We start from the raw sequence: 72,089 nt of genomic DNA, 5'->3' as shown, positions 1-72,089 counted from the left end.
TGAATATCAAATTAACAAATTTAATAAAAGATTGATTAAAAAATTTTTAAATTAAAGAAGGAGTACTACTGTAAAATAATTCAAATGACTATAGAAAATCCTTCAAAATTAAAATCACAGACATGGTGATGACATTATTTTGTGTACATATAAAAAAAAAATTCCTTTGTGTACACGCACTCTACATACGAATATTGTATTGTTTTTTACTTTAAAACATAAGTGATTGTATTCGTATATATAAGTAATTATGTAAAACATGTGTAAAATTATATAACATTATGTTTTAAATAAAAATTTACATACAAAAATAGTAATGTACTAAGAAAATTATAATAGAAAAGAAAAAAGTCCATGACTTCCACGGTCAATATAAAATATTGTGTGTGTATAACAAACATATAAACATATATTATGTAAATAAATCTGTAATATCAATAAATACAAATTAGTATATACAAGTACAATATAAAACTTCTTATTCATATTTGCTCATATTTGCTCATATATTGTTCTCATAAATATGTATGTATGTCTTATATGCGTACATACATAATATTTTTGTAGATATGTAAATATTTTCTTTTCCATATACATATTTACGTCTGTATATATGTGTATATATAAAAAGTATACTTGACCCTGATAAATAAGATTACACCAATTATTTTATTTGTTCCTTTCCTTTTCATCCACTGATTTTTGTATATATACATATATATTTTTTTTTTTGCTTTTTCGAACAAGAAATGACATAAAGAAATTAAAAAGCAAACATTTTTGTTTAACTGGTATAATTCAAATACCCTATATAATATTATATACAGGGGGATTTGGAAATGATAAAGTTTAATTGAAATTTTTTATCTAAAATACGATTTGAAATTAATTCTCCAAGTAATGAAGATTTGAAGAAAATTCCATAAAAATTCTAGTTGTAACCAAATTTTATTTGATAAAGCTAAACAACGCCTTACAACTGAGGCATAGTTAAGTAGCTTAACATATTTTAAATTCGAGAAGCGTTTTAATATTTCTTTGTTATTTAGAATTGAAAAAAAATGGATTCCAAATGGATTTTAGAAATTGGGAATTGTATAATATTGGATTAACAAATGAATAAAATTTAGAATAAAAATTTTTAGATTTCAGAACAAAATTAGATTTTAAATAATGAACAAATTAAATAAATTAAGTTTTGCTGCGCTTTATTATTCTTTTAATTCATAAATACAAATATACAAGCAGCTAAACTTAAATTTAAGTTAAAAAATGTGAAAACCATTTCAACTCATTACTTTTATACTTGTAATTTAAAAAGCTCAAGAGTCGTTAAAATCAAGTATAAGATAATACAAAAATTTTCATTAATTTTGAAATTTTACAACTAACGAAGCTGAAGTATGATGTCATGCAAGAATCCTACACTCCACTTGGGGATGAAAAAGGGAAAATTTTTATATTAGGCAAAAGACGATATACCTCTAATCTGTAGGTATTTCTAATTATTCAGTTGTAAATTATATACATACATATATGTAGTCGATTAATAAATGCAATACCGCTCCTTTATTGCAACACTGATATAACACTGATATAACATTTACTTTAAAATTTTTGAGTAAATACATATAATTTTTTCTCGCTTTACTAACATTTTTTAATTTATTATAAAGCTACTATTTTTAAGCTAAGGAAATGGTGTTTTAACTGCTTATTTCTGTATTCATAACTCAGGAATTCTATTTTTTTTGGTTTTTATAAAGGATTATGATTCGCTCCTGGGAGGAGCATAGGGCTAATACATGATATCGGTGAACAATGAACCAGTTTTTTGCTTCATTGAATTTATTGGGTAGGAGATGACTTTATCGTAGTTTTCTCTTCCTGTTAAATATTTTAAAGTTATTGATATTTTTTGTTTTATTTTGCTGGTGTTTTTTTTAATATTGGATATAATTTTTGTAGTGACTTGAGCTGGAGACCTTTTAGTTAAACAAGTGTTTCAGACAATTAGCAGTGCATTAATGAATCAATCAATTAATTTTCATTTATCATAATTTTCAATTATTATTCATTCAATAGTTCGAAATCACCCTATATGTAGACATACATATATACGTTGTATATTGAAAAAATGAAAATAACTACCAATATATTATTATGAATATATTACAAAATATATACTTACACATATATAGATATTAATTATATATTTTACTTTTCACTTAAAATACACCACACACACACATATAAATGAATTTATATAGTGAATTTTTTAATATTATTTTGTACAAACATCACATGTGTATATGTATATATATATATATATATAGTTTAATATTCATTTACATATGATGTTTAATGTATATAGGATGTTAAATTATAAAAATTACATATAATAAATAAAATAACTCTTAGTCAAAAACATATTTTTTATCACAGAAATATTTCCAAAAAAAAAAAGAAAATCAAATTAAGTAAAATTTTTTTTGTTTTTGTAAAGACGGAAGAAAAATGATTAAGAGATCACTATTTTAATATATATATATATATATATATATAGCAAAATTTTTCTATTTTATTTTATTAGCATAAAATTATTGAAATTTTTCATTTATATGCACTTATATATTATAAAAAGCACAAAAATTTTCGAATTTTCTACACTCCAGAAATTAAAATTGAAATCTGAATTTTTAATAATTTTTTATTTTATATAATTATCAAGTAATTTATTTAATTGCTTAAATATTTTTCACGAAAAATAAAATTTACTGTGTTTTTTCAATGTTATCTATATATTATACACGTACACACACACTCACACACGTATTTTTTATATATAGAATAAAAATTTTTCCTTTTTTTTATTAAAATTTTTTTTATTTTTTTTTAAAATTTAAATACAACCTTCTAAAAACAATTTTTTTCTTTAATTTTCAAATTCATTTATTCCTTTATAAAAATTTTATTAATTTTCTTGGAAAAACAAAATTTTTCTCTTGAATTTTTTTGTCTTTTTTAACACAAAATAAAATTAAAGGTATAAAGCTTATACAAGAGCTATAAAAACATTAATACATATATATTTTTCCTATTGAATTCCTAAAATTTTTTCTATATTAAATTTTCTAAATACTTTTTAAAATTTACAAGTTTTTCAAATATTTTTCTTTCTTTTTCTATTTTGGAATAGTATAAAGAAAATATTAATAATTTCCTCGTTTTTGTTTTTTTTTTGAATTTATTCAGATAGATAAAAATCGATTAAATTTTTTTCTTTTTCACTTTTCCTATTTTAATATTATAATAATTTCTCTTTTTTTTCTTATAATATGAAATAGACGACGACGAACACCACCATCACAACGACGACGACGACGACGACGAATTGATGTAGAATAAAAATAATGGTATAAATATATAAAAAAAAAAATAATAAATGAAATTTTCTATGCTTTTTTATTATGTTCACCTTCAATTCACGCACATATGTACAAATATAATATGTGATATGTATGTATAAAAGAAAATGGAAGTGTATTAACGGAAAAAGGAAAAAAAGCTTAAAATTAAATTTAACAAATTCTTTGATTATATTTCTTCATAGTGATTGTTGACAGTGACGTCTCAAAATATTAAGAATTCAATGAAATTATAGGAAATTTTAATGTTGTGTATTAAAAGCTCTTTAATAGCATCGAATTGAAAAATAATAATGATTTAGAATATATCAAAGTATTGGTACATTGATGTTATTCTGATTTCTTATCTGAATTATTCTGAATGCATGCATATACCAAATACTTCCAACTTTCAAATTTAAAAATAAAACAGGTGACATCCAATTTATTCCCCACAAAAATACAAATAAGCAAACCTTTGAAAATATTTTATTGATGTATGTTTTATACCCACATAAAACTGCATCTTGTATGTTGCAAAACCCTGTATGCAATATAAAAATTTCTGTAATTAATTTTCTTTTTTTAAAGTAAAAACTTGCAAAATCGAAAAATTGCAATTGAATTAAAAAATTTTTATTAGAATTTTCAATGGACTCAAATTTAGAAAATATATGTATTAAGTTTTTAGAAGGAAAATCGAATTTATTTAAGTGTTAATAAACTTTTTTATTAGATTTTATAATTTGCAATATAAATTAAACCCATTAACCAAATATTTTAACAAATTTGAAACAAAATTGTGAATAGTACCCTATAATTATAAAGCTGCAAAATTTAATAAAAAAATTTTTTGGCACAGTTTATTTTTCACAGTTTTTATTACATGGCTAGTATTTATTACACATATATGCATCTATAACAGTATTTTAAGGGCCAAGAATTTTTAACATGGGTAAAATTATTTCACGAACTCTGTTTAAAAATTTTAAAATTTAAAAATTTGCATTAAAAATTCAGTTGAATATTAATCTTTATTTTAAGGTATTTCTACAACGATTAAAATTCTATTTAATCAAAGTATATAATATGTATATAAGCACATTTTATTACATTTTTATAGAATTAAATGGAGTTTTCGTAATTTTTTAAAAATATGGTAGAATTAAAACCGATTCCCCTATAGCTAATAATTTTAAATAATTAAACACATTGATTATTTTAAAACCTATTCCAAAAAAAATATATTATATATAGTTATGGCTTCATTTCGAAAAAAAAATTTTAAACAAAATTGTAGGCTCCCAATTCTTTTTTATAATAAATTTAATAAAAATGAAAAAATCAGCCGAAATTGAAAGTTTTATTTTGCAACCAATAATTTAATAGGATAAGAAGCAATATGAATTTTATAAATAATCATAAAAATACAGTTTTCAATTTTAATAATTAACTATTGCAAGTTTAACGATAATAACGAATAAGATTACTTTCCATAATAATTTTTGTAATATAGCAATATTTTCTAAATTAGAATTTAACTAGCTTTACCACCAAAAGTATATTTTTGCCTCGGTACATTTTATACTAAAGAGAAAAATGTTTTTGCAATTTTAAAATTAAAATATGGAAAATTGTGCTGTATTTCTTAACAGATTAAATTTCACGGATTTTGACATGGAAAATATTTGCATATTTTCAAAAATATTTTATGTTATCAGTGCTTTAATATGAAACGAAACTGAAAATTTAGTAATAAGTTGGAACTGAATTATCAGCTCTTTTTGTTACCTAAATAATTAGTACATAATATGCAATATACAAATTTACATAGTATACACACTGTAAAGCTACAATTAATATTAAAAATTTCAAGTCCCATTTTATTTTGCACAAGATAGTTTTAAAGAGTTTTCATAAAAATAAACCTTAAAGCGCTATTTACCTAATGTATGGCAGCTATACTACATAATAAAGTACGGCAACTATAAGATGGAACATTGTAATATTTTCATTTATATACTGAAAAGTATTCGTCACTAAACGGTACGATAACAGTAGAAATATATGTTAATGGAACCCTCGTTTTTGCCGAAACCTGTTCTGTAAAAATAAATTCGAAATAAAAAACTTAAAAATAATTTTAAAATTAACAAAAAATTTTAAAAACTTAAAATAAAATTTCATTCAAAATAAATTTTGCAGCCCCACTTTTTTTAACAAAAAAAGCACCTATAATAGGAAGGAACAAAACTTAATTTTCATTCAAACATAAAAATTTCATTAAAAACAAAAGATTTTCTTTTTTCGGAAGAGCTTTTGTTTGTTTAAAATTACCTTTTTTTGCACAAGCAACCTTTTATAATTATATCGTTTTAAATGTGAAGTAAATGTCAATTTTTTGGTAGTTAACTTTAAATTAAACAAACGATTTAACTTTTATGCTTAAATGACACATGTCTTTAGTAAAAAATTTTATCCTTAAAATTAACAATCACACGCACATACTTCAATTTGTAAAAAAAAGCTCGTAAAATATTCGCTCCACTCAATTCGCTTTACAAATTAATGTTCAAAAGTAAGTATATGAAAATGTGAATGTGCAAACTATGTACTTATGTACATACGAGTATGTATATAAAAATATTTTCAAAAATAATAATTTATTTGTTAAATTTATAAAAATAATAAAATTATGTGCGCATGACGTAATTTCCACTTTGCTTTGCAATTCTGTTTTGGTATTATTAAAGTCATCTTTTTGTACGAAAGAAAGTTGCCAGCAATTTGAAATGAAAAATAATTTAAGTTCTTAATTAATAGAAAATATAATTTTATATTATTTTAATATAATACTTCATCGAAATATTTGAAAGGTTGAAAAGCAGCCTTTTAGTTGAATTAAATTGGCAAAAAAAAAAAACTTTTTGCTCGGATTTCTTTTCAATTTGAAAGAGAGTAAATTCAAAAAGCAGCTGCCGTCCTCTTTGAAAAACTTCGCTAGTTCTTAGCACTTTTCCGCCCGTGAATCTTGTTACAAAGTTTCTACACCCTTCAATATAGAAATCTGAAATTTTGAATGTGCGTACATCTTCACTAGAAATTTTGTTCCGTAGAATAAAATTTATACCTACCTCCCCCCCTTATAAGTTATACCGCCAAAAGCCCTATAAACGGCATTTTTTAACTATCAATTGCAGCGAAACCATAAGCAATTTCCAAATTTTGCAAACGCTGGAATATGGTGTCTGGCTTGTTCTACCACGATTGTTATACTATGTTATACTATATATTTGAACTTAAAAAAAATCGCCGCTAAAATTTATCGTTATCTAAATCCCCTTTTTTTCAAATTTTTTATGCCATTTTTTTTTCTAGATCCTAGGTTGCAAAACTAGACCCCAGGTCTGAAGTTTTACTAGCTTTTAGAAACTAATAAATAGTTCATTTCGATAGGAGAAAAATTTTTTCCACCTCCACCCCTCTCAAGTTATCGCGTCTCGAAATTTGTAAAATTCGAGTTTTTGGCATATTATATTTTCGAAACTGCAAACTTTTCCAAATTTTTATAAATGTAGAAAGCTAACGGTTAGTTTTTATAGTGGTTGTACTCACAGCTCAAACTTCTTTTTCAAAATTTGTATCAATAAATTTCACGTTAATTTTCTTCAAAAGGCAAATTTAAAATAAAAATATTGTCTGCAAAGGCAAATGGCTAAAGTAATGCTTTTGAAATCTATAATAGTATACACAATTTGACGAACATTTAAACTAATTTTTCATAAAATAAAAGAAAATTTACATGAAATGAAAAATGTTTTTACTTTTATCACTTTCACAAAATCAAATAAGTTGAATTTTATTATTGCTGTAATAACTTTGTAAATTTTGTAACTTAGAACACTTGGCAATTCATGGAGACCAATTAGTTATTATATGGTTTATCTGTTACTTATCTGTTAAATCTCCAAATTCAAGAAAAATAATATAAATAAATTTTAATTAAAATGTCATGAAATTATAATTAAAATTTATTCATATTATACGCCTGATTGTATGCAATATAACTTTAAATCCGTTTTTCTTCTTGTGGCTCTTTTAAATATTCCAAGATAATTCTTCTTGGATTACAAGAACACACAATAAATCAAGAAAGCATTTAATAATAAAATTTATTATAATATATTTATTAAAATAGGATTGTTAAAACGGCAATTAAAATCTACTAATTAAAATTTAAAATATTAAACTAAGAGTTAATTACATGTTAATTGAAATTATACGTTAGGCCATTTGCAGTAAATGCACGGTATCGCGATGTATAGTTTAAACTGTGCGATATTTGTATTCATAAACAAATTTTGCTTGTCAAGTTTCTTGATAAAGATAGGTATTTTCGATAATTCAGACATGCACTGAAATTAAATCTTAAAAGTTTTTTCCAAAACACATGCAAATCTACATAAACTGAATATTTTACTTTGTGATTTAAAACATGCTCCAGTTATTCTTCTATACCCAACATTTTTTTATCATGCTCTCCTTCCAATATCTATGCAGTATTTATAAAAAAAATTCAAAAGCTCATTTAGAGCTTTAAGAACAACTGCCATTTATGAACATGCTATTTATGAACATGAAATCCCCTATTGCTAAATTGTAATCAATAAGGTGAAGGACCATATGAATTGATCCATTAGGTTTTCTCTGATATTTTACATTATTTATTTATCACTACAAAAAAATTAATTATATAACAATTGTATGAAAATTATTTATTTTTTAGTGCCTTTATTAGCATGTTACTAAACTATAGTCATTAGGAATTAAGAATTAAAAATTCATAAATTATTTTTCAATTTCAACCAATTGCTTATCAATTCTGCTCTTCACTTCAAAATCCTTCTAATGCAATTTCAAATATTTCAAATAAAACTTCTATTTTAAATAAAAATATTTTTAACAATATTTAAATTAATTCCTTACGTTCATTTTTTGTTCTTCCCCGAAAATAGTTTCTTCAGAAAATTAATTTTTTCAATAACTTTTCCATAATTTTCATGTTCTTTGGTTTTTAGATGTTTAGTTAAAATTGGTGATATCGTAAACAGTATTCCAGAAATTATTAAAAAACATGTTGACATTATAAATGCCGGCTCTGTACTATGAAAATATGTAACTAAATTCCCAGCAATATTAGTACTAATAAAAGTTAAAACTCCAGCACCAAGATAAATTAATCCAAAAGCATTTATTAAATTATCAATACCAATAGCATTTATTATTACTATAGAATCTAAAGAAAAAAATGCCGCTAAAATGAAAAAAATAAATTTAAAATATGAAAATTTAAATTTTAAAATTATAAAATTCTATAATTTTAATATTTATTACCACTAGAAAAAGTAAACATCCCACAGTAAAAAAATTCCAGCCAAATATGATTATGTGTAACAAAGCAGCTAATTAATACACCGATTCCACCAAATATTATGCATCCACCACATAAATATGCAGTATATTCTTTTGTATATTGTGCCGTAATTCCCAATAATATTCTCAAAATAATATTAACAATACCAATAAATGAAAGAAGCCAATTTGAATAAAATGATGGAATTCGTGTTCTTTCTGTAGAGAATTGAGATTTAAAATTAGAATTTTAAGTGTGTTATAATATACCTATCACATATAAAAATGGTATTGCGTGACCCATTATTAAAAAACATGAAGCTATTTGTATAATCTGGAACGGAGTCGATTTTAATAATTTTAGATCAAATAAAATTTTAAGTGCCGCAATAATTTTTTGATTTATTGTACAGCATTTCTCTTGATCTTCATCTGATTTTTCATGAATTTCTGAAATTGTTGTATTCACCTGAATTTTCGAAAGATTAATTTTTAGTAATCTCATAAATACAATCAAATATTTTGCATTTTAATAGTCACTGATATTGAATCCCGATAACTCAAAAAAGGCAGAGGTTAGCAATTACACCAAGTAATCAATAAAAGTGAAATTGATACCCACAATCCAGAATATTCAGAAATAAAAGAATTTTTAATCAAGTTAACGTGTCTACCACTAGACCGATCAAATTTTGATTATAAAACTAAATAATATTTCGCTAATTTGAAGAAAATTAATAAGTTTCTTTACCTCTGAAAAGATAACTACATTATATGGTTAGGTGATTTATGAAGATTTACTTCCTGAAATCTGATAAATATACTGAACTAAATATTAAATTTGAGAAAAGTAAGCAACAATCGGTTAAAGAAAAACAAAAGGTCCAATTGCTAAAAATTGAAATTGCTCCCAAAGTATCATGAATTTTTTTGAAAAGGTTGTACAGTTATGTTAAATGGAAAACTACATTTCTGTGGAAATCTCGACATACATTCATACATATGTATAAAAAAAATTCATACACCAAAAATATCTATGAAATATTATGATTCGTTTACATAAACTCGGATATATTTGATCAATGAGCTTTTAAGAAGAATAAAACGGCGAACTTTGTTGAATTGAATTCAAATTATTGCCAACTGCATAATAAAATTCAACAAGTTTGAATTAAATTCGCTTGTAACAGATTTTTTTATTTGACTTCTAGTGTAGTATGCAATTCGCTTTGGTATTATGCGCCTTACTATATGCAATTTAAAAGCTTTAATTGGAATATATTAAAACAAGCAGTCTGTTTCGGTATTATTTTTATGTAAGAATACTGCTATGTATTTCATATTATCATATTACCTATTTGTAAAACTTATGATATAACTAACCCCCAGAAACAGTGAAAAGATAATGATTAATATCAAAGACAACCTTGGACAAACGTTATGTTAGAACATTTAAAAACCGACCAAAAAAAAAACTTCTGAACATATATGTATGTATAACAAAGAAATGTACCGAAATCTTTTTAAGATAAGCTGTAAAAAGCATATTTTATGATTTGCTTAAAAATTTTCAAACCTTTTGTTCCTTTTCAGAATGTATTGAAGTATTTTCTTCTGATTTGACTTCACTTCCATCATCAATCTCAATAACAATAATATTTTCAATATTAGAACTGTCCGTTACAGAATTTTCCATTTTTCCTTCACCAGCAGGAGCTTTACAATAAATCACAAAAAATATTAAATATTAAGGATAAATTTTTGTAATTTTCAATTTGTTTTGTTTAAACATACCCAAGAGCATTTGACTTTGTTTTTGCTTCATACTTGCCAGAAAAACCTCTTCTTTATTTTTCTCTTTTAAATCTGTTTTAGAGAAATATGAATAAATTCTACTTTCTATTTCAACAGCTTCTTCTGAATTAGAATCTGATGAATTATCAGATTGTGTTCTTAACTATGCAGAATAAGAATTAAAAATAAATATTAAAATTCTTATTAAAGCAAATTTTTATAATTCACGTTACTCGCTTCTTATATTTACATCAACTTTAATTGGCTCACATTTTTTAAATACTGCACAACATGCATAACAAAAAAGGAAAGAAACTGTCATTAGACGTAAATTGACTGACCAATTAAAATTTCTAGTTAAATATGAATTTAATGGTCCGTATAAAAGTAAACCGATTCCTGCGGACGATGATTGTAATCCAACAGCACCTCCTCGATATTTCTCAAAATAATGTGCTACAATAAGTTGACTAACCATTGCAAGCATACCGACACCACTTCCAACTATTAGTAACTTAATATTATAATTCAATCTTAAAAATATTAATGTAATATAAGAAAATATTATTAGAATACTTACAAAAAAATCCAAAAAATATTGTCAAACTTATTGAATCTGTACAAAAAGAACCAATGATCAAACCCAAAATACTTATTGTTAAACCAAAAAAAGCTACAGTACGAAAACTTAATTTATTTATAAAAGCACTCGTTATAATGCCCATACAATAGTAAGTTGCTACAAAAATGTGAGAAAATAAAATTTTTGAAAATAAATTTTGAAATGAACTTTTAAATGTTTACTTGTTTGACTTGAAGCAATAAAGGCCGTTGTGTATTTCTCAACTGAAAAGTCTTTTTCAATACCTGGCAGTATAGCACCTATAATTCAAATTCGGCTTATTTTAGTAATAAAGAATAATTACGTAATATTGTATGTAAAAACTGAGTACCTACAGACATTATATTGCCTTCAGTAATTACTCCAATGAAAAATGCTGCAAATAGAATAACCCATGCATATCCGCCTTCGAGAGGTTTTGTGTCATAAGACTGAAAAAGAAAGGAAATTCTGTAAAAAAAAAATTTCATACAAGATGAGACCAAATCTATAATTGTTCTTACTTACAAAACTTTCGTTTTTATGCAAAATATATCCCGATGCAATTCCAGGAACTTGCAAAGATGACGTGATATTGGATGAACCAGCCTCTTGAATGAATTTTCCAGATCTTAATTTTATTCTATATTTGTCGCTTACACTTTTCTTGTCTAAACTTGCTTCCCTAAAAAACATTTTAGCCACATTTTATATTACTTTTGCAACACATTGTTTTCTATTAACAGCTTGTATTGAAATTTGAAGCTTAATATCGAATATTAAACTATTAATATTAAATTATTATTTAGTACTCACCTATTTTGTGAACTATCCATTCTTGTGTTAAATATTTTCAAAATATTTCTTAATTATAGTTTTTATATGTTTTATCAAAAATAATAACTCACGGCCTTCTATTTCCAAAGATTTTCCATAATTTATGCTGTCTACTGATTTTTAATATTAAATAATAAGAATTAAATCTGAATATACATGTAGGTCTTTATCGACAGATGTTATCTGAAAGTGCATATATTTTTCTTATTTTATAATTTATACCCATGATTTTATTTTTAAAAATTTCAAAATTGTATTCATTTATAATTCACAAAGTAATTGTGTATTATCAAAAGTTTAAAAATCGCTCACTCTTTGTTAATTTTTAAATCTTCTCTACTTTCTCGAATTAATTTTTGCGAGCATTCATAGAATAAAGACAAATTATGTACTCAATAATTTTAAATTCAGTCACGAACTCATTACTCTTAAAATTAAATATGTACCATTCTAATTGAAACAGCTTTCACTTAAATTCCTCATAACCCATATACATAATCATATCAGTGCAGTATGCAAAATAATCAGTATTGCAATAACGTAATAAATTAATTTTTTTATTTAAAAGTTTTATTCAATATATTTCAGTTACAAATTTTAACATTTTTTTTTAGAAAGAATCATTTTAATTGTCGATGTATCTTTTAATAACAATTATACTGCAAAATGTGTTAAAACAAAAGAAAAACCAATTCGTCTTTAATGTTCAATTTTTATTAATTTGTTTTAAAATAAGTAAAAATTAAACTAAAATCCTGGACCTGCATGTAACTATTGAATGCTCCTTAAGTAAATTTTGATATTTTGTATTTTTTTCTATTATTTTTATATAAAAATGAATGTATATGTATATATACACATTAAATATTATTTTAATTTAAATATAAGTTCATAATTAAGTTAATATTTTTTTTTCATTCCAAATTAATTTTATTTGTATTTTAGCATTGTATTAGAAAATTTTACAAAATGAGAAAAATTAACAATTAATTCCGTTGGATTGAAATATTTTCGGATTTTTATATGCTTTAAAAAATATTTAAGCGATAATTGCTACGGCAAGAAATATAAGTCTATGATAACTTTTTCGCCTTTTGGTACAAAGTATCAACTACTTTTCCCATATTTTGAATCGTTTCCAACACTCGTTCATATGTTTTATCAACTGGAGTTTCTTCAAAGACAATTAACACGCCTTCTCCTTGATCTAGAATTCCACTGAATTTTTTATCCAATATCATTTGAGATAATTTTTTTTCTACTTGCGGCATAGGTAACTTAATTGACGCAGCAACATGTTCAACCTAAAATTAAAAATACAAAATTGTATTTATGTTAAAACTATTTACTAAAGTTCAATTTTCAATCAATATGTATATAATGTATGTATGTATGTATATGTAGAAATAAAAATTTACTTTTAAATATGCAATTTGAACAAAGAAGAATGCATACTACGTAAGTTGAAATAAAGACAAAGAATTTTGAGCGACATTGAAAACAGCAATAAAATTTGCTAAACAAATACTTACTTGTACTCTTGAGTATGGTTCGATGATTCTACATAAATTTTGTTCTAACATTGTGTCATAAAGTGTACCTAAATGTGCTTTGACAATAGGATCCTCCTCTAGTTCTTTTCTATAGTCTTTCAGTGCATTTTGGAAATCAGCCAATGAACGTTTATGTGATGCTTCAGCAACTGCTTTCATTGCATCAATATCCCTTCCAGAATAAGTGATAGCCTTTAATTCAAAAATGTTTTAATACTTAAAATAACAGTATTAAATTTTACTCACCATTTTACCACTAATAATCTGATTGACCTCATCAGAATGTCCCAACATAATTTTACACAGCAGCATATATTTTAAAGCAGTTAGCGCTCTTCCACTTTCTACACTATCAAAACTTTCAAAGGCTTCGTAAAAATATGAAAAAGCTGTTTTGAAATCTCTTTCGTCAGCTGCATGCAGTATTCCAGATTGTAAATCAAGAGCTCCTTGCATTTTTGGCGGACAATAAATTGCATTTGCAGTTGTTCTTGCTGAAGTTAGAGCAGCTCGAGCTTTTGGTAAGTTACTTAAAGCATGATAAGTTTTACTTTCAAGCAATTGTACTTCAACTAATAAATTTCTGTCATCTAATTTTTTCAATTCCCTTAGCAATTGTGAACCTAATTGCAATGCTTCTGTATACATCTTCGTATCGAAATACAACGCAATTAAACGTGCTTCCAAAGACTGACGCAAAAATGTACGTTTTTCTTGTTTAGACCATTCAATACATTCCTTACAAAGTTGAACTTCTATACCAGTTCCAGCTTCCATATCCAAAAATAGATCAACTAATGATCGTACAAGTTTAGCTGCTTTTGCTTTACTTATTAAACTTAAAAACGGTCTGGTAACTTTTATCAGGTCGGCAAGTTCTTTAGCCTTACCTTCCTGTTTGTATAGTTCACCTAATTGCATTATTCCCTGTTCTTTAATCCTAATGAGTTCGTCATCATTTTCTGCTACTTCCTGTTCACGGACAATTTTATTCAACAAAGAAATGCCTTCTTCACGATTAACTGTTGTCAGAGCTTGAGCTCTTTCAAATAATGTTGCCCCTGCCATATTTTTCCTCTATGTAAAACTTTCTACTAATAAATTTCTTACAATTTCCAAAATAGTTAATTTCAAACAACTCGTATTTTTTTTTTATTTTTTAAAACAATCTTGATTCTAGAAAATTTGGTTGTAATGTCACAAAATTACTTATCAAACGAAGCGCTAGTCATTCCGTCAGGACTACAACATAACAAAATTAATTTTCAAAATTTTGACATAAGGTGTTTAGAATATTGGAAAAGTCAAAAACTACAAACTTCACCACCAGATGTTTGCCTTTGCAAGTTCTAGACACCAGTTACACATTTAGCGAATTTGACCGATTTTCTTTTATAATATGTTTTATGATGGTCACATGGTTTTTCAACAAAATATAAAAAGCAGCTTACACAAAGTTGATAAAAAAATATGCAGTCTGTAAGTAAAAGAATTCAACAATGACAACCATCGGTTGGAGGATCAAATATGGAAAAACAAAATCTTAATAGTTTTGAATAGGAATGTTAACATAAAAACAATATAAGTTAATATTTTAGTTTAGTTGCATAGGTAAGAAGTTGATTTTATACTCAATGTGAAAATCTACAGATTCTGTTATCCAGATGTCTGAACTTTTAGAAAAAATCCTGTTTAATAATAATTATTTTATGAAGTAATTTGTCATCTATCCTTTTTAGTGAGTTGTTATTCTTTTTAGTTTTAGCTTGTTTTTTTGGTACTGTAAAGTAGCTGCTCTATTAAATTATAAAGTGAAAACACTTTTATTAAATGAATTTTACACAATATGACAGAAGCACGTATAGTTAATTCCATTCCAGTGATTATTGTAGTGTTTGTATTTCTTGCTTACATTCTTATTTCAACCTTGTACTAGCAAAAGCATAATAAAATTTTATAATGCGTAAATGACTTATTTTCGTTTAACTAAGAGGGCTCTGCGATGTAGCAAAATACTTTTAAACTGGCAACACCAACCCGAAATTTATTTTGCCTCGAATTTTTTAATCTCAAATAAATTTTTTAGCAAAGTTGGCTGTTTTGATTTGATAAAAGGGCTTTTTGTTTTTTTTTCCTGCACTTTTTTTGTGCTGCTGAAATTGTAAGGATTATAATTTTGAGGAAAATTTGTGGAAATATTTTTTATTTTAAATTTATTAAACTACTAAAAGTAAAAAAAAAAAATCAAATAATTAGAAATATAATTTTTAATGCCTGAAAGAATGAGCGGTCGTGAGGTAAGAATTCGGAAAAATATGAGGCGAAGCCATTTAAAGAATTAAATTGAAGCTTTTGCGGTTGCTACGAAAACCAAAAACAAATTTATTTATTTCAAATAAACACGCTTATTTTACTTAAATATTGATTTAAAAATCTATAACATTTGCGATTAATTACAAGATGCCAGCTCTATTTGAATTCGGAAATGTAAAATGAAAAATTTTTAGTTAACATAACCTCTAATATATGTTTTTATTTTATTTTTATGTAGAATTCGAGATCAAGTCCATTACGAAAAAGTTCTTCTCATTCACCTATAAGGTCTTCAGAGAGGAAAAGGTAAGTTTACCAAAAATTAATAAATTACAAATTTTTATGATGATTTTAATTTCTAGACGCGAGAGATCCAGAACGCGATCCCGAAGTGTAAGGAAATATAAAAAACGTCAAACTCCCAGCAGATCGAGGTTAGTATTTGAACTCTATAAAAAGAATTAGGTGTAATATGTATATTAACCGTCCTATTAAATAGTTTCACTTTTAAAATGTTATCAGCATTTTAATTTGAATTTGGTTATCCACCTACCTAACTAAAATTTCTATAATCCTCATAAAATTGTTTTCAATGGAAGCCTAATTTTTGTTATACCTATGTACATTTATACCCTATCAAGCATATTTTCAGTACATGCATATTTATATAAATAAAATATATACTTCCTGGCACATTAAATTTAAATTCATGTTAATGGTCTTCTTTGTGAAATACTGTTTAACATGCTTAAGTAAACTATTTTTTTTAAACTAAATAAAAAATCTTAAGCATTAGTAGACGCATATTTCACAAATTTGTAAAACAAAATTTTTTGGATCATTAAATTGTGTAAGTAATTTGATTTGGGCTAAACTGTTTTTTTTTTTAAATTGATTTTAAAAATATGGTAAAGTGCACATTGAAAATAATTTCAACCGACACAAGAAAAAAACAAAATTGTACGTATTCCTTTTCTATAATTATCCCTTATTCCCAATTTTCATGTCCGCATAATATATATAATAAGAAAAAAGCTAAAAATGTAATTGACTACTATTTTTTTGTCTGTGTAGTTTGAAATTCAAAAATTTGAATAAATGAAGAATTATGATAGATCATATTTATTTAGAAAGTTTCGTATTATCAAAGAAATTTCTTCAATGAAAAATATATCACGAAATATCGAGAACTAAAAGTAGAACTTTGAAAAAAAAAATATAATATAAATTTTTAAAGAAACTTGCCATCTGAATGTTAACTGCAAACAAAAATATGCCAAGTTGCATTTTGAAAACATCAATCAAAAATTGCAAATGTTAGATTGAACTCACAACATTTTTTAAATAACAATTACTAGAATCTTCTACACAATATTAAAAATAAGCCGAAGATCTTAAACACTAATCATGAACTCACTTTTAAATTCTTTTTTTTTCTTCAAAAATACAATCTTAAAATATTTAAACTTTGTAAAAATGTGTATCCAGATCAATATCTCCAAGGCGTCGTAGTTCTCATTCAAGAAGCCCATATAGTTCAAGACGTCGCAATGTAAGTATTAAAAAATATATATTTAATATATAATATGTATTAGCCTTTTAAATTCGAGCATAAAATGTAATTTTAGGAACAACGTCCACGACCATGTCGGTGTATTGGTATTTTTGGTTTAAGTACATACACCGACGAAAATAAAATTCGTGATATATTTGAAAAATTTGGTCCAATTGAACGTATACAAATGGTTATTGATGCTCAAGTAAGTTTCTCTATTTTGTTTTTTAATAATTTTTAATTTACATTTACTCTATGCCAATGAAACATATTCACATATTTAGGGATTTAAATATATTCATTAAAAAATTTTACTTTGGCTATAAAAACCATTTTAAAGAAGAATAGTTTAGGCAAAAAAAAATTTTAGTTAAATTTTTTTTTGTAAAGGCATTCTTCTACATATAATCATTATATTAATCATTCCAAAAAATGAATCATTAAAAACTTTTTAACTATTTAAATAGACTGGACGTTCTCGTGGATTTTGCTTTGTATATTTTGACGACGTAGCTGATGCTAGGGTAGCTAAAGATAAATGCTGTGGCTTGGAAGTAGATGGCCGAAATATAAGGGTAGATTATTCAATCACTCAAAGACCGCATACACCGACTCCTGGTCGATATATGGGAAAATTAACTAGAAATTACAATAGAGATTATGCTGATCGTAGAAATGGGTAAACATAAACATTGAAAAATTAGACTAATTTTTGGATGAATTTATATTTTAGTCGTTCTCCATCACCATATCGTGATAGCAGGAGACGCCGTTTTGAAAGAAGTCGTAGTCGTAGCTACTATGATCGAAGCCGAAGTAGATCATATTCTCCAAGGGACAGAAGAAGAACCGATCGTACGTTCAAACTTTTATTAAAGGATCTTGAATAAAAAAAAATTGAAACTATTTTTACTTTCAGGTCGTTATCGCTGAAAAAATTGCGTATAAAACTGAAGCTTTTATAATTTATGAAATGATGTATAATCTTATACGTATATTAGATATAAAACTTAATTCTTTATTATTTTGAAAAACCCAAAATAGTATAATCAATTTTATTGACAACAACTTTTTTTCTTAAAAAAAAATTTCTAATTTTTAGTTTACTTAAATTTTCATTTTTAAAAATAATAACTGAACAACATTTAGAATTTGCTTGAATTAATGGTTATAGCAAAATTATAATTTAATTTCCAACATAAATAGTACATCAAAATTAATTTTTGATCAAGAAATTGTATAAAAAATTAACTATATACCTATAAATTTATCATTAATTTTTTTTGTTTCAAAATATCTTGTGGAAGATATCTTTTATTTTAAAACAAAGTAATAATTTGTAATAATGAATATGCAGCAAATGAGAGAAAAGGAAGACAAACTAGAAATATTTACATTTGTAACCATAGTTTTTTTTTCTCTTTATTTTTTAATATTTAGTTATCAAATTATGGAATTTAGTTTATAATTTGTCGTCGTTGTTTCCATTTATTTCAATGAGATATTTTAATTAAACGTACATATGTATATCGAATTTCTTATATTTTGATATGAGTCAAAATAAAAGCGCATTGGAGTTGATAAGATCTATCAGAAGAAGAATGTACGTTAAAACAGCAATTACAAAATTACATTTAAATCCAATAATGTAATTAGAATTTTATGATATTTGCAATATTCTATAAGTTTTCATTTAAAATTTGAAATTTTGATAGTTTTAATGTTATAATAAAAATTTAAAAACTGAAATATATATGTAATTATTATTTTAATGCAAAAAAAAAAAGCATAAAAAAATTTTGTTGTAACACATATTTTTTTATTTTTTTTTTTGTGTGGGCGTTCAATAAAATCCATTAATAATGCATACATATATTAGAAAATGAAGTCATTTAAATATAAAATGTACAGAAACTAATTCATAAAATATAATATAGAATATAAAATGCAAAAATATATTTTAAATACGTTCTAATAAAATTTGTCTTATTTTTCTAAATTCGCAGCCCGCAGAAGTCATCTACAATACTTGAAAAACAAATGTTTACAAAAGCACAAAAAAATAACATTCATTTCATTCCATAACTGATAAAGCAAAAGTGCAACACCATTGCAATTTCTGGTGTTACTATGTACTATGAACTTATGTATGTAGGAATTGTATAAAACTTTGTAGGAATTGTTTAAATTAGTTTAGTTGATATGTTGAATTAGTGTAGTTGATATGACAACGAAATCGACGATTTGAAATACAAATATACATATTATGTACATATATATTTCGATTTAGTACAAAATTCATAAATCGCCGTTCAGTTATCAGTACAATATTACCAAAACACATTAATTGTGGAGACTTTCAAAAATTCAGTTCTAAGTTAAGTTTTAAAATAAGGCATGTTTGATAAGTCAAAGCAGCAAAATCTGCAAAAATAAATGACAGTTGCGATTGAAGCTTTAAGGAATTTTTAAGAATACAAAAGGCAGAAATATAAATTGGAAGAATATTACATAATAGAAAACAGTTGAATATTTAAGACTCAGTCGAGTGTGTCACAAGTTTGCAAGAGTAACATATTCAGTTTCTGTAGATTTGTAAGTATTTATGAAGACGCAACATTTAAATTAGATTTTTCACTGCATGACTGAATAGTCGAAAATTCCAATGTTGCAATGCTGCTCATTTCTTTGTCTTTTAAGAATGAAATGACAATAGATGAATAGTATTGTTTATGGCAAAACTGTTGCTAAAAAAATAATGTTCTATTTTATTTCAAAATAGCGGAAAATTTTTAAACAACCTATTTATATACTTTTGCACACTTATATTAGTATAAACAAAACGTAATGTCAAATTCCTCGAGGTCTCTAAATCATTTTTCGTATGTTTATATATTTTTTGGGAAATGCACTAATATACTATTTTTTTGGAAATGCAAACGGACATCTGCGTTTTGCCATGCCAAGATTTCCCGTATCGTGTTAACCCCAAGATTCCCTCGTTTATACATTCCAATAGACAACAACAGATAAATTTTACCTTAAAATATTGAACTTAATTTTCGCATTTGAATATTTTGTTTTTTCGTTTTTGAAAAAAATTTAAACTTGCTTTTTTGTTTTTTTTTTTTATTTTTACAGTGTTGTAATGAAAATTGTATTTCTACATGTTTATGTAAAACATATAGCAATTTTATTGTGTTAGTCCAGCAATGAAGCTTTCAATTTCTTATTACGCTATTGAATATAGTTTGAATATAAAATTTTTTAAAAATTCCAGTTAAAAAATTCTACGCAAATATGAAGGAATTATTATTTCTAATTAAAAACTTAAGTGTGGAAAATTAAAGACTGAGAAGCTAGGTGTTAAAGTTATAAGGACGCAATTTCAAATCAGATATCGGCCGTGGGATTTCAAATTGACGTTAGCCTTGTATTATATTTCAGAAGCCGGAATTTATTTCATACACATATTACATAACACATATGTATATATGTAAATACTATTCACATATTGAGAATGCACATGTCACTTGTGATTAAAGGATATTATTAAAAGACATAGATGTTTATTTCGGTATAGAACTCACAATTTTGAGGTGATTTGACACAATACTCAAAATTTCAAAATTTTTGAGTATTACAACAAATCACCGCAAGTGACGAGACTAAAAATATATGAAAAATTATACACTCAGTATTCAAGCAAATTCTTAACTGATTTTACATACACTTTGCAAGAAAGAATGACGAAACTGAAAAGCATTTTCGAATTTTTTTTGCTTATGAACGTTTACATTATTGCGACACAATGACAGAAAAAGTCCCACGTAGTTTTAAAATATTTATGCTATTCACTATTTTAAATAGGGTGAGTTATATTATACTTCGACATACGACATTGACAGTTGCTGAATTTCGAAAAACTGAATATTTGTCGCTGAAACCTGAATAATCAATAATAATAACAATGTCAAAATAAACTGTATTGCGTGGTTATCATTTTTGGGACGTCTTACCATTTTATCAGCACTGAAGCGTTGACGTGAAGACTTAGCGTGGAAGTTTCGCAAATGATTGTGTTTTTGATACGTTGAATTCTAATCAATGCCGAACACTGAATGAATCAAATTAGATTATGATTTGCATTTGACATTTCAAAATAATCAAATCAGACAAAAGAAATATTGACGTAGCTAAAAAGTTTGGAAATACATAATTTATTTATTTTAATTTAAAATATTACTTTATAGCAAATATATTTCTCTAATTGTGTGCCATAACTCTGTACATAAAATGCTTTCTTCTATGGTAAAAGAACATGAGTCTAGAAAAGAAATTAAAAAAGAAGAGCAAGGTAAGTAAAATTTATATGAATTATTTGTTTCATTGATATTTAGTTGCTTGTTGTAGAGATTCGAAGGAAAGATGCCCTCGATGCTTCAAGAGAACTTACCCAAGCATTAGTCGATCATTTAAATGTTGGGTAGGTAAATAATGAATTTTGTATAGGGATTTTTATTTTAATTTAATTTTATTTATATAGTGTAGCTCAAGCTTATCTAAATCAAAAACGATTAGACGCAGAGGCTAAGCAATTACAAATTGGAGCAACAAACTTTGCTAAACAAACACAGCAATGGCTGCATTTGATTGATAATTTTACGACAGCTTTAAAGGTAATGTGCTTGCATCTACCTACCTACAGCTTTTGAAAAATATTCATATTAACTAAAATAAAAAACTTTTTTTTTGTGTAGGAATTAGGTGATGTAGAAAATTGGGCTAAAAGTATAGAAAATGACATGCACGTTATAACAGATTGTTTAGAAATAGCATATAAAAAAGTAAGACAGCCTGTGCCGGCCATTAGTGGAGCTGAGTCTGTAGAAGCTGGAGCAAATGCATCTGGTAATCCTAGTGGGAGCTCCAACTATTCTGGAATTTCATAAATTTTATATATTTTTATTGTTATTATATAATTAATGCTCTTATTTACCTATATATGTATACATATTTAACTTATTATTTAAATTTAAGGAAAATAAAATTGATTTGAAATATTATAATTCAAAAATATCAATCTAATTAGTGGCATCAATCCAGTTGTATAGGTAAATGTCCACAAATATTTGAATTGCAATTAATATCTTATTTTGATTAAATAAATTTTATTATTTATATTACTGTTATGTAATATTATGGCAGAGATCTAAATACTGAAAAACCAAGGAATCAAAAACATGTCTAATTACCATTTTAAGACATGATGTACAATTACATGCAGGTACAACTACATTGTATTTTATCTCAAAAATGTAAGTTTTAGAAGAGCAAAAATTCATTTCTTTATAAATAAAAAATAACGTACGTAATAACAGAATGGGCTAATGATTTCTTTTCTTAATTGTATTCTCCTAAAAATTAGACTAATAATCCTAAAATATATTTAATAAATAAAAAAATACTATGCTATATTAGCAAAGATATAAATCCATAATTATAGTAACAAAAATAAGATTTATATAAAAGACCTCATTATTATCAATACTGTAAGTTGACGCGTATTCAACAGCTTTGTCGGTATACATCTTATTGTCGGTCAACTTACCTTAATTGCATTAAAAAATAGAAATATCTACGTAGTATATTGTAGTTACCAAAATTTGTGATTGTTTTAAATCTGTTTGTGATGCTTTCTTGTTAAAAACTCCTGGTATCAATATCACATCATAACGTAGGTTAAACTTGCTTATATTTTGTAATATACTGATGAGCTATTAACAAATCTTAAACAATTTTCCATATTTTATTGTTTTAAATAACTTTAAAGTGTGACTTACTTTCATATTGTTAAAAAAAAAAAAACATTTTTAAACCGTCTTTTAACCTGAACTCTTAGATTTTTTCACTAGATTCTCAAAATAATTTTTAAATAATATTTAAATATTTAACAAACAGAAAGATTTTATTAAATTTTACATATAGTGGAAACACTTCTCTAACAAAATTTATAAAAAGCATCGGGAAATTCGAGGCAGTCTCCTCTTTTTTCTGCATATACAAAACGGTTTCCAAACAATTTGAAAATTATTTGATCATCGAAAACTTTTGAAATAGAACGTGAAACACTTCAGCGAAAACGTGTTTCTTACAATATATTATGTAGAAGCCGGAGTGCATAATAAGACGGAAACTAAAATTTTGCAATTGCAAAATAGTATAAACGTTTGTTAGATTTTCGAAGAACTGTTAGAAATTTTCTCTGTTCTTTTGATGTAAATAGAACCGAAATTAGTTTGATCTTTAAAAAATTTAATTAAAAATTTATTTAGTAAAAAAATAAACAAAAAATAATTTCTTTCATTTCTTTTATTATTATTTTTTTTTTTCTTTAACTTACCATAAAATTAACAATTTACATAATTCACTAGTAAACTTTTCTTTGTAAATTTACTTTTAATGTATATTTATAATGTATATTTTATACTTTTTTCTATTTAAACTTTACATAAAAAAAAAAAGAGTTTAAGATTAATACAAATTATTTATTTTTATGTAGGAAGGTTTATGTATATTTTATTAAGTTTTTTGTTTTTTTTTATGAAAAAATAAACAAAGTTAAATTTCAGGAAATATTATTTAGGTATAATTATAATTCATAAATTTGGTTAAAACATTTATGTACGTTGAAAGGTAATCTTATTTAAAAAAAAAAATTAAATTTTTAGTTTTAAATTTTCATTTAACACCACTTTTTAATTTAATATTTTGCAATATAGTAATGTATACATATTTCTTGATTTTTTAATTAATTATTTAAATATAACCTGTAATGAAATTTAATTTTTCTAAATATTTAATTTTTTTTTATTCTTTTTTTTTTGTTTTTAGCTAAGTTTTTAAATTATTATTTTTTTTTTTTTTTGTTGAATATAATGTTTGTTATGTATAAGATTTTATTTAAATATTATATATTTTGTAATTCTATCACATTTATTAAATTCTGATGAAGAATTATTAAAAACTCAAATATATAAAAAATAACAGAATTTTAAAATAATAAAATCAAATTTTATTAACATTTTTGTTTTTAAATTACAATAAAAGATTTATTTATTTATGGTTAGTTTTTGTCAATAAAATCCGGAAATTACAAAATTCAAATTAAAAAATTAACACCGTACAATACATACGTATGTAATGCAATTATCTTATAAATAGTAGAATAAATGCAAAAATAAATGAATCTATTTTTATGAAAGATGCAAGAAGTTCTTGTAAACCTAGCAATTATTCATCAAAACACAAAAAGAAAATTAAAAATAATTTAAAGTATTATAAAAACAGTCTTTATCTTTTTTACTTTTTTACATATTCTTTTTTTTTTTTTTTTGAAAATTTTGTAGTTTCTGGATTTTGAATTAGTTTTGTTTTAATTAAATATTTACTCAGAAAGTTATTTAAATTCACTTTATTTGTCGATTATGAACTTTATCAATACTATATTGTGTACATATATTATATGATTTATTTCTATATATATATACATATATATTTGCAAATATTAATGGTTATTATTGAAATAGTTTTAAAAAACATAAAGAGAACAGAAAACGCAAAAAAAAAATTCAAATCTAATACAGTTTTAATTTATAATTGTGTGTTTTTTTTTTAATTAATTTTAATTAAATGCTAGTAACAAGGTTTATAAATATTTTTCAAAACAATTAAAAATTTTAATGTAATCATTCAAGTCCTGCAATCAAATACATACATATATAAAATATTTATTATATGCATATTTAAAAGTAATTTTTAAACATATTATTAATTTTGAATAGTCGACTATTAGGGACAATTTGAAAATTTTTTATGATATGCTCTTTCTATATGAGAATTTGAAATTAAAATTTTTTAATTAAATTATTCCTAGCGTGGTTTTTTAACTAAAATTATTAAAAAATGAACATTTTTTGTTTTTTTGTTGGAAAAGAAAGAAGCAAAATATTTTAACATTAACTGTTTTTATTTATTCTTTTTTTTTTTATTCAAATCATTTCTTTTTCTCAATTATTTTTATCATCGTATATTATTTTCTTAATTATTAGTTTTAAATATTTTTAGGCACTATATTTTTTTATTAATTTAGAGAATTTTGAATAAAATATTTTTTAATTTCATATTTTACGTACATAATTTAAAGAAAATTAATTGGAAAAATTTTTAAATTGAAAAGTACATATTTGGAAAGAATTCAAATATTTTGTATTTGTGTAATTTATTTAAATGATATTAGAAAAAAAATATTAATTTAAAATTTTATCCACTAAAATTTAACAAATGCGTATTAATAGGACATATTAATTTATGTAATATGAAGTGTGTGTAAATTTTAAAAGGACAACTTATTAAACATTAAAAATTTTATATTTAAAAGTTTTTTAGACCACGGCTAGATATTTTTGCAATACAATTAAGTAAAATTAGGTAAAAATGATCGAAAAATGGGAATTTGAAGATGGAAACTAAAAAAAAACCCAATATTAACCAGTACTTTTTTTTGTAAATTTAATAAAATTTCAACTTTTTTAATTAGGTTTTTTAATCAATCTTATTTGTATAAATTTAAGGGATCGAAATTTTATTTTCAAAACTAATATTAAAAATTAAACTAGATTTTAATTTTCCCTATTTTTCTTTTAAATTTAATTTATTCACCCGCTTTTGTATTATTCTTAAATGCATCACTTTAAGTTGTGAAATATTATTCAAATATTTTAATTTTTTTTTAAATAAATACAAGTTCGAAATTTAAAAATTTATACTCAATATTTTTGAATAATATCAAATCACTTGAGGTGATGCGTCTAACACGATATGGGTGCCTGTTTAGAAAGTTAACCGTTTAAGAACGTATAATTTTCTTTTCCCTTTTTAATGTTTTAGGTATTAAATTAGTACATTATTAAATTATATATATATATATATATCATATAAGTACAAACTTTTAGCTCTACACGTTTACAAATATACAATTTCCGTTTTTAAAATTATAAGTTTTCGAATTTTTTTTTTTTTATATATTTATTTTTTTTCTAAGTTAAAATATATGTTGAGTTGTAGGAAATGTTTTTTCGGGTTACAATCTTCTTTGCAGTAATGTGTGCGATATCCAAATCTAGACTAGATACAATTTATGTAATATACATGTATGTACACATGTTTACAAATATAATTCATAAATATACATAAACATTATGTATTTATACATTTTGGTATGTACATTATGTTATATTATATTTTCAATATATTGTATTATTCAATATGTAATTTATATTTATAAATATACATATATATTTTATTTTATCTTCATATATATATATATATATATATATATATGTATATATACGTATATAACGTATATAAAAAAACTTTTTTTATATTTAATAAAACACAGCAAATTTATTATTCTTAACAATAAGATGCATCACTTGTTAACGTCGATTTCTGGTCATTTAATTGCAGATAATATTGCTTCCTAGATGCCGATGGTGGTAATTTAGGAGGGTCTGGTGCTCTCGGTTTAATTTTGTTTTCGGTCACTAGAATGTCATACGTTTGATTTTGTTTTTTGTTTTTTTTTTTGTTTTGCATTTAGAAAAAAAAATTTACATTTAATTAAATTTTCTATATTAAAAAAATTCTTATAAAAAGCATTTAGAGCCTAGAATCTATACACAGAAAAGAAGAAAAACGCGACGAATTTAAGAAATTAAAAAAACCAAAAAATATGTAAAAATTTGAAAGCTGAATAACAAAACAAGCTTACAGGAATACATGCAAATCAGTCGAAATACACTGACTAAACATGAACTGTATTTATACATTTTTGGTTTTTAATAATAATTAAAAAAAAAATATAATAAAGGAAAATAAAGAAAAACGAATAGAATGGATTTAAACATCAGGTTTTTTTTTCTAATTACTTTTACGAATTTAAGAAAAAGAGCCTTTTTAATGAGTATTATAACACAATAGCTATACACTGTTTGAATAAATCATAAGGAGGAACACATAATATATTCAAGTAAGACATTAATAATATGTATGTACAAAGATGGGATACACGTAAGTATTTACATAATTGAATTTCACATCAATTGTATGGATTTTTTTTCTTAATTTCATTTTCATGAAATCAACAATATTATTTATAATAATATGAATTATTCAATTTTAATATATAATTTATCAATTAAGTAATTGATAAATTGTTAATAATTAACATTATTAACTAATAGGCAAGAATTATGAAACATGTTATATAAAAAAATCGTTATACTTAGTCTCAAAATTTTATAAATTAAGTAGAATAATAAAAAGCTAAATTTACTAAAAAGAAAGCAAAAGTAAAAAATCAAAAGGCTTAATAATACGATCATGCAAATTCGGACAATTACAAATAAAATAAGTTTAAAAATAATAAAAATTGCATAATTTCATTACATTTTTATTAACAGTTAATAATTTTTCATTTTTTTTTTTATTATTTTTTTGATATATTTCAATTATTATGGAAAAATTATTTTTATTTAATTTTTCACTAATAATGTTTTTTATTTTGTTGTATTTTACACTTTAATAATAGATTTTCATGCTTTACTAATTTCAATTATTATTATCGTTTAAAATTTTAATATTTTATTGGAAAATTGTTAAACATTAACAAAGACAGATATTTGATTATTAAAAAAAAGGAAAGACTTAAATAGATTTTAAACAAAATTATAGCACAAAAAGTATTACCAATTTCAATTGTGAAACACTTTAATTACACAAGACGAACCTTTTAATTTCATATATAACACCATAATTAACGAAAATATTCTATTAGAATGAAAATTTTTCAGTGATTAATGTAAAATTACATTATGAATGTAAAAATAAGAAAATTCTTAGTTAGGCGGGAAAACTAGATTATGGTTGCATTCAAAACAAAGAAATATTTCTTTGGTTTGGTGTAAAGCACTATTTAAGCATTCAAGCGTTGTTAATTAAGAATCTATGCATTCTAAATAAAGTGAAATTAAATCAATTTTTTAATTCGTCAGAGTTTGGAGAATTATACTTGTTTCGTTTCATGTAATTAAAGCAAAATAATACTTTAAGTACTTTAGTACTTCCTTTTTTTGTAATTTTTTTAAAAATTAAAAAAAAATCAGTATTACTGTTCTAATATTTCTTAAAAATCATATAGAAAAACAATATAATAAAATAAGTAATACAAATAAAAGTTTTTACTTTTTAATAATCTTTTTTTTTTCTTTTTTTAAATTAAAATTATAACAATTATGTATTTTTAATTTTAAATTAATTAGTTATTTATGTTTTTTTTATTTTTTTATTTTGAATTCAAATTTGTTAATTATTTTTTTTTTTGCATTTAAATTTCTAAAGTAAAATATTTACGTAAAAAAAAATAGAATAAAATAAAAATAAAATTCAACAAAACTATTTTCGCTAAAGCAAGTACACACAGTTCAGATTTTTAGTTTCGGACCTGAAAAAAGATAAATAATGAAAAAAAAAGAAAAGTAAAAATTAAAATATTAAATTTAATTAATTTGCATATTTCCGAATAAATATAATTTTGTATAGAAATTACTGAACACATTACTAAAGAACAAAATAAATAAAACTATTGATTTTTTAGAATTATTTATTACAATAAGTACAGATTAGTGTATAAAACGTTGATTTTTATATTTTGGGAAAGGGAATGAAGACCTCAATAATTAAGATATTTTTTAATAATTAAAATATTTTGAACGTTAAGGGTTCAGTTTAATTTCTTTATTAACTTGTGCCAAAAAAAAAAAAACAAGAATATATTTGCACCTTATAATGTTTTAGTATAATTTATTGTTATTTAATTCTTTATAGCAGTTACTTGATTTTTAAAACCTAAAATCAATGAATTACTCAATTAAAGTTAAATATGAATATTATTAATATGCTAATTATAGTATAAGTTAAACAATAGTGGATGTAATAAATAGTGATAAACAATCATACAAAATTTCATATGGATCTTTCGTGGATCAAAAACCATGTTATTGTTGAAATCCTAGCAAATATTAAAAGGAAACATTACTTTTTGCTTTTCACATATTAGAGATCATTTAAGATAAAAAAACATTACATTCGCCAATCACATTTTTATACACGACAACAGCTGCGAATAACAAAATTAGTATTCGATGACATTTATTATTGGAATATGCTATTTAAATATACATATATTTAAATAGCATTAGGTTATAAACAATATGTACTTGAATTTCTTGTGCTAATCTCAAATAAAATATTGCATTTTTCCAATTTTTCTTAAAACAAAATCTATATAGACTAGTACTCGTATACCGGAGTTTAAGATTGAATTTCTCGAATTCTGAAAATTTCTTACATTACATTAGTTTTGCATTAAAGTTAATCACTATGCAGTACACCACATCTTGTAGTATAGAAACTATTTACATAAGAACAACACAATTGAAAACATTTTTGAAAATTTTACAATTAATTACTTTAAAGTAACACTATAACAATTAAAATTTATTATTGAATTTGTAGATTTGTAATATTATTGAAAAAAATTTAAAATGGAATGAATTTTTACATCGAAATATGGGACTTTATTATTTACATGAGATAATAAATGTAAATAAAGTTTAATAGCTTAAAAGTTTTAAAAACTCTTTGACTAATTTTTAGCATTCAATATGGTCGTTTGAATATACAATCAAGTAGTTATTAAAATTTAATATTTAAAATCAATCAGCTCTAAAAGAGAAAATGTTTACCAAACCAAATTGTAATAAAATTTACATTTTCCTAAAAAATTTGACAAATTAAAGAAAAAAGTTTTTTAAATGCCAACAACCGATTAAATCAAATTGAACTTTTTCGAAAAATAAAAAACGATAAAAAAAAATTGATTATGAAGAAAAAATTTGAACTGTTAGTACAAATATGTATATGTATGTCTAATCTACAGGTAAAATTGCAAGAAAAAAACTAGTATGAAGTATATGTTACAGAATTATAAAGTAAAAAAAAACCAACTAAAGATAGATTTGATTTTATAAAGCAATTAAAATGGAAAAAGGAATATGTTACATACCATTAGCTGTTTTAACATTATTACGACTAGCATAAGTTTTTTCAGTATTTACATATGGTGGTGGTGCTGAAAATTCTGTAACATTATGAAAACGATTTGCAAATTTCGACTCCAAATCAATGACAATTCGATTGACAGCTCCTACGCGGCTACCACAACTTCCACTTCCAGTTACGCCACTACTACTTATGTTACATATATGTGATGTAATTTGGTTATTATTATTGTTACTATTTGTATTATTATTTGTAGCTTGTGAAGCTCGTATCGATGAGTGCCGTTGTGGTGGCACCGGTGGATTGTTCAGTTGCTAAAACAATAAAAAATCATAATAAATAGTGATATTAAAATAATATTTGAAAAAAAAATTTACATTATTGCTTGGTTGACGTAAAGGTGGTGGTGGACACGCTCTGTGCGGTGGTGGCGGAGGAGGAACTCCTGCAACTTGTGTATTACTATTAAATTTATCACCAGCTCCTATACCAATACTTCTATTATTGATTGGTGAATTTAATTTACCAGAGCTTCCACCACTATTCGTACCAATGATATTTGATGTTGTTAATGTATTTGATGGTGAAATATTTGAAACATTGCTTGCTGAATTTGCATGACTTATTTGACCACGTAATTGATCTTTTAATGCTGCAACATTACTTGTTGATCCAAAAGTAGAACTAACAGCAGATGTGTTATTTACAGTAAGATTATTATTATTTATGCCACCACCAAATGAAGGGGATGATGCAGCGGCGCTTAGTGGAATATTACTAAGATTGGTATTTGAAACACTTCTAGCAGGTGTAGGCGGGGGCGGTGGTTTAACTGAAGGGGGTTTCGGGGGTGCAACTGTTGGTCGACCTAAGTTAACGATTTTTAATTTAATTAATTTGATTTTGAATTTTTTTTATTTAAGATGTCATACCAATTGGAGCATTTGGCGCTTGCCTCATATTTGCACTAATTGACTCATGCGATTGGAAGAGTTGTGAAGGATTTTTTAATGTACCAAAATTTTGTATACCTGGTGGCGCGATTGGTGGTGATCTAAAAAGAGAAAATATTATTGAATACAAAAAGCAAAAGTTAAATATAAAAAGCACATTTAATTACAAAACAAGTGTAAAATCAAACGTTACTTAAAAAAATTACATTTAAGATAGAATTAGCAACACATCTCATTAAAAAATCAAAAACATATTATATTATATTGAACATGTTAATGAAGCGGGAATGATTAAATGAAAAAAAAATTACACATTAGAATAATATTAGTGATGTTAGTTTTTTTTTTCTTCAAATTTATTTTATTTCTGTATTCTACCTTGGTGATTTCATACTATGATGTCGTTGAACAGTTGGTCTCTGACCATTCGCCTGGACTAATTGCTGTATTCCAGGCGGTTTAGGTGCACAATTCGGTTTCCCGTGATTGATTGGTTTCGGTGAAATCGATGTTATTGTTGGTGTTGACGATAAAATTGAATTGTTACTAGTACTACTTATGCTACTATTACTACTATTTAAATTACCAAATAATGACGATTTATTTGGTAAAGGAGTTGCTGCAGAAGATGATGTCGATAATGATGAATTTATTGTCCCAGATGATGAATTGATATTATTGCTATTTACATTTGAATTTACTATCGAAAGACTATAAAAGAACAGATTTTGGTTTTGTTTTGTTTAAAGAAAAAAATTAATAAAATAAAAAGATAAAAAAAAAAACATAAATTATAAAAAGATAATGTTTAAGGGAAATGATATTTTATGAAACATCTAACAGTTTGAATAAAATAAGACACTAGAAAAAAAATTATATTTCAACTAAATTTCTTAACACGCGCTCTATTTTAAAATTTATTTTTTAATCATAAAAAACACTCATTACACAATGGTTCTAAATACTGTAATATTAAGTCAAAGAAAATTATTAAAAAAAAAAAAATTTAAATTTTTACTCTTCACATAAAAAACTTTACATTTTAAATAACTACAGAATCTTTAATATAAGTTAATAAATATTTTTTAATAAAATAAAGTTTGGCCCAAATTTGACCTTTTTTTTCTCTTATACGTTTTTGAAAGTTATAATCTCAAAAGTTCACAAAAAAGATACTACTCCTAATTTTTACTTATTGTCAAAATTTAAAATATTTTTTTAATTTTACCTTAGATTTGATGTATTTTTCTTTGCTAAATAACTGCTACTACTGTTACTACTTCCCTCGGATAATGTTGGCGATGAAGCTTTTCCGCTCACTACTGATGATACCGATTTAACAGACGAATCAGACGTACTCTAAAAATATAAATTATTTTACATAATATTATTGCGGTTTAAATTATTGAGACGAATTAATAAAATATCAAAATTCAGATTAAATTACTAAATTTAACCAGTAAAATACTGTGAAATCAAATGAGAAAAAGAATAAAAACAAAAAATAAGCAAATAAATAAATAAATAAAATTTTTAATATACACACTCTATTTGTTTTTTATTCAATTTAATGTGATATTTTAGTAAATACAAAACACATTGGTGCCGATGATTGACTGAATATTATTTTTCGTTTTTTCTTTACTACAATATAAGCTTTTTACCAATTTGCTATTAAATTTTATAATTGAATAAAAAAACAAAACATATTTTTTAGCTAAGGGGTAACTGTACAGAATCATTAATTAGTTGGGCTTTATACAAATGAATTTTAAAAATTGTATAAGTAAATATGAGTAAAATTGAAATGAATTTCTTTTTTATATTTGAATAAAATTTCAAAGACATTGATTTTTATTTTCTAATAAGCAGCGACAATATTTAAATGTGATTGAAATTTTAATTTGTTAAAAAACAAAATGGTGCAATGATTATGTACATATACATGTAAATTATAATGAAAATTAATTTTCTTGAATTTCATATATGAATGGAAACTAATTCAATTTTTCTTTTTCATTTAAAATGGGATAGGAAATTTAATATTTTACTTTAAGCCGGAAAGCTTTTAAATGGTACCATATGTTGCGGTTTTTTCTAAGTATACTCTTTAAAAAAAATGTAAGTATAATGTGAAAATATATATATGTATACTTGACTATACTCATAATTCATCTGTAGAAAATGTATATTTCATATACATAAATACTTACTGATGATAAATTATTTTTTGCTTGTACAGGAGGCTGTGGTGGTGGACCCCTATTTGTTCTTAAATTTGCTTCAGTTGCATTAATTTGCTGTTTTTGTTTCTTTAATGTCAAGTGCTTTGTTAATTCTGCATTAAAATCTAATGGTCCATTCGATGTCTGCTGTTGTTGTTGCTGCTGCTGCGGACTTGTTGATGTTTGATTAATTTTTTTACTATTATTATTACCGGATATAGAATCTTGAGCATTTCGACTAGCTGTTGAAGGACCTTAAAAAAAAAAAAGAAAATTATTTTTTGTATTTTGAAGACAATTTCATTTTTTTTAAATTTTAAGTACATTAAAAATGAATGTATATACCTCTTCCGTTAACTGGTTTTAATTTCGGCATTGAAGTCATACCTTCAAATAAACCACCTAATTTTGGACCACCATTTGCAATTTTATTTGTATTATTACTTCCAATTGATGTTGTTGTATTATTTATAGAACGTTTGGGTGATGTGCTATTATTATTATTATTATTTGTTTCACCACATACTTTACCACATGTCGCCGGACCACTTTTATCTACAGTTACAGTTTTTTTTAATTTTGTGCCTTTCTGTATTGATTGCAATAACGCAGATCTAACATCACCTCCAGAATTAGCAGCAGCTCCACCTAATTTTAAACCTCCCATTGCTGGTGGAGGTGGAGGCCCAGGTGGGGGCGGAGGTCCTGGTGGCGGTGGTATAGCCATATTTTATTATATCTAAAAATAAAAGCAAATAAAAAATTTAGTTTTCTAGTTCTTATCAAATTTAAAATTTTCAATATAAGAATTAAGTAAGTATTTAATTTACATATATTCGCAAACCATTAACATTTAATAATTTATAATTTAATTATTGGATTGAATTATTGATGCTATCAAAATTTTATTTAAGGTTTATTAAACTTTTTTTGAATTACTCATACTAAATTCATAATTTTAATTATTTATTCTTATCATGCTTTTTTATATTCGTTTACCAAGTTTTTAGAATAAATGTTGTATATAAAAAATAAAGACAAAGATAAAAAGATTGTGTATTGCTATTAATTATAATTGAATGAATTCGATTACAGACTAGAATTTAAATTTTTTCAAACAATTTAAAATTAAAGCTATACACTTATTATGTGACAAGGTAATTATGTATATAATTAAATATTATATTAAAAGCAACAATTTGATTCATTTTATTTTATTGTTTATTTAGCTTATGTAATCTTATAAAGTTTAAACTTACTTTTTATTTAAAAAAAAAAAAACAGATGGAAAGAGATAAATTCAAGCGAAATTCGTAAATTACAAATTGACTGAATGATTCATTTATATCAGAATAATTAAATACAATTATAAATCACCGTTTAGAAGTCTAATAAGTTACTACAGAAATATATTTAAAAAAATTTATATTTACTTTATTTCTCAATCGTAATCATATTTAAACCAATGTTATGAATAGATATCGGGTGTCTTGCATATATAGGCGATTATTAAATTATTTTCTTTTTGAATTACAATCCCCTCAAATTTTATTTTTGATTACGAAAACAAAAAAGAACGAATTTTTCTTTAAAAAAATAAAAGTTTATTAAATATTAATAAAATCATTGCATACTTTTAGGAGATATTGTACTAATTTTCTTCATAATAATAGCAAATATAGGCAAATCTATTTAAGTAAGTCAAAAATTCGAGGAGTCAAAAAGGTTGAATAATTGTTTAAAGGCAATTTCTCGGAAAATCTTCATTTACAATTTTAGTAAAACTCAATCTATAAGATTCGAATTGTTATTTTTTTAAGAAATATTTCATCTGGTTTAGAATATCTGCTACCAGATTTTATTAACATTGATTTAGGAAGCTTTTAACATTATTCATTTATTTACTTTCAGAGAAATGTGAAGTTTGTAACTAGTTTTTGTAAAATTTAAATTTAATATCAATTGCAGATCTTAACAAATCACATAAAATTGAAAAAGTTTTAAAATATATTCTTATAAAATGGAAATAATTTTTGTTTGTTGATTTATACAAATTCTTAATTAAAAAATTTTTATTTATAGAAATTCATAATTAGCTAAAATATTTCAAATAATAATTTTCTGATTTCGGAGGACTTATGTATTAAGTACATGTAAAAATTTAGCGAATAAAGGCAAATTTAAGAAAGAAATAAATTTTCAATATATTTTATTTAATTAATTGAAATTTTTTAAAGAGTTTCGAGCTTGAATTTATGATTTTAATCGTACGTAACCCTGTACTTATTTTTTAGTTTAAATAAATGATTATTCATGTATGTATGTTTATGAATATTTCACTAAAATATATACTTATATTATCATAAACTGATAGTATATCATAACATTTTATGCCGTATATAGCTCTAAAACAACTCTCATACACACACAAACATAACAAACTGATTAGATATCAATAAAATTAAGATTAAGTACGTGAATTTTTTTTTTTAATTTTTCAAAGTTACTTTAAGCATAAAAAAAAAGTTTTAAATCTAATTGCAAAAAAATTTTTTTCCATTTTCGACAAGTGTTTGTTACCTTATGAAAATTTAATATAAAAATTTTAGTTATTTAATATCGGTATATCTCCATGAAAAGCTCGTACTTTACTAAAAAAAATTTTTCGTTTATTAAATTTAATAGGATCACAAAAGTGAGCAAAAATAAAAAAAAATTGAAGGATATTTTTTTCTTCCAAAATATTCCTTTTTAGTTCTGTTACTTTTTATTTATTATTTTTTTTTTTGTTTTGTTATTAATCAAGTAAATTAACCTAGTTTTTTTTCCCTTCAATTTAAGGAAGGGCACTTAACATTACAATCAGAAATTCAAATCTAAAAATGAAAACGTCATAAAATCAATGTGTTCCTTTTTATTAACTTTAAAAGTTTTTGGGTGGGTATCAAACAAAAATATGACATTTTCATCTTCCAGTATCTCTAAACTATGTTGTTAAAAAAGAAAATAACTAAGATTCGAATAAATTATACCTATAAGTATGTTGTGTTATTTGTGCAGGTGAAATTTTTATTTTTTTTTGTTTTTCATTCATGAATATGCAAAAATTTGATTTTTATACTTATATAATATTTTACGAGTATTAATTCAATATCTATTAATTATACGAGTATATACGTTATGTATAAAGAGCATTGTGTATTTTCTTGTTATATAATGAAATATACATATACATAAAACCTATATATACTTATATAATATAGGATATAGGGTTTTCTTTTTATTCTTTAAATTGACGTTTGGTATTTTTTCATCATCTATTCCATAAAATATTTTTGGAATACCGGTAAAGCTTGAGAGTAAATAGGTGAAAAAATGTTTTTTTTTTTTTTTTTTAATTTTTTTGTAGGTGAATGTACAGAACATACACACGAGCACAAGGTAGAAACTTTATTGTATGTATATATATATGTAATATAAATATGAGCTGAAAAGCGAAATGAATCAGCAAAACCGCTTATTTGTTATTTGAAAACCGTGTAAGTTTGGATAGAATGTCGTTATTACTAATTGGGAATTAAGGTTTTTTTTAAGGATAGGACTTTTAAAATACTAATGTAATTCCGATAAAATGAAAATGAATAATATAATATGAAAAAAATATACAACAAACAATATGATGATAAAATATTTCCGTTAGAAAATTCAAATTTTAAGGGGTATACAAAATATACAAAAATAAAATGAACAAAGGTGTGAAATATTGTCAGTTTTATTGAAATTCATTGAAATATTGTTGAATTTAAGGATAAAATAGGGATGGCTAGTTGAAATATATTTGATAATAAATCAGTGCCACTTTTAATTAACAATTACAGAAGGCTACTGCAGCGTTATCTTATATAAAACTAGAATATTTTTATATAATATTATGGTTTTATTCTTGAAATTTAATCAAAATAGTATGCCTTTCTTACTTAAACATAATATATTTATAGTTATAACTTTAAATTTTGTTATACTTATAACAAAAGATTTTTGTTTACATTATTATATGTGATTGTTTTCTTTAGTTCATAAATGTCTATTTATTTCTATATCTATATTTTATATACTTATCTGTAAAAGATTTGTTTTGTCGAAAATTATAAAATTTTAAAGAAAAATATAAGTTGATTTTTATGATTATAAGCAAATAAATCGAATTTTACTGTTCTAGGGTTAGCTGCTCTAGGACTGGAATTTTGAAACTTTTTATATTTGGCCATAATATATTTAGCCTAATTAATTTCAAAGTTACTCTTAAAAAATTTAAAAAAGTAATAAATTTTTTTTCCAAATATAAAATCTAAAATTTCATTAAGCTGAAGGTTTTTGTTTTAAATGGGCTATTTTAATATCAGTACACCGTATTTATGATTAGTACTCAATGCCAAAAGATAAAAATACTAAATTTTTTCCAAAAAAAAAAATTTATATACTTTAAACTTAATTTATTCGAAATAAGTATGTATATGATTTTTTGACTTAATAAGTATTATTCATAAAGCTTTATACGAATATGCCGTATTGGGGCTGGTTAATTTTACATTTTCCATTCTCTAAACAAATTTTTATTAAAAAATGTAACACTAAATTCTTATATGTTATAAAAATGAAGGAAAATTGGAATGAACAATTTATTATTTTTAGAATTTTTACAATAATAATTAATTAATTGAATTTTTAATTGTTTTATTTTTCTTTTTAAATTTCTACAATATAATAGTTATAACAAAAAAATTGGTTCACTGTAATCATTCACTTAACATGTTACAAGTGTTATGCTATCTCTGTACATACGTATGTACGTAATGTATGTACATATATATTCAATTTCTTATATCAATATATTAATTGAATCATTAATTAATATCTCAATTTAATATGAATAAATATTCAATGAAAATTCTAATTTATGATATTTTTTTTATTTTTTTTTTCAATTTGAAACTGTAAATTATAATAAAAAAATAAATTTTTATATTACAAAAATTACAAACACTTAATTGGTATCAAAATATTTAAATATTTTCATATTATTTAATTAAAAAAATCGAAAATAAAAAAAAAAAGAGAAAATTAATTAAACACAATTCTTAACTTACGCAAGTTTAAAATATTTTATTTTTTCATAAAATTATAATTTTTGAATTCAAAACTAAAATAATAAAGCTATTTTTCAAAATAATAAAAAAAAATCACTTATGATTCAATTTGAGTACGAAATAAAGAAAATAACAAAAAAAAAAAACAAAAACAAAAAATTATTATTTTTATTTTTTTTTATGATTTCAATGTCAATATTGAATCGAGTCTCGTTTATTATTCTCTCTTTGTTTATTATTATTATTATTTTTATTTAAATTAACTTACAACAATTTTATTTTACAAGCACACATGTTTAAATTCATATAATGCAATATTTTCATAAAAGATATTCAAAAACAAAATTTTGTTTGTTATCCAAAACCTACTAAGTCAAAAAAAATCAGTTTGTGGGGATTTGAAAATTTTGGGAGATATTCAGAAAAATTTTTAATTAAATTTTGAAAATTTGGAATTTCTACTTTACAATTACTAAGTATATCAAAAATTAAAATTTCAGTTTATCATGTATCAAAAAATTTGTGTTCTTAAATATTTAAATTGCGAAATGAAGCATTATAAAATTTATTCAAAATTTTTGGACTTTTTTAACATAAGTAGTTACTTTTAATTAAATACAGTTTATTTCGTAGTTACAAAATATATTATACATTTAACTACCTATAAAAAATTTAGTGCAAACAAAATGCACAAAGTTTTAGTATTAGTCTAAGTACTCTAAGTCAATAGTTATTCGAAACCATTTACAATATATGAATGAAATACATGAGGATGAGATATGTGCGTATATATTGAGTAAATAAATTAAATATGTACACACATACAAAATCGTTACGAGAATTAAATTGTAGTTATGCATTAAATAGATTCAGTAATAGTTTAGTCTGCAATGATAAAAATTTGCAAAAATTGATTTAGCACATTTCACTAGTTAACCGATGATTTTTATCTATAGTATAAAAAATTTATTTTATTTACTAATTGATGTCATTACCTGGTCTTTTTTTTTAAGACAAGTTTCTTTTCAATTTTGCTTTGAATTTTTTTAATTTTCTTCATTCTTTATTCATACATACAACACATTCATACTTGTTTACATAGAAAATATTTTATTTTATATGGATATATGAATATGTAAGTATAGATAAACATTTTATTTCTATAAATACGTTTTCTTGTTATTAAAATATTCAAATATGTTGTATTAGACTTAAATGAGTCACATTTTCTTTGATTGTGTTTTGAGCATTATAAGAAAGCTTAGGAAATAAAATATAAAAATAAAAAATAAGAAAATATATTTCGATAATACTTACTAAACTTAGTAAGCAAGCTATTTGAACGGAATATTCAAATAACTTTATTATTAAAAATTCAAAATCACAGTAAACAAAATATAGATGTATGTAATAATAAATAAATAATAACGTAATATATTTTAACAAACTTACTTATAAAATAAATATTTTACGTGTAATGTACTTTTGTTACTTGATTTGACTCAGCAACAAGAATTAGCTAGTTGCTTAATAAAAAATAACTGCTTTTTTTTTTAATTTTTAATTTTTAATAGTACATGTTTGCTTCTTTGTTTTTTTATTATACATTTTTTTGCATACATATGTATGTACGTTATTAATTCCGATGGATCTGAACTTACTTGCTATCAAAATATATATGCAGCCATGTATACAAAACATTTAACGCTAAAATAAAAAAAATGGTAAATATTCGGAAACATGTTCTTTTATGTTCTTGTTTTTGAAAAAAATCTAAAAAAAAAATTTATTTTACTTTTTGTTTAAATCTTGTTTTTATAGATTTTCTTGAAAGAAGTTTTTATGTTTATATTCTCTCAATTCGACAACTATTTAAATTTTTATTTATTAATCAATATTTAATATAATAAATAGTCATTTTTGTCATAAAAAACTCAGCAAAATCGCCTACTTGTGTAGTAGGCGAAATCAAGAAAATTTTTCGAGCTTAATTTTAAGTATGAATTTGTTAATTTACTTGAGTATTAAAATACTTATTAAGTATATGTAAATAAATAAATTTATTCAATATTAAGCAATACTATTTTTGATACAAATTGGAAATAGAATTGTGAACACCAACCAGTGTAATTAATAGTGTCAGTACTAACGAAAAGGATATATGCATTATTCAAAATAAAATTTCTAATTGTTATGTTAATCTATTTTAAACGGAAATGCTTTCATCTTACTATTTTAGAGGCATGTACAATAAATATGACTGTAAGTGCAATTATGAGTTATTTGTAACTGGACCTCTTAAATATGGAACTTTCATTATTTAAGATATTACATTACTGACATTATTTTTCATATAAAAATATAAAAACATTAAAATAAATTTGTCTGCAACTATTCATCTCATACACTTCTTAATATACCCTAGTGTAACTATTGTAACTACAAACCTGGACGGTATTTACCTATATGTATACACCATAAGAATATTTTATTTATAAACCTAAGAGGTACGCCGAAATTATATAATATAAATGTATGTATATATATAATATTAAATGTTTTACTTTATCTATTTAAGTATAATGAATTACATTTTTGCAATAAAATTAGATTTATTTTAATTAAAAATTTTAAGATAAACAAAAAAAACTATAAATTATCTGGACATTTTTCTTTTTAATTTGATTACCTGTACCTTACCTATTTTTATAAATATTTAACCTATCCCATTTTAATATTGAAAGTATAATAATTTCCAATATTGTCTAATACAAAAAAGTAGGACCTTCTCCATATTATTATCGATTAACTTTCAATTTAAAAAGTAATAATTTTGAGGAGAAAGCAATAATTAAATTTCTTCATGTAATACTATCTTACACGTAACTGTAGGACGAACTGTACTGAAATTAATGAAAAATCTATTTAAAGATATTAAGAAATGCTAATAAAAAATAAATAAATTAATGAAAAAGCCTAAATCACTATTAAAATTTATTTCTTTAAAAAAATTTCAAATAATATAAAAATAGATCAGGAATAGTTTATAGTTATTTTGCTCAAATTATTTAATTTCATTCTATTTATATAAGAGAACTATACTTAAATCCGATCAATTTTATATACTATTAGAATTTCATGTAATAAATACGCGGTATATAATTAAAATTAGTTGAAACAACTCAAAAATTACACCCTACTCTGGGTTTGTTTTCTTGTTTTTTTTTTATTTATATTATTTCTGTATTAATCTTTAAAATCTCTTAATAACCTTTTTCGTTTTTTATTTTTATTCTTTGCTTTCTATCATTTTCACTCCCTCTTTTTGTTCTAATTACTTATTTGCACAATTTTTATATAAAAAAAAAGAAAAACTAACTGACCAATTCCTTTACAGACCATCAAGAAGAAGAGAGTTAAGTTATGTGGAAAACAATTTCCTTATCCCCATATACGTATATACATTTTTTACTATGTACATACATTTACAGTAATTACATTGGTATGTAAGCTTTTATATATACAGTCGGTGTTAAAAAAAAAAAAAAAAACAATTTCTTTAATATAATTTCGAAATATTAGTGAGGATCAAATGTGTTGAGTAGACATTTAAAATAAAATTTTCATAATTTGCAAATTAGAAAGCTATCTTATGAAAGATTTGGTGGATTAAAGTCAAAAGCCTATGGATCGAAATCCGCAAAATATAGTTCTGCTGCAGAATAGTATAATTTCACGTTTGATATACAGCAATGTCTCTTGTATTAAAAATTTTGAATCTTAGTTCAAATATTAGTTCAAATCTTAGTTCAAATTATTAGGTTAATATTAAAAATTTATTAAAACATTGTTTTAATAATTTCTAACAGACTAAAAAAATATTATTTATAATTATATATTTTCTAATAAAATAGTGGCAAAATAATGGCAATTCGTTTTCGAAGCGCAAGGAAAAGCAAATCGTGTATTTCAAAAATTCTGTATGCTTTACATAAAATTTTGAAAATAAAGTATTAAGTCCAATTTTCGACTTTTTGAGTTAAATTTCTTTGTAGAAAATTAACAAAAGTTTTGCTAATTTTAGAGGAGAATTATAAATAATTATATTTGTAATTTTATTATAATGTCAATTTGAAGAGAAGTATCAATGTCAAAAAATCATAATTTGCATCCTGAAATGCAATTGAATTTCAATATGGTTTTAAAAGTCATTTCAGAAGTATGTTTTTGACAATGTGAAATACTGAAATCGTTACGAGTGTACAGTTTGTATTTAATACTGACTGTATATATGTATAACGTGTTATAATAATAACAATAGATAGGTAAATATGTAACAATTTCACTATTATTTTCACATATTTCTTCTTTTCAAATATAACATGTTATACTTACTTAATATAACTTGTATTTGTAACCATCAAAACCTATAATAATAAACAGACCAACCGAACAGGTAAAGTCATTGTTCTACATTTTTCGCAAATTAAAGCAGCAATATAATAAAAACAAACTAAAAAAAGAAGAGCAAAACACATCAAAAATAAATGAAGAAGCAGCAGAAAAAGCAAAAACCACGTAAATTACAACAAAAATTGTTAACTAGACTTTGTAATAAATTTTTTTTTTTATCATAAACTGATTTTATTTCGACTTACTTGTTCTTTTTTTTATTAGCTAGCTATGGCTAACTAATATGTCTCGCATGTATGTGTTCTTTTTTAGATTTTGGTTTTCTTTTATTTTTTGCAAACGTAATCACAACATGGATTCACGTTGTATTTGAAAAACTATTGGAAAAATTTTATTTCTATATATATTTTTAGCCATAAATTTTCCTTTACATCTTCTGTGTAATGTACACGACCGGTTAATATGGTTTATTTGCAAATAAGTTTTACAATACAAGAATAACCATATAGAAAATTTCAAAAAAAAATGTAAAAAAAAAGAATGTATTAAGAAATAATCATTTGGTTGGTAGAGGTAAGTATTATTATGCATTTTGATTAAATATATATAGGTAAAAGCAGAAAAAATATAACAACAAATAAGAACAGCAGTATTAAATTAAAGCATAATAAACCATTAAGTGTAATAAAATAAATCGCATATCATAATAAAGTACCCATTCTTTTATACTCTTCTCTATATGAATAAAATACTGTGTGCTGTATATGAGTATAATGTATATATATATATATATAAAAATAATAACATGGTGATGTTATGAATGGCAACAATATTATAGAGATGGTGTAACCATATAAAATTAATTTATTCACCTATTTATTTATTTAATATTGTATATGTATAAAAAATAGGTACAAAGTGATTCGTAAACAAGTGGATTGAAAGAATGAAAATATATACCAAGGGCTGATCAACTCTATATGAAAAACATATGCGAATTATAACGTTGTCTTGTTTGCAAAATCATTTCATGTCAAATTTGAATACTACTATTTGAGTATTTTCTGAGATTGAAATAAATTATCTGAAATTATTTAAAAAAAAAGGCGACCATATTGCTAAGTGTGTTTTTCAAAAAATTTTTAGTGTTTCAAATATGATCAAATATATCAGCATTTCGGATCATTGCCACAATCGCATTCAAATTACATGAAAGATAATAAACCATTTGTGATAATTATATGTATACATGTATGTACATATAAAAATGTCACTGTAAGTCTTACAAATTGAACGGTAAATTTTTATCCCAAATGAACAGGGTATATAAAATCGTCAAAAGGAAATCAATATCGCTTTATATATGCAAGTATAAGTACTGAAATGTATTCACAATCAAAATTTGTACAGATCATAAATTAAAACAAGGGAAAATGAATTTTTTCTTGATAAAAAACAATGGGAAAAACGTTAAATTCTAATGAAGCATGAATTTTAATTGCATGAGATTTATTTTTTTTTTAAATTTTATAACAATATCGAATTTCGAAGGTCCATATATAAGTATATATAATTATACTTATACATAATATTTTTAAGAGTAAGAAAGTTCTAAGAAATTTCAAAAATATTTTGAAATTCAAAAACCGAAAATTTTGTTATTTTTATGCTTCTACTCTGTAAAAGCTTTAATGGTTAATTTTTATTTGAGTAATAAGCTACTTGTAAAAACAAAATGAAAATATTGACAATAATTTTACAATATTTTTTCAAAATATTTAATGGTTTGCATATATTTAGGGGCAGAAACAAATTCATTCATAATTTGTTTAGAAAATGTAAATTATCTATGACAAGTTTTTCTGCAGGAAAAAAAATATTATACTGAATTTGTAAAGCTCTCGGGTCTAAAACTAGTTCTTAAATCACAAATACATTCGTTAACACAAGTTTCGATTTTCAAATATTTCGACATTACTACCATAACATTTAAGTTTTTGGTCTGCCTTTTGTATAAAAATTTTCAAATTTTGATTCAAAATCATACCTAGTAATAAAAGTTATAAAAATTTTATTCGGTAGAGTTGCTAAAACACTAATAAATTATGTGAAATATCGTCGTCTGAATTCTCTTTTGTTTCATACGGCGTTTTTGCATTTTTTGACGCAAAACTTGCTCCAAGGGTTTTTGAGCACACTCTTTTAGATTCTGTTATCGGAATTCTCTTATAAGCTTTAATTTGTAAAATACTCAGCGGATATTTTGCCCCATTGTGTCACGTTATTACAATAATTCTAATAAAATAAAATAAATTTTATGCGAAAATATTGATAAAAAATAATTTTGTATACTTATTTTTTTACCTTAATGTAAAATTATGTTAACCAAAAACCCATATTATTTTACGTAATTTTAGAAATTAAAAAAAAAAATTTGAATTCCAGAATTGATACTTATGCGTTTTTTTTTCTTTCGCAACATAAAACCGCGAAATTTTAATTTTTCCTTTTTATTTTTAGTGGTTTCGTTTTGAATTTTTGTTTTCAAGACCTTTTATTTCTATAATTTTATTTATATGTTTTTCAATTTCAATTCTTATTTTTTTGTGTTATGACAATATGGCAAGAAATAAATAAAGAATAATAAAAAAATGTGATTCATTCCCGATGCTGCGGTGCTGCTATAATTTTTTCAATCACCTTAAAAATGTGATAATTTCTCGCAAAATGTTTAAATCTACACTGGCATTTTTTTTTTTTGATTAATTATTCCTGATTAATTACGAGTATAGAATTAATAAAATTAAGTAAGTAGTACATATACGCATATACACAAATCATTTTGGATGCAAAATATCAATTAATTTAATATATAAAACTTGTATATATAACATTTACAAGCAGCCACATGTGCATTTAAAGTGTTGAATTAAACTGAAGCTGACTCATTTTTCTTATAACAAAAGGTCAAACAATTTAAAAGTTGACACATTGTAATGTGATTTGTTTGATATTTTATGTTGCAAAATATACAAAGAAACACAACAAAAGCTTTCGCACAAAAAAATTAAAAGAAATATGATAAATACAATTTGGAATTTCAAAAAGAAAAATATATTAAGCAAATAAAATTGACAAGACTGGTAATATAAAATTTGAGTTGCTCTCAATTACAAAACAAATTTTTGAAAACGTGTTAAACAGTGTGTTTGTTTGGCGTTTACGACAAAAATGATTAGGTACGAATGGTTAAAATACCTTGCCCTTAAATATAGAAAATTTGAGACCTTTATAATTGAAATTCGTATTTTTTCACAAAATATAACTTCGCTTTTTACAATACACCAATAATCATACATAGTTTACAAAACCAAATTAATACGATATATTTTTGACATATATTTTCGCCAAAATTTGGTTCACATAATGATCGGAAATTTTAACCTCAATGACTCTTCCAAATTTTCCAAAATCTTGATATCATGAACACGTAATACTCATATTTATATAATCTTAAGTAAGCTAACCCACAAACAACAGAAAGAAAAAGTTGTAGGATTACTTCAACAATTAGTCACTCATGATTCATTTACTTTGAAATTTATTGAAAGATATTTTGTCCTCCTTTAAATTAAGTATAAAAATATCCAATTGGAATATTTATTTAAAACTCCTACTATACTTTAAATTTTGTATGCATGTATTAGATATGGTAATATTTTTCTTTGAATGAAGTTTTCAATTGTTATAAGTACGGCTTATTACAATTAAAATTATTAATAAAAAATTTAATTAAGAAAATAAAAGAAAAATTTGTATTGCCAATATCAAAATTCTGCTAATTTACAATATTTTATTTAGTATTTTGCATATTTCAAGGAGCTCTGTGAACACGAAATGATTAAATTTTATTCTTAAAAGCTATTTTAACTGATAAACAAACAAATTTGAATTTAAATATCTGATTTCGACAAGCTTATATCTCAATTTTTATATCTCAATCCCATAAATTACATGAGAGGTTTCGATCTAATTTTTTAAGTAGATCACAATATCTCAATCACAGAAATTTGGTCACAATAGCTCAAACACTTTACAAGATAGAATTATTTTTAAAAATTTTAAAGTAACTTTTTAAATTAATGATTCTATTGCATCCGAGTAAGGAGCGCAAGAGTTCTGGTATTTAATATTAATTTGACTGGTTTTTAAGTGGCAAAAAAAATGGCTAACAAATTCGACATTTAGATGAAACACATTAAGTATAAATTTGTATATTTCAGAGAATTATTTATCAGAGTTACAAACGAAATATTTAATCATAGGTATACTTATATGTATACTATGAACATAGTTTGCACTGGTAAAAGTATGCCAGTCTATGTGAATGGCTTTAAAAATCCTAAAGTCTTGAGTTAGTAACATCGTTAGTAAGTACAAATAAATACTTAATAATGATGATTTATAATTTATAACTTTTAGAATTTAGTTTAAATTTAAAGAACCCGGGCCTCTATAAAGTAACATATGGAGACGTTAACCAAATGAGGTTATTGAGAAAATTTTTCTTACATTAAATACTTAGAAAATCTATTCTGAATATTAATAAAATAATTTTATTAAATATTCACAAGTTTTTTAATTATTTTTTAATAAATATTTAACTAGTTTTTCAATTAAAATAATTAAACTCTATTACTCAAAATAATTTATTTATTGCACTAACAAATTTCAAAAGAAATTAATTTATTCACAATTTTGTGTTATTTAAAAAATAATTTAAAAAATTAATTTTAACATTAGTCACCTAACTTATAATCTTAGTCACATACTCTTTTAATGTGCATGCTCATATGTAATTGTCTTAATTCTTACATTTTATTAATTCAACTTAAGTATCATTAAACTTGAAATGTTTTTTCTTAAATCACCATGAAATTCACAATTATTATTTAATTCACCATACTATATAGTTTTATTGCAATTATTATATTGTTGCAGTTATGTATACATATATATAAATTTTATTTTTAATAATAAATAGGCAAAATACATAGTACATGCTTTATAAAATGTTTTGCAATTACTAAGCAAATGCTTATAAGTACTTGTATACATTCATCCACATTTAGGTACCTCAATGTACATGTATAATTTTTTTGTATTACAATATGATTATCAATCATTTCTGAGATCTATGACGATAAAAGATTACAGTACCACTGAACTTATCTTATTATAGACTTGGATAGATGCATGAAGTCATGTACCTATGTACATATGTATATACTTAAATAAAAAAGTAAATTTCGTTTCTATAACATGCCCATTCGTTCATAACAAAAAGTCTATTTTGATATTAACTTCAAACTTACAGATGATAGGGCATTGTATAGGAATGGCAAAATTAAAAGTTTATAAAAATCCAATATTTCTTTCAAGAAAGAACCTTTCCACTGACGTATTGTTATATTAAGAACCCAAATTACAAATTGAGCTAAAAATCAACTATATGTGAAGAGTTATCATATTACTAGATAGAGAAACTTTTCTTGCTTACCTTTTAAATTTTAATATTTCTAGAGAGTGGATACCTTAAGAATAGATTTTTATTGATTGTTAAAGATTACAATTTTAATATCATGCAGAAAATTCCGTTACACAATTACAACTTCCTTTTTGAAAATTGAATATTCAACCTAAAATGTAGCAGAGAATTTAATGCTAATTTCCTCTTAGAGTTTAAGACCCACAATTCAGTTCCCGTGTAATTAAATCAACTGCCGAGAATTGAGTGCCGTTTTTTTTAATCCACCCACGGAATAAAATTAATTTTATTTCAATGGTAATAATTGCACAAAATTATTATGTAAGGGATGAATGCGTAATTATTGTAAATATAATATATGAGTTAAGTTTGATTTAATTTTCTCTAAGCAGTGTCAACGTGGGTCAGAGTCTGTTTGACGCGGCTAAACGGGATATCGAAGATTAGCATTGGGGATTTAGATAAATTCGTCACGGGAATCGGCTGCCTTAGATATATCACCTGTAATCGTACAGTCAATGACGGCCTGGTGATCACGGAGAAGTGGAGACAAAACGGCTCATTTGCGATAATTGGGGCGCTGTGGATCTCCTGCACCGGCCACGTCAACCAACCAAGCAGTATCAAACTTTAGACCAGCTTTTTGAATATATTACTCCTTAATTCTTTCCAATTGTGAATAATGAAGTCTCATCGAATGAATATAAAGTTGGATGAAAATATTTTACGAAGAAACTCGTTACTCTTCCTATACATTTATTTTTCTACTCTTTCTGAACTAGATTAAAACTTAAAATATTAGACTAAAAGTCACCAGTGTAAATAAATCGAAAATAGAGAAAAAAAAATAAAGAAAAATTGCAATCGTTTAAATATTTTAAAATGATTTTAAAAGAAAAATTACAGAAGTTCCACAAAAAAAAAATACTGCCTATTTACATGCTACGAGTATGTTATAGTATAAATATGTAACTAATACTGATAAGAATGCCGACTACGATGATAATGATATTGATAATGATTATAAGGATGATGCTATTTTCTCTTATTACCACCGTATTCAATTCAAAGTAGAAATTGCAGCAATTTTTGTATTTATATCAGCTCTGCGCGATTATTATTGTCTGTCATCTGTTCATTGAAAAAAAAAAGAAAAATATTTTTCCTTTTCTTTTTTTTTTTGCTAATTTTCTTTTGCCTTACCAACTTTCATTCAGAGATTTATGCTTTTTTTCTTGCTTAAATTTTTGTTTTGTTCTTTTTTACTAAGTTGGTATGTACGTAAAATTTATAACAGAATACTTATTGCATATTATACAGTAATAATTTAATATATAATAAAAATACTAACATACTAACATAGATGCATAAGCGTGCAAATACGAGTATAAAATAATGGTATAGCTATTTACGTACATATATTTTCCAAAGAATTTTGTTATAATGGAGAGAACATCTTGTATCTTATCAAAAAAGAAAGGGTACATATACAAGTATGTCATATATATGTTTGTATGTAGTTGCACATACTCTTATTTGTATGTTTTTTTTATTAGTACGTACATATATCCAGGTATATAGTACGTTTGTGAACAATAAGTAATATCAAAGAATGAATTATGGCTATGACAAAATTATAGGGTATCAGACATTAAAGATGAATCACATCAATGTGTGTTAAAAGTTAAAGGGATAACAAAACATCAAAAATAAAAGAAAATGTTATATATAAATATATTATGTCAAATACTTAAATATATTTCTTGATTGACAAATAAATATTTTAACGATTATTGAATCGTTCTTTACTTAATTTCAGACTAAATCTTGGTTTTTGCCGTATATATAAGCAGTACCTTGCACTTCACATTTCAAAATTGTTCCTATAAAAACCTTAACAAAGAGAGACTAGAGCCGAAATGAAGAGTAACGAAATAGAGATTGATTAAAAATAATATTAGGTTAAACCAAAGGTTTATAAAGAAGCTTCTCCCTTCAACAACTGAAAATAATGCTTTTAATAACAGTCTAAATAATGTATATAAGTATGTACACAAAATAATTTCATTCATATATCAAAATATTTCATCAATTGCATACATTTAGGATGATGTAAAGACGAAAAATTGAGGCAGACATTACCATAGTACTCGAATTTAAGGGTTAATTGAGTGAGTTAACAAAAATAATTATATTTTTTGATGACACGGATTTACCCTCAGCTGTCTGTATTTATTGAAATTTAAAAACCATGTAGTTTCTGAAATATAAGATGCTAGAAATTCAAATTTTACAAATTTTGAGAGGCGATAAGTTGATAGCTGGTGGAGGCGGAAAAAAATATTCTTCTAATGAAATATTTACTAGTAAATAATAAACTATTTACTAATATCTAAGAGCTGCTAAAATTTTAGAGTCACAACACTTATTTCCTAGAAGAAAAACGATATCAAAAGTTTAAAGCAAAAGCAGGTCTTAGATAACGGTTAATGCTAGCAGTCATTTTGTTTTTTTTAATATTTAATTAGGCTATCCAGTAATAAATGAAACCGACCACTACTTTTCTGCGTTTGCAAAGTTTGAAAATGTTGATGGTTTCCACAGACACACGGACAGAGTGAAACTAATAAGTATTTCTTTTTTTAATTTTTTTTTTGAAAAACTGCTACGAGGTGGTTACATTTTCTCTGGGTTAAATAGTTTAATAATTTAAAAATCTAATTTTAAAATTTCTTTTAAATCGTTTTCTAACCTCACAAGGACTTGGTATATTGAAATAATGAATTTAAAAAATCTCAAAAGTTGAAACAACGAATGATATAATTTTTAAAATTTTGTTTTAAAGTAATTGCTGCCTAAAGCGGGGTAATTTCCAATTTTGTTCTAGAGAAATTAATTTCTCATTCCTTCCGTTTACATTCAGCGTGAATTCAACTAACAGCTTTTTATCTCAAAATAGTGCTATTAGCTGGTTTAGATTTTTGCGCTCACGGATAAAAAGACAGGGAAATAATTTTATTGTAGAATTTTTTCGAAAATTTAGCAAAATTTACTATAATTTCTATTTTCCAACACATTTTTGATTAGCATTATAAACTGAATATCATTATTATTAGATTTATAATTTAAAATGCTAATGAATTGTTAAATAATAAGCGATATATTATTAAATGACTTGATAATATACACACTCACTTGTGTATATGAATAAATGCTTGCTTGTGTATTGTGTATATACGTATGTAGTCATATTTATAGAACAGCGCTAAATTTTGTTTTGTTTGTTGTAGGCATATTACATTGAAATAAAATGAGTTTTTATATTTATTGTAAAAACATACGTTCAAACATATTAACATTATATAAAAATAATTCTAAATGAAGTATAATATTGTTTAACTGAATGCAGTTTGTTCTTTTATTTATTGTTTCTTTTCAATTTTTATTTTTAGGATAAAAATGTCAACATCCGGTTAAAAAAAAAAGACTACTTAAATATGTATGTACGTTACATATATAAAAAAAAAATTAATTTTACATGAATATTTTATGGTTGTAGGCAAATTTTTTATTTCTTTATTATTAAATTTTAATAACACAAATACATTTAAATAACAATGAAAAAAAATCGCAATTGCATATCGATTTATTTAATAATATTTATCGTAAAATTGACAACGAAAGGATTAAAAGCAATAAAAAAAAATTAAAAATTAAAGTTGCTGTTCAAATTTGAAAATTTGGATCCGATCGATTTCAAAAATAATTTATAGGCTTTTTTTTCTCATAAATATTTTTATAATAATAATTAAATTTAAGTAAACTAACTATGTATATTATTCAAAATTTATCAAATATTTATTTTGAAAATATTTACATTGCATATTTTTTAAAAAATTTTTAATTTACTCATATGACTCGCTTTCTGAACACAATAAAATAAAATTAAAATTCTCATTTAGTTCAAATTTATTTAATGCACGTATAAGCGATTACATATGTGCATAAATTTTACAAATATAAATCACACACATACTTAAATACTTATTAAATCTCTCTAAAATTAAATGGTATGGTCATTATTATACCAGTCGAATTTGTTAGAAACTAGATAATGTAAACAAATACAATATCGATTTCTATTTTGAAAATTTCAGTCAAAAAACAAAAATTTTAAAATTTTAAACCAGTATACATGGCACATGCTAAATCCACTTAATTTATTCCCATTTATTTTATTATTATTTATTTCTTCTTCATTTCGCTTTATTAAGTATTCAAAATTTTTTAAAGCTTTTATAAGTAAGTATGATAAAAGTGCATAATGTGTATTAGATTTTAGTAATACTAAGCACAGGGTGCTATACATAATTTGTGTTATTTTAAAGTTTAAATGAAAATTGTTTAGGTTTTAGGAACAGTAGTTTAAAAATCCAGAATAAGAGCAAGACAGGGTAGCGACGGAACAGGGAATGAAATATAATATGGCAGACTTTGTTAAAAATATTCTGCCACCGTGAGCATATTTTTAGTATTTAGTTTAAAAAATTGTAAGTGTAAAATCATTTTCAAAAGTACTTAGTTAAGCCTCGATTTAAAAATTACTCAATAAAGTTCAATATTCAATCATTTTTAAAATTAATTTTGCCAAAAAAACTCCCAAGAAAAAAAATACCAAAACACTCAAATAAATATGGGGAATAATTTTATTAGCTTTTAATTTTTGTTAATTTTTAAGATGAATTTTATTACAAAATTAGAAATGTAAGTAAGTAAAACGCATAAAGACAACATTTACATTAGTATTTGGATTTATATTGTAAATGAATTGGAACCAGCGTGAAAAGTGCATATTTGATTTTCCTCCCACATTTAAATTTTAAACTTCATTTTATATATAATGCTTGCATATATATATACTTATTACATAATATGCGTATAGGTATATTGAGCTGGTTTTTTTGAAAGTGGTATAAGTCCATTTTCATACATTGACATATTTAAGGTTTTGCATTTGAATCAATTAAAAAATATTGGCCATAATAACATATTTTGTTTATTTTATGTTTAAGCAGAACTCTCAGAACTCTATTGAAATTGTGATTGTAACTGTGGAGATAAGGTGTCTATAGCTCATCAAAATCACCATTAACTTAGCCTTTTTAAAAAGTGGACTTATACCACTTTCAAAAAAACTAGTTCAATTATTTTACTGAAATTTCAAGAGGCGCATAAGTATATTTTGTAATATATTTTGATGATTTAACATTACCCAATAAATTAAAGGGTTAATTTGTAAAAAATATAATTTTCTTAAGAAATTTTTTTAAAAAGAAATCATAAATTTTATTAAAGTTTCAATATTAATTAGATCTAGAATAAGCTGTATGAAAACCAATTCATCAATTGTTATAGAAATACAATTTTAAGTTCATGGAGATTCACTTAGATACATGCACATTAGATACAATTTAACAACTACACGTTTTATTAGTAAATTCATAATATAATTAGTGTAATAGGCACAATACCTATTTATATATATGTTCTTGTGATTGTGTGTTTCAAATAGTAGATTGCATGTAGCAAATCAATGTAAACAATACTTAATAATCATGTGGATTACAGTATAAAGCAATGTGAAGAACATTTTCTCGGTAATTTCTTCATACCTCTATAGCTAAAATTTTTTAATTTTTCTGCCTTTAACTAGTTCCTTTGATTACGGCATCCATCTGTTCTGCAGTTGTATGTAAGGAATTTCCATTAAGTTAATATTATAATTAATATAAATTTAATTTCATGTAATTTATTTTTAATACAAGAAAATAATATAATTTTTCATTAAATAAGCTTAGGTTTGAAAAAAAAAATATACATTTTTTCCGCAAAATTTATTATGCGCAAAATATTTGTTTTTTATGCTAAACTTAATATCTTTTGTTAGAAACAGAAATTTTTGATTACCTGAATATTAATACTTATGGATTAACAGATTATGAACCCAAATTTATCACTTACATACATATAAAATTCGACAATCTAAACAAAGGACAATGTAATATATTATATAATAAGAGTTAAATATTGAAATGACACATTAATTTGCAAAACCGTTTCAATTGTGCGTTTTATTGGAATTATCTGTAAAATACAAATTAATTAGTCATTTTAAATATTTATGTATGCATTATGCATTTAATATAGATGTGTATACATATAATTGTTGTTTATGGTTACTTTAATTGCCCAAAACATTGATAATTTTTGTTCTTTTGTTAAAAATGCTGAATTTTCAAAATTCAGAACAATGGTATTGTGTAATATTGTAAAATAGTTATTAAAAAAATTGAACACATAATTAATGTATGGGTGCCCAAATTAATTTACTAAGTAAAACGGTCCTTGTAACATTTTGATTTCAAGAAAACATTCAAGTTTACATTAATTTTTGATTTCTTAAATATTAAATTAAAGTTTATAAAAATAAATTATTTAATAGTTTATTAATATATTTAATCATTTCTTATTCTTGTACATTCATAATTCGCTAACAAGAGCTCTAGAATATTCCCTGAAATAATCGAATTTTCTTAAATAACTCCTATTTTTAAAAACCCATATATGAGTACAATTATGTATTATGAGTAAATTTGAAAATTAAAATAAATAAGTAAAGTTCCATTACATATATATAAGGAACAAATTAGGAAAGTTTTTAGGGAGTAAGTACTTAGTGCAAAAAAGAACAAGCACTTACTTTCAGAAAATGTAAGTATTTACTTACAATTTAAAATTATGATTTTTTATGCAAATTTTTCATTACGTATACTTAAGTACTTATATAAATTTTATTTGTAAGTAAATATATTTAATAAAAATCTTTTAACTATACTTAACTACTTTAAGCACAATTACCTTTATAATGCAAATAAATATGTATTTTATACCATATATATGTATATATATTCCACAATCATTCGTAAAAAGTACTTATATAAGTAATTGCATAATATTCTTATCATCGCGTAATATAACAGAAATTGTGGTAATGTGGTTGAAATATACAATCGCATTAATTTACAAAATAAACTCAATATTTTTAAATAAATTATTTTTAATTTCCATAATTACATATATTTACTTATACATTTATGTATGTGATTTAAATACAAATTATTAATATAATTATTTTTTATTTGCGGTCTCATATATAGACAATAAAATTTATGTGTATATATGAAACACAAGATGTCGAGTTCGGGATGCAATTAGCTTGGACTAAATATTTTTTTTAATAAGTAGAAAATGTGAACTGAATGCAATTTAATTTTATTTTTACCAATGTTCGAGTTAAAAATGTATTAAGTTCTTTGGGTGTAAGATCAAAATATGAGCACCCTTCATTATTTTGTATTATCTCAAAAGTGACTTCGTTTTAATACTTACTCCTTGTTAACAGAAAAAACAATTGGTGTGATCACCACATAACTGATGCCTAGTGTTGTCTATTTTTGCAAAAGTATTTTAATACTCCGAATTTAAATATTAAATTGATTGATTAATGATTTTACTCTTTATATGAATAAAAATGTAAAATTGACCCGCAAAAGGTTGTGTTCCTGAGACCTGACATTTTTCAAAAATTTGATCAGACCAACAGATAGACTGAAATCTCCCTAAAAAGAAGTTTATTTACACTTTCTTATCATGGATAAGTGCGTTTCCCCCGAAAACTCGTCATCTGAAATTTGACGCCATCACATAACCTCAGTTATTGTATGCAATGCGATTAATAAAAATAGATTAGAACGAAATTAATATTGCAGCATTTCCCATTAAAAAAAAAATAAAGTGCTTGAAGATTTGCTTATTCCGGGAGGCTATTACTCAAATTAGAAAGGTGAACAAATTTTGTTTAATCAAATAAAAAACTAAATATTTTTAAAAATGAAGACTTCAGTAGTCGCTATCTATGGTAGAAAATTATTCTAAAAATTTAAAAAAATTGATTCAAATCTCTGAAATCTGAAGAGCTATTTTACAATAATGAAATAAAGAAATAATTGCGTAAGCTTCGTTTCTGAGAAAATTATCGTGAGCCTAATGCTAACAGATTTGTATAGAACGCAAGTTTTCACGTGACACATACGCTTTATGGCAGAAAAGTAAACTTGATTTAAGAAATATTTATTGACTTAAGAAAAAAGTGCTAACTTCGGTAACGCATTAAGTATGAGTAAATCAATATTTTTGCTCATTTCAAATATTTATCACAATTAAATTTACTTATGAATAATATTTTTTATTAAAAATAATTTTTTTTTTGCTGGCTTCCTTTAAGCTTTTTTAAAATTAAGAAGCGAAATTTTTGTTTAATACCAATGCAAAACACAACATTCCCTCTTTGGAATTTTTATATATATATGTATGTATGTACATACAAAAATATTCTTATACATTTTTTTTTTAAATTTTATATTTTTTTAATTATTAGCACTGTAGATTCACCAAAAATATGTGTACAAATAAAAAACAAATAAATAAATAAATAAATGAAAAAAAAATGTTGAATTATTCATAATGTGAAAACTATAAGTACACATATACACTTAACCCAACAGTATAAATATTTTTACCCCAAACAAGCAAACCGATTACATTCCATTTTGAATGTATGGCGTAGCGTGTTGGCTCATCATTTCCAAAATATTTTTAAAAAGTTAAACAAAGCGTACATAAATGAAGCAAAAATAATATGAGATTTTTAATTTTCTTTTCTTTTCTTTTTTTTTATTATTATTAAATTTCAATTCGTTTTTCCATGTTTTTTTTTTGTTTTTCTTTTCTTTGAATAAATTGAAAATTACTCAAGTATTGTCGAGGTCATTAGTTTGTAACTATGAGAGAGAAAAAAAAATGTAATAAATGATTACTTAATTTGTACTCACATTGAACTTAAAATATTTGTTTCGTTAAAAATTAAAAAAAGAAATCATCACGAATACAGAGAAAGGATGATATCCAAATAGCGTATACATTCAATTATATAATTTGTATATCTATAAATATATGTAATAGCATTGCTCTGCACAATAAGGATTTCGAAATTAATTCAAAATTTTCATTTAAAAATTAAAATATTCAAAAGGAAATATTTTGTTGATTCTTGTTATTACTTAATATTCAAAGTGCCATCATCACAAGTATTATACCAAAAATATTATAAGTAAAATTAATAAATTAATTAAATTAAATAAGTAAGAATTCTAAGGTATTTAGATGAATAATTATTAAACGACTCCATCCATATTTTCTGAAATGAAGTCCATTCTTTTTATTTAAATCAAAATATATAAGTGTAGTGAAATTGGTTCACAAATAGCAAATCCAATATTTTCTAGTTCAACTTTTCTAAAAAAAAATTTACAATATAAATTTAAATATTTTAAAGATTACAGTACAGCATACATATATATGTAAATTACGAGCTGATGTTTTAGAATATTAAAGTACAAGATTTTATAAAATATTCAGAAGAATAAAAATATAGAACTTGTTATCAAATTAGGAATTTATAAAAAAACTTGTTAAATAATCCAAAAAATTAAATTGTTTTATAAGAGTACCAGAAAAGCATATATGTACATACTTATAAGGTTTAGGCAAACTCTTATTCTTCAGTAGAAAGACATATTTGAATTTTACAAAGGAGCACAGAAATCCATTGAAATATACCGCAGTGTCATGTGCCTATGGGTATTTATTATAAGTTTATTTTGTAGTTTGTCAACACCAACTTCATTTCTATTGCTTTTGAAATGATATGACTGCAAACTCAATTGTGCAGAGCTATTTCTGGTTTTCCTGCCGAATCAGAATTACATAATTACTTTGATATACTTATAGATTTTAATTTTCATACAAATAATAAGGGAACAAACAAGTTGTATTTGATTATATTAAAAATTTATAATGGAAAATCAATTTGGTTTGTACTCTTTGACATGTGCAAACAATGTGACATATTCGGGGGAACGAATAAATTAATCAAGTAACACGATTCGTAATACAATGTCGTTGATAAAATTTTACTTTTTTTTTTTAGTGCGAAAGGCTTTATGAAAGACATCTAAGCTCAAAATAATGAAAAAATTTGTGACATCATTTAATTTAAATTTAATTTTGATTTCGTAAAGTGTATAGAAAATTGAGCTTAACAGAGCATTTTTTTGCCACTATATTTTTCCAAAACATAATTCAATATCGAAATTATGTACGTATACATTTTGTTTACTTACGCTCTTTTCAGGGTGAAGATTCAAGAGATATTACTTATATCGTTTCGTTCCAACAAAACAAATTACACTCCAAAATGTATTTGTATAATTTCAAAATTTTTGTATTTTATATTTAGTTTTTTCCCAAAAAAATTTGGAAAAGATGTTCATATTGATTTCACAGTGTCTGTCCATACGCCTTTCGGATTAAAAAATTTCTGACATAATTTAGTCAAACATTATTTCGCTAAAACAAAATTTTTACAAATATCAAAAGCGATTCTGTAAAGAAATTCTGTAAATAAAGAGAAGCCATGAATTGTATTCCTTACAAGTATTACCTTAAAAAACTAATACATAATTACAGGATAAATTTTTATTCTAAACGCGAATTCGATGTTTCAAATATTATACGATGTAAAAAGCCAACTTAATTTGAACAGTTTCAAAATGTCGATAATTTTTTTAATTTGCTAGAACATAATTCCTAAAACTGTTACCCCTATAAAAGTTTACAACAAATATTTTTTCATTGAAGCAATCAAAATTTTACAAAAACAAGAATTTTCTAATAATCGTCCTCTTGCGTATCCTTGTGCTTTAATTAATTTAGTTAGCAATAGAATACTAAATCTTTATTCAGAAATAAATTTTTTGAAAATTTTCTATTTAATTTTCACTATTTAGGCTTGTAGCCTAAATTTGTACAAGTTCTGCTCAAATTGTTTAAAAAGAATGTGCTGTTTAACAAACCATTGGTTTTTTTTATATTATATTTATTTAATTGATAACCTAATATTAAGAAAACATACGTATATACGTACATATACGCACATACAAGTATCATATTTCTTATAAACAGACAAACGGAATTGATGATATTGAATTTTTTTTGTTTTCTGTTTTGTTCATTTATACATATATACTAACTTACTTATTAAATAACAGATCTAGAAAATTTTTTTTTTTTATAAATATAAAAGATGCGTTTAAAAACTATTTAGAATTAAATTACTTTAGAGTAATAAATTTGACCCGAATTTTGTCATTTAATAACAAGGCTTTGCCAAAAATAGGAAAATGCGTGTGTGCTAAAAAACGAATAAAATTTAATTTTTTTTTTTTTACTTACTTACTCTTTTTTGTCAAGAGTAAATTTGAGCTTTAATTTTTTCCTACTTATACAAGTGTACGTATGACCACGTATATATAATATAAATGTATATACATGTATAAATGTATATTTTAATAAGTATAAAAAATGTGGTCGTTGACCAAAAATTGCTTCATTTAACTGATATTTTTGAAATCATAAAAAGACGACAACAGTGTAGAAAATTTGTTAGTAATTTTATACTGGTTGACAATATTATGCAATATACAAGAATACTAATTTATTTGCATACTTAATCATAATATTCAAGGTTGACAACAAAAATTGTTATGGTTACATAAGGTATAACTTCTTCAATATAATTATTTTTTTTTTAACTGAAAAATAAATAATGAAAAGTACTTACTTAGTTATAAATTTATAAATGAAAAAATAATTTTTGATTTTCGAAGAAATTTTAAAGTAAGATTTTAATTAAAAAAATTAAATGTAATTTTAAATTCAAGATAAGATTAAGATTAAATGATATAGGGTTTTAGATTTTTAGAAAAAAATAGCTTGGTATCTATTTATGTAAACGATGACACAATTCAAAACGAATTTATCTTAATTTTCGTATATTATTATTATGCGAGCTGTATAGTAGAAAGCATCCCCCATGAAAATTTTAAAATGTGCAACTTTTTGAATTGTTTGACTTAAAAATTTCTAATACTTTTATTACTTAATATAAATCCGCTATTACTTATGAATTTGTCTTAAGTACGCACATACTTAAAAATTTTTGTTTTGTGTTTTTTTCGGATTTTTAAACGTCGTTTCCTCTTCCTCTTCCTTGACGATCAATATGTTTTTTGCGATAATTTCCAAAAGAATCCATTCGGAATGCTTTACAAGCTTAGACAAAAGGATATACTTGCTTAAGAGTAAGTAAGAAAGTTCTTCATAAGTAAGTTTCATTCCAATTTTGAATTTTACAACAAACATAATATGATAGCAATATTAAATCTCTAAAACTTCTAAAAAAAATTGATGTTTTTCTTAGTTTTGGAAGGTTGATTTTAAAAAGTTGGGCAAACAGCACATAGACTTTCTTTCAACGTCAAAACTAAATTTTACAAAACAGTTTAGTTTTGATTCTCAAAAATTGATCGCTATTTCCCGTTTAGAATAAAAACTACTTTAAAAGAGTTTATGGAATTTTCTTTATGATTATTGCAAGAGCTCTGAATAATGTGATATCTATGTACTAAAATAAGTAAAACTTTATACAATAAAATTATACAAATTTCCCGAAATTACGAATTAGTGAATAATAAAGCCAAACTGAGTTCTTAATTATTTTTCAAAAAAAAAAACCCATCGCATGAAGAAATTTTTTTAGGGTTCTTCAAAATTTCCCAATATTTTTCAATATAATAATTTCCAATTATTTATTCTTTTGTTTTTTAAATTTTTAAAAAAGCTAATTTTATTATTTCTTTTTTTTGGAAGAAAATTTTTTATTATTGAATTTCATTATAAAAACAATTTTTCTCCAGTAACTGTTTACATTACTTTTTCTTTCAGAAAAAATAAATTTTCCTTTTAATTTTGAATTTATTTTGTTATGATTTACCAAAAAGAAGAAAAAATAAAAAATTTCTACAGAATACCCAGAACGTTTTCTTTTAAAACTTTAATTTTCTTTTATGTATGAAAAATCGGAATGAAAGATTTAAGAAATCTTGTATTTGAAAATATTTTAGTATACTAAAATGAAAACATGACAATGCACACATTATGTACATATGTGTGTATCAAAGAATTTATACATGAAAATTCTTCACGTGTGGCTGATATAAAAATAAAATATAAAGATTGAAAACTAAAAAAAGAAAAAACTAAAGTATTTAAGGATCAAATACAGTTAAAAACAAAAATATATTAAAAAAAAACTAGTTTGTTGTATGTCTTCACATATATGCATATATACACGCATAAACCATTCTTGTATGTGATGATGTTCATTTATCTTGCAAAAATTTCATGAAAGCATCTGTCATATTGTTCTCTTGTTTCATAATTTAATCACAAAAAGGAAAAAACAAAAGAACAAAATAGAAAACAAAAACAAATTTTTTTTTTCTTATTTTTCTTTTTTTTGTGTTTAAATTTTTTCTATTTTTACGGAGGACCGCATTGCATATAATAAGGGAGGTGATGTAATTGAACTAAATTTCCTATGTCGGATTTTGGAAACACATTTCTTCATACTAGAGAAGCGCAAGTAAACTACACTGTCTGCACACTTCTGTATGTCAGTTTTGGCTGAACCGATTTTGGCGATAATATATAGCTATCTCAGTTTAAGGGGACGGTTTGATCCACTTTTGCAAAATAAATCAGGTCTCTACGGGCAGATTTTACAGTTATGAAAATAATCATCGAATTTTTCTGAAATTTTATACACGGCGTGTTCAAAACTTGGTGATACTCTCGAAATAGGATGAATATGTCCAGACGAACAAAAATTACCAAGTGACATTTTATTTCTTGTGCCTTTCTTTGCAAGGTATGATGCCTTAAACTTAGTTTGTCTTAAAAACCGTTCAACTTTTACATTTTTTTAGTTTCAGAGATATTTAAATGCAAGGTCAAAAAATCTATCGTTTTTTTACGGAAAATGTTGTCAGTTATATTAACTTTCATTTTGATATAACATAATGTGCCCAAAGTCTCAGAAATAATATATCTATCAGGCGAAAATCTGAGATCGAAACTCAAAAAAAGAAACATAACTAAAGTATTTTCAGAACAAAATTAAATTTTTTTAAGCTTTATGTTATAAGTTATGCATTATTAGCACCTAACGCTTCAGGCTAAAAATGAAGAGTAATTTTCTTCACTTTCATTTTACTACACCAAATATTTGTAAATATTTCGGGAATATTGAGTACCTACGAGTGAAAATTTAAGATGTAACAAGTTTAAATTTTTCTAGGTACTTTAACTACATCCTACTTACTATTTTTCATAAAATTTACAATTTATGTTTGAAGGACATTTTTATAAGCTTATGAAACACTTTAACAATGCGATCGATAATGTGCTGTTCACATCAGATCTTTTTTTGTCGAAGTTATGATTAATGAACGGAAATTTAACAATATAAAACAGGATTACAGGTGAATAACTGTATACAAGGATAACGATATTTGTATGTGCCAGTTTGTATGAAAATTTTTTTAATAAACATATAGTATACAAGTTATATATTTTGATATTACCTACTCTCTCACTCTCTCTCTATCTCTTTGTCTTTTTCTTTCCCATAAACCCATATAGGCGTATTTATATTCTAAATTTATAAATTATTGTCCAATAAATAAGTAAGTATATTATATATACTTACATATATAGAATTTTTATAAACCTTTGCTATTTTAATAATTTAAGAATTAAATTTTATATTATGCGCTCAAGTTGTCTGGAAATTTATGTAGATAATATATGAATTTATGTATTTTTTAATATAATTTAAGTATATATATAGGTTATGGTACTTATTTAAAAATTTAAAATTGACTAGAAATAAAAAGGTATACAAAAATGAGAAAAGAATTTCAAAAGGAAAGCCAAGAACGAGGGATAAACCGGGTCGGATAAAATAAATTTTAAGTTAATAAATAATATCTGACTATACTTAGTTATATACTTAGTTACATAATTATATCCCAATTCTCTGAATTATTAATATATTGTTTAAATTATATTTGCTCATATTTTTCAAAATGAAAATTTTATTTTTTTGGATATTAAAATTTTTTAATGTGTACGGCAAATATATAGTAGGGATTATAAAATGTTACAAAATGGTACATGTATTGATAATGCGAATGAATTTAAATAAATAATAAAAGTCCTTGAATATTTCATATTCCTTTATGAATTTTGAATTTTATAGTATTCGTTACTTAATCAGTTAATAAGTTAGTAAAAAAAAAGTGAAATAGATTTCTGAAAAAAAAAAATATTTTTTAATATAAGTAAATTATTTTTGTAAAATTTTTCCTTAGGAATACTTGAGTATTATAATCTTATAAGTAGTTGTATCTTTATTAAAATTCGATGAAATTTAAATCCTTTTATAACCTTTACTAAATTTTTAATGATGTAGCGTTAGTGTAATATGAATAAGATCCTTTGTTTTTCATCAAAAAAATTCTTTTTTATTTTTAAATCTTTTGAATTTTTGCCTTTTTTTAGGTTCCGTTTTTATAATTTTTTATCGATTATAATAATTTGTATTAATAAACGAACATATAAACAAACTTTAATTAAATTTAAATAACTTCTATTTAATTTCTACTTGAAAATTTTCTGAATTTTAATAACATACTTAGAATAAATTCCCTGCAATTTCAATTTTAATTTGCTTGTTTTTCTTTTAAAAATTCTAGTACTTATTCAAACTTTAGAACAAAATTATAAGTAAGTAAATTTTTGCTGGAAATTGATCATCCCCGAAAATATTTACCACATTATGCGAAACACCCTGTATATATACGAACATGTAAATATAGTGGTGATAGTATACGGAATTTTCGTAATTCCTATAGATAATTCTAAAATTATACGAGTACAGAGCGGTAATCCTAGCGAATTCGAGTTTCCGGATTCAAACGTGCATTGTTGGAACAAAAAACTATTTTCAAGTCTTTGTAAATTTTTTTAAATACTTAATTTTAAAAAATGCAATAACGGAATACAATTTTTCATAACAGCAATTCGCGTACATTAATGAATAGTACTTTCATATAAAGAGCAATTTGTGTAAAGGGCTAAATAATTTCGAGAAACGATTTTTTTGTAAGCTTAAACTTACTCTAAGGCGTTAGTACAGCAACTTAATAAAAATTTGTTACTGATTATGACAATAAAGGCAAACCGCGTTTAATTTGTAAATTTGTATTTCTTTAGAAAATTCGACAACTTTACCATATATTTCTGACAAAGTTGTGGGTCTCATCTGTAAATAAAAACAATAATTGTAGTTTCTAAAAAATATTTTTAAGCATTAGTTTGCCGCACAGTGACAAATTAATTGTTATTACTTTAAATAAGTGAAAACATAAAAATTAATTAAAAAAAATTTTTGTGTAACGAAAAAAATCTACATTATTGCGCTATTACGGAATATTCGTAATCGAATTGTTTATTTGAAATTCAATTAATTTATCTAATAGATGATAAGTCTGTGACTGATAAAATTTTGTTTTGTGTTCCTGTATTTTTTAGTATTAGTTTAAGTATTTGTTTTTACATTGTATTTCATATTGATTCTATGATAATAAAATTGGAATTACAAATACAATTGTGTGATCATACTAATGCACTCATTATCTAATCAATGTCTCGATTATACATAAATATTTTCTATACTTATTATTTTCAAAAAATTATCAATATACGAGTTAGAATTTAATTAAGTGGCAAAATATTTGTTTAATTGTGTTTGAAAATCATTATGCTTCAAATGACTTTTGAAAAAAATTTTAATTACAAATACAAAAAGAATTTTAACATTAAAAATAAAAATTGATTTTAAATACTTAGGTACCTGTTCTCATTCAAACGCAGTAAGTACCCAATAAGCTAGTATAGATCATAGGACAAGTGTATACAAATACATATACTTATATAAATCTATCTTGAGCTATTTTTATCAAAAATTTTTCATGTATATGACTAAAATTATACGTTGACCTTACGTTGACATAAAAAGAATGGACATATGGTTCACAATTCCTATAAAATTTTTTTTTATATTTATTGCTTATACATACTTACGAGTATTTTGTTTGTATTAAAAATAGAATCATAAATTGAGTTTAAGGGTTTTAATATACTTAAGTTAATATGAAAGAGTTTTACAGTCAAATATTTATCATAATAAATTTATTTTTATTATTTGTTGTTGCTTTTTTTTTATCTTGTTAACTTGAAATAAAAATTTTATGACCTTATACATATAAGCATAAATTATCACATAGGTTGATATTTAATTTTGGAAAATTTGCTACTACTTACTTAATTTACAAAATTTATTTTTAATAAGTTTGAAAGTGAGGCTTTAATAGTAGGAATGATAATTAAATTTTATAAAATATTCACAATTTCATAAATATGTCCACGCATGTAGTCAAAATTTTTCAAATTTTCTTCCACTTACCAGTTTTGGTTCTAATTTTTTAAGGAAGTATATGTAATACATACTTATAGTACGATTGTAATAATTCCTGATGGAAAGTTAAGTTTAATAAAAAATTACTTATAACGCTTTCGATTAAATAAGTAGATGATTTGTTCTTAATATTTAATTTATTTGATTTAGTTTAGAATTCATAAAATGCTTAAGTATTAAAAATGCCAAATTAAATTACTATTGCCCAATGTTTTCTCAAATTATAAAATTAGACTTTCAAGTAATTACTCTTATACTTAATGAATTTTCGAATATATTTAATGGACAGAAACAAATTTTATCTACATAAATAAGTATAAGATTTAGATAGGTGAAGAGGAGGTATTTTTTGCAATATTCTTTATGAAGGATTTATTTATTAGAGTTTTTAGAAAATGGTCATGTATAAACAGTTCTTATGCTAGCAATTTTACATGCGTATTCAATAAGAACATTAAATCAGTGAAAGAAATTGCGAAAACTGTCACTTTCAGAGAAGAAATACCATACTCGGACGACAAGGAGTTTTAAAAACAATCAGATTAAAAGTGTTAAAGAAAATCAGATTAAAAGAATTCCATCTGTAAAGTATCCGTAACAATTTCGTAGCTTTTGAAGCAAAATTAATGTTTTATTGGTCCTTTTTTTCAATTAAATGTAGGTCTGTCCATAACGATTATATCAATGGTTGACATCAGATTTATTACTTTCGAACAATGGTTTCTGAAACATGAAATTGTAGTTAGAAAACTGAAAAATTTAAAAAAAAACGTTATTTGCCTCAAAAAAGATTTCATTATCCTCTACAACTTGATCATAAATATTTTTTATGTCACACTTACCATTTGCCAGGTACAGTGATATTATAAATAAGTATGTTAGTTTTGGACAAGTGCGTTCCCATAGAAAACTTGATAAGTATGTAAAATTTGTCGCTATCACATAACCTACCTTATTGTATACACAATGCGGTTGGCAATAGTTATTACCGACACAATGCGGTCGTTTGAGTTTAAAAAAACTTTAATTAACTGATTTTACAAAATCATTTTCGGTACTTAAAGCTACTTATTAAAAAATCTCATTGACTAACTATATTATATTATAATAATCCTACCTATTTAAACTATACATAATGTAAGCACTTATATGAAAATAAAATCAATTGCATGAAGGTTTAAAAAAAAGGCCAATTGCCAAAATTTAACAGAAAATCGGGCGCCACAAATACTTTCACTTTAAATTTACATTTATGTGATGACATTTTAAAGTGAATAACAAATTATAAAAAAAAAAGTGCAAGAGTGTTATTGTTGCTGTAGGTACTGCAAAGAGCAATTTTTTATAGTGCAAGCAAGACCTTTAAATGAAACATAGGTTTACATTAGTAGGTATATACACACACACTAAAATACATTCATTGATTTTGAAATTTTTATTACATTTCAATAAGAATTATAAATGTCTTGATGTTTATCGATCATTTTTATATTACAAATTTGATTATTTTTATTAAGTATTATAAAACAAAACACCTTCGCCCTTTTTAATTTAAAAAAGGTTAATTCTTGTTTTTTTTTCGTTTTTTTTGGAATCTCTTACTGGTCTTAAAGTCAAAAGTTTACCTACACAAATTTTAATGTTTTCTTGTTATTTTAAATTTTTTTTGAATATGTACATACATAAGTATGTATATGTATGTGCTTTTAACATCTGTTTAAAATTCGAACAGTGTTTTTTGCAAAACTTTTGTTTTTTTTTTGTTTCAATGTGTTTTATTAATAATTTTTTATTTAAATGCTTTGGTAGTAGGTCCATTTTATTTGTTTTTTTGGTTTATGTTTTTCATTACATACGAAGCCATTATACCAAGTTGGGAAGTCAATAATAATAAAATAACACATTCCAAAACAATACGTAACACAATGGAATCATAATTTTCTTCTTATTATTTTATTAAATTTCCACTTAATTTCAATTTTTTTTTTTATTTTATTTCAATTTATACTTTAGTGCATATTTAAAATGAAGTTGAAGTATTTTTATTTGCTTTGTATTTTAAAAGTGACAAAAATCTTTGATATTATAATAAGTAGTGTATTGTGTATATTTATATGACTAAAAATATAAGAGAGAAAAAAATAAGAAAATAAATAACAAAGAAGTAATAATAACAATAATAATAAATATGAAAAAAAAAATACGTACAATTATACTTATAAAAAATTAAAAAAAAAAAAAACAATAAACAAACACTAAGATTTATGTATGTGGGAGGGCATCGCATCAGTTCTCAATGAATGAATATTTTGCGTAGCGTGAGATAAAAATATTTTTCTCTTCTTTTCTTCTTTTTTTTTGTGAAGTAAAAAATTAGTCCAACATCATAACTAAAGGTTTTCTGTTAACTATTTGTAAGTTTTTTTTAATATTCCACTTCTTTTTGTACTTTTTATGCTATTATGCCTTTTCTTTCCTTTATTTTTAATCTTAAAAATTTTGTAAAATGTAAAGTAGTTTAAGCTTTATATTCTTCTCATTTCTTTTTTGTATTTTTGTTTACATAACTTGGAATACACATAATTATATATATGTATATATTTATTTACCACAAAAAAATAAAAAAAAAACTTCAAACATACTTTATTGTGATAAGAACAATATAATATAAGCTTGTATATTTATGTGTGAGTATAAAACACATCCATAGATAACATAAGATGCAAAATTCGAAAATTAAAACTTTATTTTACTCTTATGTTGTTTACTTTACGTTTTTCATTTTACTCGTTAGTTTTCAAGTATAAATAAAACGCGAAATTAATATTTTTTTTTTTTTAAGAAGGTAGGTAGATAAGTTAGTAGGTAGATTAGTAAATAGTTACCAACATATACATTTTGTCTGTGAACTTATAATGTGGAATTATAATGTATACATATTGTATACATTTTGCATCTCTAAATTCTAATCCCTTACTACTTATTAAACTTATGTGCCTTACTACTTATTCAAAAATAATATTTTTATTTTAGAGATAATGTCCTTTTCAGTTCATAATCACCATTTAAATTGTAATATCAGAGAATTTGATTCTAAATTATTTTTTCTTCAAAATTCTAATTTGTATTCAACGTCATGGAATGCAACTACTTTTTTGGGTCCATAATTTTACTAAAATTATTATGCAAATTTAATTTTTTTTTTATTTCATTTCTTTAATCCCACCATTCTTTAATCGGTTATTCCTTAAAAACAAAAGTAAAAAAAATGAGAGAAAAAATAAATTTAAAAAAATTGAAATAATAATTAGGTATGTGTCATCATCTCCATGGTATGTTTAATATACACAAATGCCATATAGAGTAAGTAGGTACCTAACTACCTACCTACATATATACATATTATATGGACATTTCATTATTATATATGCATGTACATGTGTTAATATCTATATTATATAAGTTATACACAGCTATGTTCGTTTATATGTAGCAAGAAAAAGCACCTTGAAAAGAAACTTTTTATTTTTTATATATTTTTTATTTGCCATAATCAAGAATTTAAAATAAAGAAGCATAAAATCAAAACAAAAAAAAAAATCAGCAAAATTCCAAGTCCAACAGAGAGTTTAAAATTTAAAGATTTTATTGAAGTAAATTTTAATATGCAAAAGTGGTTATGTATTGATGTTTTCGGCTTTTTTCTTACTGAAATTTTGGTTTCGTCGTTATGCAAATAAAAGTTTATTGGAAGGATATTTTGACATCTTAAAATTTAGTGGATCTTAAAGTAGGAAGGTAGGAAGCTGGGTATATTTTCTTTTTTCTAAAATGTAAATATAAAATTTATAAATAACCAAAAATAAATTGAAGAACTCGAGTTTAGTATAAAATTTTCTTGATGATCAATTTATTTGGCAGATTTCAAATTATTTTTGAACTTTAGATTATATTTTTTTCTTAATATAAAAATGTAAGACATATTTATAATTGTACATACATATGTACATACTACATTATTTACTTATGAAAAAGTTGAAGTAGTCATTAAATTTCTTACCTTTTATGAATTTTTTATTTTTATATAGTTTTTGATTATATCAATTTGATATAGAGTTGCTTTTCTCAAATTTTCATGTAAAATTGATTTTATTGAAATTTTTCCTTTTCTTTACTTTTTTTTCTTTGTAATGGGGGGTACACTTGAATTTTTTTCTTTTGCGTTTTAAAAATTTTGAACAAAAAATTTTTATTGCTTAATTCTTGATAAAAACTTATTTTTGATATGATTTTTCATTTTTTTATTTTTTGTTGAAAAAAAAATATTTCGTATTTATTTTTAATATTTTTTTTTTGTAATATGATTTACTTTTTTTTAAAGTAAAATATTTTTTAATAAGTTTTCCTTATTTTATTTTTATTTCAATTTTTTTTCTTTCCTTTTGTATTTAAAAAAAAAAACTAGCCGAGAAAATTTTCACATCTTATTTCTTCATTTATAATTAAATTTTCATACACACTTCCATTATTTTACCACTTATTTTTAGAACAATAGTATACTTTTTTCGTTATTTATTATTTACATTTAATTTATTATGGAATATATTTCCTTCGAAAATCTAGGATATAAAATAATTATATATATATTTTTTTTAATATTTTTACTTTTCGGGATAGAAACTTTTTAACTTGCTGTCAAATCATGATCTCTCTACTTCTCCAACAACAACAACTAATCAAAAAGTATCAAATTGAAATTAAAAAGATTCCAAATTTTTTTGATTACTTTAAAAATTGATTACAAAATCAAGGTTATTCATATATGATTACATTTTGTCTAACGTTACATTTTTGTAAATAATATCAATTTCGATTTATTTTGGTTTTGATTTTTTTTTCTAAATTTTATATTTGTTTAGGAAATAATTTTAACAATATTAAGTTATAATTTTACTAATATCATGTAATACCCGCAATTTTATATTATTTTTGACAACATAAAAATTTTTATACAAAATAATAAAATGATTTTATGTTTATATGTAGTTGAAAAACAAGTACTTAAAAAGAGTACCAAAATATATGTATTCAAGACATATTTGTACTTCATTTGAGAAATAGTTACATTATGACAGTTAATATATTCATATAGTTTTGAGCTCTTTTAATAGAAAGAGAAAAAGTTTATATTTAGTTTTTGACTTTTATCGAGTCTTCATTTTGTATACTCTCGATTGTTAAAGTAAATGCCACATATAATTATAATCTGTTTTTTATATTTTGAATAAAATGATAACTCGAAAGCAAATTATATGCAATATGTATTCATATAAAAAAGACAATCGCATGGGATGGCTGTTTTTTTAAGTAATTTTTGTTTTAATGTCATTGGTTCAAGAAATATTTGAAAATGATGACAAAAAGTATAATAGCAATGTTTGATGAAAATATTTGAACAAAATTCATGAATAATATTCGGTGTTTGCAAGCTGCCTAAGCAGCTAAGTGGTAGAAAGCATTTAGAATAAC

General features: G+C 23.6%; 6 protein-coding genes across 10 annotated transcripts in view; 2 read left to right on the top strand and 4 right to left on the bottom strand.

The window, feature by feature from the left end:
* Positions 1 to 2,300, bottom strand: part of LOC129606207 (major facilitator superfamily domain-containing protein 6) — a 9,767-nt gene extending 7,467 nt beyond the window's left edge. The window contains exon 1 of the mRNA XM_055516371.1: positions 2,192 to 2,300. The gene's annotated coding sequence lies outside the window, so the exon portion shown is untranslated. The remainder of the gene's footprint in view (positions 1 to 2,191) is intronic.
* Positions 2,301 to 9,078: 6,778 nt separating this feature from the next.
* On the bottom strand, positions 9,079 to 12,143 carry LOC129606473 (uncharacterized). Its single transcript, XM_055516814.1, has 8 exons — positions 12,031 to 12,143; positions 11,743 to 11,899; positions 11,540 to 11,666; positions 11,418 to 11,495; positions 10,864 to 11,117; positions 10,614 to 10,776; positions 10,396 to 10,535; positions 9,079 to 9,288 (listed from the first exon to the last, which is right to left on the bottom strand). The coding sequence occupies exons 1-8, from the start codon at positions 12,048 to 12,050 to the stop codon at positions 9,079 to 9,081; spliced, it is 1,149 nt and encodes a 382-aa protein (XP_055372789.1). The 5' UTR covers positions 12,051 to 12,143.
* A 456-nt stretch (positions 12,144 to 12,599) lies between these two features.
* LOC129606284 (26S proteasome non-ATPase regulatory subunit 11) lies at positions 12,600 to 14,840 on the bottom strand. Its single transcript, XM_055516521.1, has 3 exons — positions 13,851 to 14,840; positions 13,584 to 13,796; positions 12,600 to 13,355 (listed from the first exon to the last, which is right to left on the bottom strand). The coding sequence occupies exons 1-3, from the start codon at positions 14,670 to 14,672 to the stop codon at positions 13,125 to 13,127; spliced, it is 1,266 nt and encodes a 421-aa protein (XP_055372496.1). The 5' UTR covers positions 14,673 to 14,840; the 3' UTR covers positions 12,600 to 13,124.
* Positions 14,841 to 15,704: 864 nt separating this feature from the next.
* On the top strand, positions 15,705 to 19,397 carry LOC129606542 (transformer-2 sex-determining protein). Of its 2 annotated transcripts, none has more exons than XM_055516914.1 (8): positions 15,705 to 16,091; positions 16,156 to 16,223; positions 16,280 to 16,351; positions 17,406 to 17,469; positions 17,546 to 17,677; positions 17,940 to 18,151; positions 18,206 to 18,327; positions 18,392 to 19,397. In XM_055516914.1, exons 1-8 carry the CDS (start codon positions 16,065 to 16,067, stop codon positions 18,403 to 18,405), a joined length of 711 nt encoding a protein of 236 aa, XP_055372889.1. In that variant the 5' UTR covers positions 15,705 to 16,064; the 3' UTR covers positions 18,406 to 19,397. The 2 variants fall into 2 exon arrangements, with proteins under 2 accessions (XP_055372889.1, XP_055372887.1); XM_055516912.1 differs by having other exon boundaries at positions 15,705 to 15,901; positions 18,392 to 19,393.
* Positions 19,398 to 21,657: 2,260 nt separating this feature from the next.
* LOC129606416 (biogenesis of lysosome-related organelles complex 1 subunit 1) lies at positions 21,658 to 22,536 on the top strand. The gene is made up of 4 exons (XM_055516740.1): positions 21,658 to 21,829; positions 21,886 to 21,958; positions 22,019 to 22,151; positions 22,233 to 22,536. Exons 1-4 carry the CDS (start codon positions 21,769 to 21,771, stop codon positions 22,422 to 22,424), a joined length of 459 nt encoding a protein of 152 aa, XP_055372715.1. The 5' UTR covers positions 21,658 to 21,768; the 3' UTR covers positions 22,425 to 22,536.
* A 4,359-nt stretch (positions 22,537 to 26,895) lies between these two features.
* On the bottom strand, positions 26,896 to 71,276 carry LOC129606300 (putative uncharacterized protein DDB_G0277255). Of its 4 annotated transcripts, none has more exons than XM_055516551.1 (9): positions 35,092 to 35,110; positions 34,178 to 34,571; positions 33,821 to 34,086; positions 32,836 to 32,966; positions 31,986 to 32,318; positions 31,587 to 31,708; positions 31,032 to 31,522; positions 30,659 to 30,968; positions 26,896 to 27,077 (listed from the first exon to the last, which is right to left on the bottom strand). In XM_055516551.1, exons 2-9 carry the CDS (start codon positions 34,557 to 34,559, stop codon positions 26,947 to 26,949), a joined length of 2,166 nt encoding a protein of 721 aa, XP_055372526.1. In that variant the 5' UTR covers positions 34,560 to 34,571; positions 35,092 to 35,110; the 3' UTR covers positions 26,896 to 26,946. The 4 variants fall into 4 exon arrangements, with proteins under 4 accessions (XP_055372526.1, XP_055372525.1, XP_055372528.1 ...); XM_055516550.1 differs by lacking the exon at positions 35,092 to 35,110 and adding an exon at positions 70,621 to 71,276 and having other exon boundaries at positions 26,897 to 27,077; XM_055516552.1 differs by lacking the exons at positions 26,896 to 27,077; positions 35,092 to 35,110 and adding exons at positions 28,411 to 29,035; positions 70,621 to 71,276.
* Between the last annotated feature and the right edge of the window lie 813 nt (positions 71,277 to 72,089).

The sequence above is a fragment of the Condylostylus longicornis genome, unplaced genomic scaffold (genome assembly GCF_029603195.1).
Source record: "Condylostylus longicornis isolate FDR11 unplaced genomic scaffold, ASM2960319v2 ptg000018l, whole genome shotgun sequence".
Taxonomy (NCBI): domain Eukaryota; kingdom Metazoa; phylum Arthropoda; class Insecta; order Diptera; family Dolichopodidae; genus Condylostylus; species Condylostylus longicornis.
The sequence above is the reverse complement of the archived record's forward strand: the minus strand, read 5'-3'. Positions and strand labels throughout refer to the sequence as shown.

Excerpts from the sequence above, each read along its gene's own strand:
- LOC129606284 (XM_055516521.1), bottom strand. The coding sequence starts at position 14,672 with ATGGCAGGGGCAACATTATTTGAAAGAGCTCAAGCTCTGACAACAGTT. Across the intron at positions 13,797-13,850 it reads AGATTATTAGTGGTAAAATG|GCTATCACTTATTCTGGAAG; the intron begins GTGAGTAAAATT and ends TTTGAATTAAAG. Across the intron at positions 13,356-13,583 it reads AACCATACTCAAGAGTACAA|GTTGAACATGTTGCTGCGTC; the intron begins GTAAGTATTTGT and ends TTTTAATTTTAG.
- LOC129606416 (XM_055516740.1), top strand. The coding sequence starts at position 21,769 with ATGCTTTCTTCTATGGTAAAAGAACATGAGTCTAGAAAAGAAATTAAA. Across the intron at positions 21,959-22,018 it reads GTCGATCATTTAAATGTTGG|TGTAGCTCAAGCTTATCTAA; the intron begins GTAGGTAAATAA and ends TTATTTATATAG. Across the intron at positions 22,152-22,232 it reads ATTTTACGACAGCTTTAAAG|GAATTAGGTGATGTAGAAAA; the intron begins GTAATGTGCTTG and ends TTTTTTGTGTAG.
- LOC129606300 (XM_055516550.1), bottom strand. The coding sequence starts at position 34,559 with ATGGCTATACCACCGCCACCAGGACCTCCGCCCCCACCTGGGCCTCCA. Across the intron at positions 32,967-33,820 it reads CAAAAAATAATTTATCATCA|AGTACGTCTGATTCGTCTGT; the intron begins GTAAGTATTTAT and ends TTATATTTTTAG. Across the intron at positions 31,709-31,985 it reads CATAGTATGAAATCACCAAG|ATCACCACCAATCGCGCCAC; the intron begins GTAGAATACAGA and ends TTCTCTTTTTAG.
- LOC129606473 (XM_055516814.1), bottom strand. The coding sequence starts at position 12,050 with ATGGATAGTTCACAAAATAG. Across the intron at positions 11,496-11,539 it reads GTTTTTACATACAATATTAC|GTGCTATACTGCCAGGTATT; the intron begins GTAATTATTCTT and ends TTTGAATTATAG. Across the intron at positions 9,289-10,395 it reads ATTCTGAAAAGGAACAAAAG|GTGAATACAACAATTTCAGA; the intron begins GTTTGAAAATTT and ends TCGAAAATTCAG.
- LOC129606542 (XM_055516914.1), top strand. The coding sequence starts at position 16,065 with ATGCCAGCTCTATTTGAATTCGGAAAT. Across the intron at positions 16,352-17,405 it reads CAAACTCCCAGCAGATCGAG|ATCAATATCTCCAAGGCGTC; the intron begins GTTAGTATTTGA and ends ATGTGTATCCAG. Across the intron at positions 18,152-18,205 it reads TATGCTGATCGTAGAAATGG|TCGTTCTCCATCACCATATC; the intron begins GTAAACATAAAC and ends TTTATATTTTAG.